Source organism: Pinus tabuliformis, chromosome 1_1 (genome assembly GCF_031772625.1).
Source record: "Pinus tabuliformis cultivar Carrire ecotype Pingquan chromosome 1_1, CPIR1, whole genome shotgun sequence".
NCBI lineage: Eukaryota > Viridiplantae > Streptophyta > Pinopsida > Pinales > Pinaceae > Pinus > Pinus tabuliformis.
The window spans coordinates 479,766,741-479,838,829 of NC_142297.1; the positions used below are offsets into that span (position 1 = coordinate 479,766,741).

General features: G+C 37.1%; 1 pseudogene across 1 annotated transcript; it reads left to right on the forward strand.

Annotated features, from left to right (window-relative positions):
• The first annotated feature begins 34,156 nt into the window (after positions 1-34,156).
• On the forward strand, positions 34,157-56,943 carry LOC149213831 (uncharacterized; annotated as a pseudogene). Its single transcript, XR_016250360.1, has 12 exons — positions 34,157-34,354; positions 34,688-34,905; positions 35,159-35,359; positions 35,809-35,879; positions 36,025-36,201; positions 53,723-54,313; positions 54,658-55,035; positions 55,291-55,369; positions 55,482-55,545; positions 55,764-55,896; positions 56,375-56,488; positions 56,765-56,943. The product of XR_016250360.1 is annotated as an uncharacterized LOC149213831 (transcript).
• Positions 56,944-72,089: the final 15,146 nt, after the last annotated feature.

The following is a 72,089-nucleotide window of genomic DNA, read 5'->3' on the forward strand; positions in this document are numbered from 1 at the left end:
CTCTCATTGGCTATTCTTAAAATTGTAGCATGTAGAAACAAATTAGATTTTTAGTCTCTTTAATGTGTACGTTCCTGTGAACGTTGGGGAAAAAAAGGCCTGTTGGGACTCCTTAAGAAACCAAGTAGATATAATTAATATCGAGAATATATCATCATTGTCGGAGACCTAAACTCACTCTCCTATCAACAGACAAGAGAGGAGGTAGTGTTGTTCGTGATCCGGCTAGGGAATGGGCAGAGGACCTTATGCAGGATTGGGAACTGCTGGACATCAAGCCAACCTCAGGCAAATTCACTTGGACTAATAAAATAATTGGTCCTGGCCACAAAGCTGCCGTGTTGGACAGATTCTTTATTCAATGCTCTTTTCTTCTTCTTGGATTAGAGGCTAGAGTCCATATTCTCCCTTGCAGTACTTCAGATCATAAAACCATCAAGCTAGAACTCGTGTTTCAGCTTGATCTTGGACCTATTCCCTTTAGATTTAGCCCGCTCTGGGCTAAGGAATCGGACTTCATGCAATTAGTTAAGGGAATTTGGTTGCATCTGGTCAAAGGCTCCCCCTTTTCGTCTGGGAAGAGAAGCTCAGAAGAGTGAAAAGGGTGTTGAAAGGCTAGGTCAAATCTCTGCCCAATCCACCCAATGAAAGAAAAAATATTCAACGCGCTCTGGAAATTCACCATCTTCAAGTTGAAATAGTTGACATAACAAAAGAGATTCTAGATAAAGAAGCCCTGTTTCAGTAAAACTATCACAAGGCTTGTCTAGCGGAGGAAGAATATTGGAGACTTAAGTCTTGTAGTATTTGGCTTAAAGCAAGGGACAAGAATTCTTCTTTCTTTCACAAACAAGCTCAGGTCAGGAAATGTACCAATTCCATTTCCAAAATCAAAGATGGTTCTATCATTCACAAGTATAATGAAAACATCAAAAAATAAGCACCCTTCATTTTAAAAGCATGTATAGTGAAGATACAATTCTGGATAAAAATTCAGATATGATGGACATGGTTCCCTCCTTGATTTCTGCTGAAATGAATCACCTCCTTGAAGCTAAAGTCACCAAGAATGAAGTCAAGGATGCTGTTTTTGCCATGGACCCAGACAAAGCCCCTAGGTCGGATGGATTCTCAGCCAGATTCCTCCAAATTTGCTAGACTATTGTGGAAAAAGATCTCTACAAAATGGTTCTAAATTCTCAAGTTTGTCAGAAAATAGGAGGCAACAAGAACTCTACTTTTCTTGCTCTCATTCCCAAAGAGAAGGGGACAAACTCCATTAACAAGTTTCACCCGATTTCGCTCTGCAATATTGGTTACAAATTGATCACCAAAGTCATCGCTAATAGACTGAAGCTCATCCTCCCCAAAATCATATCGGAAAGCTAGGGAGGCTTCATCCAAGGTTGACAGATTGTGGACAATTTCATTCTGGTCCAAGAGGCAATCCACTCAAGCCTGAGGTGCAATGAAAAAGGTATGGTTGTCAAACTTCATTTAGCAAATGCTTTCGATAGAGTTAGGCATAGCTTTCTGCTGAAAGCCTTACACAAGCTTGGATTTGGAGAGAATTTTATAAATTGGATTCGGGCTTGCATCTCGGAGCCTTGGATTGCTCCTTTAGTAAATGGCAGAGATGCTGATTTTTTCAAAGCCACGAGAGGGCTCAAGCACGGGTGCCCTCTCTCACCCCTACTATTTGTTCTTCAAGCCTCTGTCCTCAGTTTCTACCTAGATAAAAAAATGGTAGATCAGGATATCGTTGGAATATGTATTTCAAGAGGTGTTAAAAACATAAATCATGCCCTTTTTGCAGATGACACCTTGTTATTGGGAGCAGATTATGTGCTTATGGCCTCCATATTTAAAAGAGCTTTGAACGAGTTTTGCATGTTTTGGGGAAGCGGTCTAAACAATGGCAAATGTCATATCTATTGCTGGAACACCACTTCCAGCTTGCTTAACTCCATTTCCAGAACCTTTGGTTTCGCCACATCCTCAAACTGGACTTCCTTCAAGTACTTGGACCTCTCGGTTTTCCTCAAAAGAGCCTACAATAGAGATTGGCTCCCCCAATTGGAGAAATACAAGAACAAGTTGCTTGCCTAGGGCTTTTCCTGGCTTAACATTGCTGGTAAGTCTGTCCTCATTAAATCTGTTCTTTCTAGTCTTCCCTTATTTCAGTTTTCTGTCCTTCTTGCTCCCTCTGGTATTCTCAGAAAAATGGAGGAGATCATTCGGAAATTTTTTTGGAAGGGGGGCAAGCAGAATGAGAAAAAGATTTTGCTAGTTAGCTGGGAATCCATCTCTAAACCGCTGTTGGAAGGAGGCTTAAATTTCAAAAACCTTGGCTATCATAATATTGCAAAGCTAAATTAATCTGGAGAATTGTTGCTCCTAATCCTGCCTGGGCGCAACTAGCTCTTTGGAAAAAATATTTCAAAGGCCAACGTTCTTGTTGCCTAGATCACCCTACGACACATCCAAATACGCCCTTTTTGAAACTTTGCAATAGAGCCTACTCTCTCATCAACTCTCATGCCTTTTGGGTTCCCGGTAATGGAAAAAGGATCAATATTTGGAGAGACAAAATATTGAACAATGAGCTGCTGGGAGATTGTCGTTCACTTCAAGCGCTATGTAGATGGATGAATGAGGCTGGAACGCGTACTCTATGTGACATTTTAGTTTGGCAGAATTCACGCTGGGCTGGTTGGAATCTTCAAATACCCCTAGATTTATCTATGGAGCGCGCGATCCTACTTTCCAAGCTCCATGGATTGGTTCCATCGCTGGATCGAAAATGAGACTCAAGAGGATGGGGCACGCTGGCTAGTGAATACACCGTTGCTCAAGGTTATGCCAGGCTGTGTGAGTGCCTTCATGTGGCCACGAACCCTGAGCTGTGGAAAGGGATTTGGCATTATCCCTCCTTGCCTAAAATTGATTTCTTCAACTAGTTGCTATGTCACTCCAATATCTTGATTGATGAAAATCTTCAGAAGTGTGGTTTCCACGGTCCTTCAAGGTGCAGCCTTTGTAAGGTAAATTAGGAAAGCATCATTCATTTGATGCTTGAATGCACCTTCACTTTGTAGATTTGGATAGAATTGCTGGGAACTTTGAGTTCCAGCTTTGCATTGCCTTCCTCCATTCCCGAACATTTTGCTAAATGGTTGAAAGGTATCTTGGACCTCCCCCCAAAATAAAATTTATCAGAGCTACTTGGTCTGCTCTTCCTAAAAGAATTTGTTGGCAGGTTTGGCTTGAGCGAAATAAAAGACTTTTCAGAAACTACGAATAGGATGCCAAGCTTGTGGTACTTAAGATTAAATGCCAGCTAAAAGAGTGTCTGAGAGACCATAAAGACGATTTAAATCTCAGCCAGCAAGATATAAATTGGGGCTCCTCTCTCGATCTTCAGTTCCAAAATATTGCAAATAGTATCACCCTCCCCAAAGATTGGGAAATAAGAGTTTCAACAAAAGAATTCCAGGATTGGAATACAAAACAACATAGATACTCTCTCTTTTCTGATGGGGCTGCAAAGGCCAATCCTAGAAGAGCTGGCGCAAGAGGCGTCATATTGAACCCACATGGAATAAGGATACACAGTTTCACCTGGGGTTTGGACATTACTTCTAGCATTCAAGCTGAGGCTTTGGCTCTTTTCCAAGGGCTCAAGTTGTTGAAAGTGTTGAACATCTGGGAGGCTAATGTATTTGGGGACTCTCAGGTCATCATCAACACTATGGTGACACATTCTAAGCCAATGGATCTAAGGCTTGCAAGGATGATCTTCAAAATAACAGACCTTGGAGACTCTTTCCAGAATTTGAATTTCTTCCATGTGTTGAGAGCTAATAATAAGAAGGCGGACCTTGAAGCCAACAAAGCAACCCTCCTTACGGTTGGAGCCTTACTCAGAGGTGGACAGGAAACATGGGAACCAATTCCTTAATTTAGATAGCTGCCATGTTTTACTGCTTTTTATTAAACCAGTTCGTATGTATTCATAAACTTGGAAAAATCTCTGAAATTGACCTCATAGTAGCAGCCAAAAAGAGATGTGAGCTAAGCATAAATGCCATGGCCTTGCATGGTTACACGGTACTTGTGAAATTAGACTCACCTTTTGTAATCCAATTTTTGGCATTAAGGCCAAGTATCTAATATATCCACTACCCATTTCTGTAAAAAAAAAAAAAATTAATTAATTTGAATATTCTTATTTTTAATTTTATAAAATTTTATATTTTATTGAAAATAGTAGCTTTAAGTGACAATTGTGGAGTTTCCAACTATTAATATTTGTGGCCAAATCTTGATTTGTGTTGTTTAAACTCGTTTTTTTGACTACATATATGGATAAATCTCTACCCGATTCAAGACAAATTGGAAAACTTTCCCAAAAATTGCACTTAAAGACTATTGGTTGTTAAAATATTACACTCTTACTATATATGTTTATTTTAAATATTTATATTTTATATTTTAGTGAAATATTACACACCTATTATAATGGTTTATAAATATATAAATATATATAATTTAAATATAAATAAAAAAATATAATTTAAGTAGAATTGAAAAATATTATTAAAAAAATATCGTAACAGGACTCCCAACATGTTCCCATTGCTAACTTAATCCACATTGAGATATCCATGGGTTTGACATTTAAAGACAACATTTTGTTAGGGCATACACACTGAATTTTTGTTTTTTTTTTAATTGAATAGATTTTAGTCTTTAGAATTTCATTGTTTTTAAATTATTTTATAATGAAACTCTTTGAATTTACATTGGTTTCATAATGAATTTGAAATGAATTTCAATAGAATTTTAAACAAATTTCTTAAAATTATTTATGTTAATATTTGGCTTGAGATTTGTGAATCCTAGTGAATAAATGTGTTCTTTAATGAAATTCAACAAACCTAGAATTTAATATGTTATATATAATTTATACTGTAGAAATATATATAACTATTCTTCCTTTTAATTCTATATACTAAATTAAAGTCCAACTTTAAGAACAAGTCTATTTTTAATTTTTATATTTTATGAAATATTACACTTTTACTATAATTATTTATAAAATATAAATTAAATATTTTTATAATTTAAGTGTGTATGATGGAAATAAAATATTAATACACACATATCTACAAATAATAAATTGCAATGTTAAATATATGCATTTTTTAATTTATATATGTTTCTTTTATATATTTAGTTTTATATTATATAGAAATATCACAATTCTATATTTAATATCGTATATATAATTTTATAAAAATATCCTGACGATGAACCACACTAGTTGGTTCGAAACGCTTCGAAAAATGAAATTTTATGTGATTTACGCTGAAGAATCTCTCAAAATTTTGATATGGATCACAGAAGCCTCAATTCTACAAGCATATTTTTATCATTAATTTTATTAACTTTTGTATTTTATTGAAATATTAAACTTTTTCCATATATAAAATTCAAATTGTATAGTATATATTAAAATATTTTTTTATCTTTTGTTTTATAATAGAAGTGTAATATTAATAGTATATATTAAAATATTTTTTTTATTTTTTATTTTTTATTTTAAATATTACACTTCTATTATAATTATTTTTTTTGTTTATTCCACAGGCTTATATATATGAACTTTAGATGGAAAGAAATTTGTTGACTTTTTTAGAGGGTGTAGGTTGATTCTCAAGGGAATATGCTAAGCATATGCTTCTTACATTGACTTTTAATAGATTAAAAAATATATATTAAATTTTTTTTTTATTTTTTATTTTTATTTTATTTTATAATAAAAGTGTAATATTAATAGTATATATTAAAATATTTTTTTATTTTTTATTTTAAATATTACACTTCTATTATAGTTGTTTTTCTGTTTATTCCCACACAGGCTTATATATATGAACTTTAGATGGAAGGAATTTTGTTGACTTTTTTTAGAGGGTGTAGATTGATTCTCAAGGGAATATGCTAAGCATATGCTTCTTACAAAGTTTGTTAGGTTGCATTGACTTTTAATAAATTTAAAAATACATATTAAAATATTTAATAGTACCGACTGAACTATAATGGCGAGAAAGAGTCTCATTCAGAGAGGGAAGAAGAGACAAGCATTGGAACGGAAATATCATTTAATTCGTCAATCTTTGGAGGAAAAAGGCAAAGTGCTTTTATTTTTTATTTTATAATAGAAGTGTAATATTAATAGTATATATTAAATTTTTTTTTTTTATTTTTTATTTTTTATTTTAAATATTACACTTCTATTATCATTGTTTTTTGTTTATTCCCAGACAGGCTTATATATATGAACTTTAGATGGAAGGAATTTTGTTGACCTTTTTTTAGAGGGTGTAGATTGATTCTCAAGGGAATATGCTAAGCATATGCTTCTTACAAAGTTTGTTAGGTTGCATTGACTTTTAATAAATTAAAAAATATATATTAATTTTTTTTTTTTTTTTAATTTTATAATAGAAATGTAATATTAATAGTATATATTAAAATATTTTTTTATTTTTTATTTTAAATATTACACTTCTATTATAATTGTTTTTCTGTGTATTCCCAGACAGGCTTATATATATGAACTTTAGATGGAAGGAATTTTGTTGACTTTTTTTAGAGGGTGTAGATTGATTCTCAAGGGAATATGCTAAGCATATGCTTCTTACCAAGTTTGTTAGGTTGCATTGACTTTTAATAAATTAAAAAATACATATCAAAAATATTTAATAGTACCGACTGAACTATTATGGCGAGAAAGAGTCTCATTCAGAGAGAGAAGAATAGACAAGCATTGGAATGGAAATATCATTTAATTCGTCAATCTTTGGAGGAAAAAAGCAAAGTGTTTTTATTTTTTATTTTATAATGGAAGTGTAATATTAATAGTATATATTAAATATATATATATATATATATATTTATAATTTTTTTTATTTTTTTATTTTTTATTTTAAATATTACACTTCTATTATAATTGTTTTTATGTTTATTCCCAGACAGGCTTATATATATGAACTTTAGATGGAAGGAATTTTGTTGAATTTTTTTAGAGGGTGTAGATTGATTCTCAAGGGAATATGCTAAGCATATTATGCTTCTTACAAGGTTTGTTAGGTTGTATTGACATTTAGTAAATTAAAAAATATATATTTGTGCTCCATGTGGCTCCCCACCCACCACTTTCCTAGGGTTTTAAGATTATTCCAATTCTAATAAGTTCCCCATTATTATTTATAACATTCATTTAGATACAAGAAAAATGTATTTAGCAAAATGGTCCATTACTTTTTGTAAATAAAAAAATTAGATTCGTGCCACTTGGCTCCCCACCCACCAATTTCTTTGGGATTTGAGATTATTCCAATTCAAATAAGTTCTTCCATGTTGACATTATTCAAATTCTAATAAGTTCTTCCATGTTGAGATTATTTGAATTCTAATAAGATCCTCATTATTATTAATAACATTTATTTAGCAAAATGACCTATTAATTTTAATAAATTTAAAAATTAGATTCATGCCACCAATTTCCTAGGAATTTGAGATTATTGTAATTCTAATAAGTTCCTCCAAGTTGAGATTATTCCAATTCTAATAGGTTCCTCATATTATTTATAACATTAATTTATATATAAGCAAATTGTATTTAGCAAAACGATCCATTACTTTTTATAAATTTAAAAAATTAGATTCATGCCATGTGGCTCCCCACCCACAAATTTCCTAGGGATTTGAGATTATTCCAATTATAATAAGTTCCTCCATGTTGAAATTATTCCAATTCTAATAAGTTCCTCATTATTATTTATAACATTAATTCATATATAAGCAAATTTTATTTAGAAAAATGGTCCATTACTTTTAATAAATTTAAAAAGTTATATTCGTGCTAGTGGCTGCCTACCCACCACTTTTCTAGGGATCTGAGATTATTCCAATTCTAATAAGTTCCTCATTATTATTTATAACATTCATTTTTATATAAGTAATTTTTATTTAGCAAAATGGTCCATTACTTTTAATAAATTTTAAAAATTATATTCATGCCATCTGGCTCCCCATCCACCAATTTCCTAGGTATTTGAGATGATTCCAATTCTAATAAGTTCCGCCATTTTGAGATTATTTCAATTCTAATAAGTTCCTCAATATTATTTATAACATTCATTTATATATAAGAAAATTTAATTTAACAAAATAGTCCATTATTTTTTAATAAATTTAAAAAATTAGATTTGTGCCACTTGGCTCCCCATCCACCAATTTCCTAGGGATTTGAGATGATTCAAATACTAATAAGTTCCTCCATGTTGAGATTATTTTAATTCTAATGAGTTCCTCAATATTATTTATAGCATTCATTTATATATAAGAAAATTTTATTTAGCAAAATGGTCCATTACTTTTAATAAATTTAAAAAATTAAATTCTTGCCACATGGCTCCCCACCCACCAATTTCATAGGGATTTGAGATTATTCCAGTGTTAATAAGTTCCTCCATGTTGAGAATATTCCAATTCTATTAAGTTCCTCATTATTATTTATAGCATTCATTTATATATAATAAAGTTTTATTTAGCAAAATGGTCCATTACTTTTAATAAATTAAAAAAATAGACCATGTGGCTCCCCACCCACCAATTTCCTAGGGATTTAAGATTATTCCAATTCTAATAAGTTTTTCCATGAGAAGTTTCACATTATTATTTATAACATTCAATTATATATAAGCAAATATATAACAAGGTAATTTCATATGTCTTAACTATGGTGCAAATAAATTTCATCCATTCTGGCGTTAAGATGCCCCCCAACGTGTTCAAAGATCATATTGTCTACTCCAACAAATTGTCTAATCCAATCTTCTACTCATGCTAAAAGAATGTGAGCTACAAGTTGTGAGTGCTAAATCTTCTTCGATTATAACAAAGTTTTTCATATCATATATAACAAGGTATTTTCCTATAATCGTGGCAAAAAATTACTTCCCTGTCTGCTTTACTAGTATCCGAAGATACATATATTTGTACACTACCATAGGTGTTTGATAGTGGAAAATTTAACATGGACAACCTATATGAAAAGTTTGGGCATTTGATATTGGATCACGAGGCCGACTTACGAGACTTTTACTCTTGAGAGGAATATGTGTCACCACACAAATGAGGAGTACAAGGTTTGACCAACTTATGCCACGAATCTCCACGAGATCAATTATGTGTCTGCTATAAATTTAGTAACTGAGTGTGGTTTAGAATTTAATGATTTGAAGGAGTGTTCTATTGAAGGTTGCTTTACTTTTCAAATACAATTGTATAAAAGTAGCACAACTATGAATTTGGTCTGTCCTAGGTTTTTGGTGTAGGATTAGTGTAGAATTAGGTAAAGTAGCATGAATGAACTATTAGAAATCATTCAATAATTTTTTTTCAAATTGCAAGCTAATATTATTAGTTTTTTTCTTCAATGTGAAACTAGATGATGGTAAATCATGGTCAACCATGTTTATTTTACAGTTTATTTGTCTCAATATGAAAATTAATCATGGTCAACCATATTCCAACGTTGCATTGTGACAAATATTTATGTTTGAGTTTATAATATTTATCTTAGGGTTTATATTCCTTGGGTTTATAATATTTATCGCTTGGGTTTAAAATTATTTCCTTGTGTTTATAATCCCTTGGGTTTATTATTCCCTTGCATTTATAATATTTATCTTAGGGTTTATATACATTGTGTTTATAATTATTAATCCCTTTGGGTTTATTATTATTCTCTTGTGTTTATGTTAGCAATCCATTGATTTTTAATCCCTTGGGTAGATAATATCAATCCCTTTAGGGTTTATATACCTTGCATTTATAATATTATTCCCTTGGGTTTACAATACCTTTGGATACAATCATGGTCAACCATGGTCACACTGTGACAAAGACTATCTCTTTGTACAACGTCACATTGTCACAACAATGGTCCTCCTTGGTCAACCATGGTCCAATGTCACATTGTGACAAAGATTGTCTCAATATGGAGATCAACCATGGTAAACGATGGTTAGCCATTGTCCAATGCCGCATTTGAGAAACATTGTTTAAATATAAAAATAAATCATGGTCAACCATATTCCAAAGTCGCATTTGACAAACATTGTCTCAATATGAAAATAAATCATGGTCAACCATATTCCAATGTCACATTGTGACAAATATTTATCTTAGGGTTTATATTCCTTGGGTTTATAATATTCATCCCTTGGGTTTAATACTATTCTCTTGGGTTCAATACTATTTATCTTAGGGTTTATATACCTTGGGTTTATAATATAAATCCCTTGGGTTTACTATTATTCTCTTGGGTTTATATTATCAATTCGTTGGGTTTTTAATCCCTTGGGTTTATTATTACCTGGGTTTATAACATAAACCCCTTTAGGGTTTATATACCTTGCATTTATAATATTAATCTCTTGGTTTTAATATTATTCCCTTGGGTTTATAATACCTTTGAATTTTAAAATTAATCCATTGGGTTTATTATTTCCTTCAGTTTATAATATCAATCCCCTGGGTTTATTTGGTTCATACTCCTAGGGTATAATATTATTCATAGGGTTTACAATATTAATCCTAGGGGTTAATATAAATTGCTTGGGTTTACAATCATGGTCATCCATGGTCAACGATGGTCCATGTCACAATGTGCCAAAGATTGTCTCAATCTAAAAATCAACCATGGTCAACCATGGTCCAACATCACATTGTGACAAACATTGTCACGGTATGAAAATCAATGATGGTAAATCATGGTCAAGCATGTTTATTTTAGGGTTTATATTATTTATTTTAGGGTTTTTATACCTTGGGTTTAAAACATTTATTCCATGGGTTTAATATTATTCCTCTTACATTTACAACTATATCAAGAGTGAAATCAATAGCTGGTTTGAAAATTTCACTGCCTTTTTATTTTCAACATTATGCAAAAATGCAAGACAATGAAACAAGGGATTGGTTTGAAATCATGAATGGTCGTGATCATTATCTTGTTGATTTGAATTGGTGCAACTTTTGTCATCAGTCTCAATTTGTTTTGAAAGAGGCTAGTGTATAATAATTGTGTTTTGGTAGAGTTTTTAAAGTTGAATTTCCTATCAACTAGATTTAAATTGTTGTTTGATTTTTATTAAATGTTTATTTCATAATTACTTCATTATTAAATGATTATTAATATAATTTTTGTTATTATATTTATTTATTAATTTATTATTATCATCATTATTAATTATTATTATTTAATATGATGATGATGATGATGATGATGATGGTTAATGCCCACTGAGACCAAACTTTGGTCTATCGAACCTAAATATATGAATCATTTAGTTTGATTTAAGATTTTATTCCTATGCTCAAAAAGCTTGGAGAGAGGCCTCCCGATCTCACTGTAATTTTGACAACGTAAAAGGCTAGGAAGGTCAATATTGCAATAAAGATTTTGAAACTGAGATCTAATGTGGTTGTATGTGGGTCACTCTAAGAGGAAGTGATTTTCATCCTCGATATTCGTATTCTCACAGAGATGGCAGAACTCCATCCAAGGTGTTTTAGGAACAATCCAACGACCCGTTTCACTATGGAGCTCATGAGAGTTCGTTCTAATCTTGGCTATATTAATTTTCTTCTTTGAGCTAGTTAAAACAGAGAGAGACTTTTGATCTTCTAGGGTAGGGTTGATGACCTCCTTATAATATCTTAATTTTCTTTTATCTGCTAAATCTTTCTCACACCACATTTTTCTTTGAACTTAAAAGTAAAAATATTTTTAAAGTTATTAATGTTTTGCAATGCAACATTCTCGCCGATCTCCTAATGGTTTATCCAGGCCCTGGTGTCTTTATACCAACCTCATTTGGGCCTTAGGTGGTTTTGGCTGGAATGTAAAGCTAGCTTAGAAGTCTATGGTCTCCTATGTTATTGAGTTTGTGCTTGTACAACAAAAGCCTAGTCATAGCTAGGCTCTCAATAGGGGAAAGACCCACTTCTATAAGGAGAATAGGATAGGGTGTGTTGCTTTTAGTTTTAGGTTATACATTATAAAACGCTTATGGATTTGCTCAATCTTTCCCCAGGATTCTCTAGGAATGATACAACGCCAAACCTCACATCGATATAAGATAACAACCTTATTAAACTCATCGTGTTGGATGCCTTAAGTCAACAGGGAAAAAATTTGGAAGAGTTCATGCGAAAAATGCCCAGGACTACTCGTAGAAGGCAGACAAATAAGGCTGGGGAAACTCCAGAGGTAAAAAAGGAGCAGCCGAAGCCCTCGACAATGAGGATCAACAAGAAGTTGGTTAACGAACCAATTGGCGACAGAAGGCCGAAGCAGAGTATAAGGGTCAGCGGGTACCCAGAGTCCCCATCTACATCGAAGAAGAAAAAGGAAGAAGTCGAATAGAAGGACGAGGAACAAGCTCAGCCAAAGAAACCTCCTTCACATAGTAAGAGCGAAACCCAGTCCTTGCTGTCAAAAATTGAAATTTTAGAAAAAGAGATTGAGAAATTAAGGGAACAATTAGTAGTAGGGAAGGTAGAGCCAATATCTCCACGGCTGGAAACTTTGGCGGAGGTTGTGTACAGGGCTAGAAGGGTAGAAATCCCAGGAACTCTATGTATAGCCTGTGCTGGGAAGTTTGTGGAAGCGGATTCAATGTTTGTGTAACAAATTCTACCTCGAGGGAGACTCAAACCGAAAACTAGGAAGTTGTTACAACCAAACTTGTCGAGGACATTACTGATACGTAAGAACTAGCAACCGAGATAGCGCAATCCATAGAAAGTGATCAAGTAATGGATACACAAGAACCCTTTGTTGACACTCTTGTTTCACCAAGAACAATAGCGGAGGAGGAAATCAACCAAGTGGAGGAAGAAAAATATAGTATCCATGAGCCAATGGTCACTACTTCTGTTACACAAGAACCAATAGCAGAGATCGAAGCTGGTCCGAAGGTAAATGATGAGCAAAAACCTATGGATACTACTACTGTCACACAAGAACCAGTAGTAAGAATGAGGGCTGACTAGGAAAATAAAGAAACTGTGGTCAAACCCACTAACGAAGCTATTGCTACACAAGATCCAGCAGCCGAGGTGGGATAGTTTCGTCCTCAGGAGGATGCTACACCGTCAGTTGATGATGCATGTGGGAGAATGCCGAGTCCTGTTGAAGGATGTCATCTTGAGAAATTGTTGTTATTGGTAGAGCTGCAAAACTGGAAGCAGCTGGCACTCTCTCTATAGGAGGGAGTGATTCCACTTAATGTTCATAAGAATATGATGGATTACTTGCAAGAGAAATGGCTGAAGGAAGAATGGGAAAGAAAAGAGGAGGCATGGAGGCATAGAAAAATGATAAAGGAAAAGGATGAACAATTGTATCAGTTGCATCGAGAGGTTTCTTACCTAACACTTGATAAGACCAAAATCCGTGACCTCGCTCTAAACTTGATAGCATGTAGGTGGCTGTCCCTGTCGTACCCTGTGTTCCTGTGGGAACGTTACTATTTATTTTAAGTTAAGAGAATTTTATGAGAAAAGGTCCTATTTGGGTTCTTTTACCTGCACCTTTTTGGAAAATTTTCAGTCCTGTGATTTTGATGATCAGAATTTGTCGTGCGAGTTGTTCCTGCACAACATGATGTGCAAATACGTGAGCATGAAGATGGTAGAAACTATCCTCTCTTTCATGGGAGATTTACAGTTGCGGACATTCCTCTCATTTATGAGGAACCAGATTGAGTGGAAACTGGCTAAGAAGACAATAGAGACCAACGAGGATAGGACAACACTATGGGTCTGGGATGAACCAGGAATGGCCTATGAACTCCGTTGAGATTTCAGGCAGTTCTTGAGCACTCTGGAAAGGATAGACCAGTGGACCATCTACAGGAGAAGGATCGTGAGGGTTAACCTTAACTTATTTGCAACCATGAGAAGCCAAGCACTGGTCGGATGTCTCAAGTGCACTGAGGCTTGCAGTGCAAAATTGCAAGAAGGGGACCCATTTGAGTATAAGAACTTTGTGGCTGTTGTTTCACAGGTGCTGGAATATGCCCAGATTGTGATAACACTAGGGGCATTCTGGATTGGCCTCAAGTTCAGATTCCCTCTGATCTAGTACCCGATTATCAGTTATGTGATTACAAAGAAGAACCCTGGCCACGTGAGTTAATGGACGATCAAGGATTCATAGTTCCAGGCGATGACACTGCTGCTACATACAATTTTACAGATTTCCATCAGGGGCACAGTAGAAGGTTCTGAGATTATGCATGGGGACATGTAGTGGCTTCAGTCGAGGGGAGATGTTGGGTGTGGTTCTTCACTCATTTTTCGTACCTTATTTCTCTTGTTTTGACCTTTATGTCCTCCAGAACTGTGCCCTTATATGACCGAGTTCCCCATTTTCTTACCTTTTTCATCCATTTTATTGTCATGTTACTTTACTGTATTTTGTCGAATAAATGCGAGGCTTTATTTCTTTTTTAGGCTAACTAGACGAGCATTGAAGGAACATGTCGGGAAGTTTATCTTTTTCAGGTGTTGGCTCGCGGAAGCAGACAAGCAGCAGGACTTAGCTGCAAGAAAGGGTAGAACAGTTCACTTTTACACCCTGAATGTTGTTACATATCACTGTTATAGGTGGCTGTTGTTACAGGTTGCTGCTACACATTAGTGCTGTTACACATCGGGTGTTGTTACACCTCGCGTGGATCCGTTGTTACACCAACAGTGCTGTATTCAATTATGTCGTGTCAGCCCGAACCATCATTTGCTCAATACTGTTGCACCGAAGCTGGAAATGTGGGTACTATTCCACATAATAGCTGCTGGCAGTAGATTGTTTATTTTTGAGGAAACAAGACTCAAGCAGTTGTAACTACTGTATATTTATTTAGCAGTAGGTTGCAACTTCTTTATTTTTGGATCAACGTGAGAATCAAAGATTCCCATGTCTGATCTGTTTTCTAATTTTCGGGATGTAATAGTTATAAAAGACTCGACTTTTTATGTATCAAAGATGTGCATATAGAAGAGTACTGTTACTCTGTTTTTGTAACTCCTGAACTTATTTTAATATCAATTGGCACGGTGATGTTGTTATTGCTTCTCAACTGATTCGTTAATCACTTTTTGTGTCTTCCTACGCCCTGCAGAGGAGGAAGGGCCCTCCTCTTTGGCAAGGATTGCAGTGATTAGGTAGTGTACATTTTAGTTCAATTTATTGATTTATAATTTCTCGTTGTTAACATACATATCGTAGATTGCATTCACTGCTGTTTCTATTTATTTTATGTTGTTACACAAAGTTGAACAACAGAGGAATAGTAATCAGCTGGAATAGATGTTAGCTCTAGGTGTGGCACGCCTTTATTTCAATAGTTGTGACTTGTGATTTAAATCTATGGATGGTTTTTTATATCTCCATACATGATTGATTCAATAATTTATATTAGCGACACCTTTTACAATTTTTCTGCAATTTCTTATGCTTGGCTGAAGTGTATCGACACAGATAGTGCGAACTCCAGTGAAACAACAAGACTTACCCTGGGTTGATAATTAATGTTGTAGTCTGAGTCAATTAAGGTTGATAAAACAACACTACACAAGGATGGCATAAGGCTACCCATTCTTGGCTATATAATTGGGGGATAAATAATGAGCCGGATCATTGTGCAAATAAAGACAATATTAAAAATATTTTTACGTCAAAATTTAAGAAGAAATTATGTGATAAAGAGTTAGAAGGAAAAAGGAAACTAAGATATGGTAATCAATAAAAATCTTGAATATCAAAAGTATCTCTCTATCTTAAACAATGTAAAACATAAAATAAAAATTGTTGAAATGAGAACAAATTCTTATGAGCTCCATAGTGAAATAGGACATTGGTCAATTCACAATGCCATGGGATGAAAGAGTTTATATTTTTTGTGACACTAAGAGGGTTGAAAATAAAAAACAATTTCTCCTAGATTGTCCAACTTATATTCAAATTACATCTAAATTTAAAAATATTTGTCACACTATCAACCTTCTCAACCTTTTATTCAACAAAACTATGGTGACGTTGAAATACTTATCTTAATGCTTGTCAGGCATAAAAAGAAAATTCTAAAGAATTTGAGTAGTCTATTTCTTTTAAAGGTCCAATATACCATATGTGATCTTAGTGGATAACTATGTAAACTTTGAAACGGGAACTATAAACTCAAAATGGGAACTCTGGCCAAAAAACCCCGAAAAACCATCAAAAACAGTGCTAAAAATGAAAAGTGTGTATTCTGGAACGATGATTTTATTTTTTAGGGGTCAATTTGGAACATGTTTTAAAAATGGCAGTGACTACGAAATTTACTACGAATTTTTTGTGCAAAATATAGCTTCAAAACAAAAGTGATGATACTGGAACGATGATTTTTTTTTTTAGGGTCAATTTTCAAACCTTTTAAAAAATGTTAGTAAAACCAATTTTTTATGTGCCAAACAAAGTTGTTTATGAGGAAAAAAACACATTATGGTAGAATATCATTTTTCTTTCCTAAGTATAAATTCAACATGTTTTCAACCATAACATGTTAGATACAAAAGAAATTGAATTTTTTTCAACTATAAAATAATTTAAAAAACCATGACATTATGAACGAATTACATCACTAAATGAATTCAAAAGTCATTATGTGTATATTGAATAAAACATACATTATATCTCTAATTTAATATTGCGTTGTAGATATTTTAAACAATAAAAATTACCATAATTAAGACATATAATCCAACAACATAAAAATGCCTCGAAACTTCTCATTTAACACCATATGGAAATAATCAATTTCATTTCAAGATACGATGCATACATCAGTTATATAAACTGTCTTAAACAATTATTCAAAATCACTCATATTTTCTTGCACACCATCAGAATTCACATCTTCAGATGAGTGACTGGATGCTGACGAAGATGTTCCATATTCTTCTTTTTCATCAACTAGTGCCCCATCTGAGTCCACATGCATGCCCAACATTTCAGGTTTCAAAATTCTTCTAGATCTATGTCTGGTTTCATTAGACTCCCATCTCAACACTGTTCTTTCTGGTAACAACCTTTTCAGAATCTCTATCGTCTTGAAGCGAAGAGTTCCTCTCTTCGTTAAATTGAAGTCATAAACAAGTATGTCAACATCCTCCAATTTTAATATGTCTGTGCATCGGCGATTTATATTTGTACCTTTCTTTTTCCCTTTCTGCCATTTTTTTTGTCAACTACCATCTCTGGCTTATACACACCATTGAATGGGTGTGTATTTGTGGCATACCAATGTACTTCAACACTTGTAACATCCTCATTTTCTGTAAAGACTTTTATAACTTTAGCAACCCAGAATGGATAGCCATTGAGATCTCCATCTGTTAGCACTGCAATCATGCAACCCTCCTTAATATCATGTACTAAAACCCTATAAAGGTCTTCCATGGCTTCACGTTGTGCAAGAGATCTTCTGGAACCAATATACATCTCTCTTTCCTCTACCTGTGAAGAATTAATAATACCTTGAGATTGTCGCTGTTCAACAATGTTTCTTTCCTCATGTTCATTTGAAACATTTTGTGGCCAAATAAATGGATTTTTCAAAGGTATATCTTCATTTTTTGTTGTTGAAATGATATCACTTTGATTATTGAAAAATGACTCCCACCAAACTGAATCAGCAATGTCAAAGTACTCATATGTATATCTAATACATTTTTTAATTCTTCCAGGCAATCAGAATAATTTATATCTCTATTTTGTTTGCATGCATTCTGAACTTCACCAACTGATGGAAATAACAATATTTTTGATGCAAATATTGGATGATATGGAATGAACTTCAAAAATTGCAAACCTGATGATGGTGCTCATTCTGTAGTAGTTGAATACTTCTTGCCCCATATTAGTGTTTTCCCACCAATTTTTTTGATACGAAATTGGTGTTGGAAGCTAATGTCATTAAGTTGTTCAATGCATTTCCCCTCACCATATGATCCCAGAATAAACCTTCGCATGTCAACAGTTTCTTCCAACACATCAAAAGTAGGCTCTGGCATGTATGATTTCTTAAGACATTCAATTAGTGATGGAAAGCTCCCAACTTGCTTCCTCCTCAATATGACTGAAAAACGACTGAACATCTGATCAATATGGTCATGAGTGTGCCCAACAAGAAGGAAACCAACCTTTACCTTTTGAAAAATTCTCGATTCAACAAGCATGTTTAGATATCCAAAAACAACTTCATTTTTGTTTTCACAGAAAGTTTTATCCAATTGTAGATACAAAACTTCAAGAAGAGCACCAGACCAATGAGAAATCACATCATGAATTATGGTTATGGTAAGATTTGCATAATTATGAATATTTGGAGCTATGAATTACATCCTTGGCAACATTTTCCCATTGAAGACCATACAACCGACCAAGTGAAACTGAATAAAATTTTCCTCCTGTAAAGTTTTGGGTGTGCGAACAAAATGTGGTAAAAGTGTTTTCTTCTGGTCCATACCATCAATTATCAAACCAAATTATTTATTTGGATTATCATAACACTTCTTTAGATGCTTGTACAACTTCTTCCTTTCATTTGTTTGTTGTTCCCGATGATCCTGAAGTTCTTTGACAATTAAATCTACACAACATAAAAGAAATTCATTAAGAAATATGTTTTCATAGTTGATGACTATACAATTTTAAAAGTTAAAGTTATGAATGCTTACCTCTTTCTGACCCTTCAAATTTTTCCCTTTCTTATTTTAGAGAAACACATGTACTGCAAATCCCCATCCTTGTCTTCTTAGGAATACGGAGATTGTTGAATTCTTTCTTCCATACTTTCACAAAATATTGATATGTAATAAACTGGCCATGTCCCTCAGCACCTTCTGCGTATTCTTTGTATAAGTTGTAGATTTCTCGTCTTGAAAAATTATCTGGAATACGTATTGTCTCTCTATTTGGCATACACTCTCCATGCTTTGAAAATAAATCTTTCATCCATGACATTGCAGTATTTGATAATGGCCCAAACTGTCTTTTATGACGTACTTTTGAATAAAATGTGGGATCCTTTTCCAAATTTTCTTGAATTCTCGAGAGATGAAAATTCCCAATAGAATGAAACATTTTGAAAGCTTTTCTACAGATAAATAAAGTCCCAATATGATAATCATAATCTGACAATGTAGATTGCATGCACCCAACTAAATATGAATTTTGCATGCTTTTATTCATTGCCAAATATCTCTTCCTGCTTTCTAATGCAAATTTGAAATCCATATGTTTCAAGCAATCTTTTTGGCAACATTCACTTGAAATGAGAGCATTTGATAGAACTTCTTCTTGTCAGATATTCTGATCTACCCCTTGTATAACTAGAACAACTTGCATTGATACGAAAAGGTCTTCTCCTACTCCTCGATACAATATTTCTTGGCAACATCTCCATCATTGGATCATCATTTGTATAAGGATTTTCATCATCATTAAGAGGAATGTTATCCACACTATGATTAGCTCTGCTTTTCAAATATTGACTTGGAGGATATTCTTCATCATCTGCTTCTTCAGTGCTACTGTCGTAGTCCTTAGAATTCAGACTGAATGGAAAATCTGACTCGATGTTTAATGGATATTCTTCCTCATGTGTATTGGCAGTGCTACTGTCATAGTCCATAGAATTAGGACTACGTCAAAAATGTGACTGTTTACTTATTCAACATGCTACATCCTGTCCTTTTTCACTGCTACCTTTATACTCATTAGAATTAGGACTAAGTGCATCATCCTATCCTTCATCACTGCTGCTCTCATAGTCCTTAGAATTAGGACTAAGAGGACACAGTGACACTCCATTCTTCTGAAATTCATCATCACGCTCTTCATAACTATTGCTCTCATATTCCACAGAATTAGGACTAAGTGGACACTGTGACACTCCAATATTTTGAAATTCATCATCCCACTCTTCATCACTGCTGCTCTCATAGTCCTTAGAATTAGGAGTAACTGGACACCGTGACACTCCATACTTTTGAAATTCAACATCATGCTTTTCATCACTACTGCTCTCATAGTCCTTAGAACTAGGACTAAGTGGACACTTTGACACTCCATTCTTTTGAAAATCGTTATCACGCTCTTCATCAGCACTGCTCTCATAGTCCTTAGAATTAGGACTAAGTGGACACTGTGACATCCATTCTTTTGAAATTTGCCATCATGCTCTTCAAAATTGCTGCTGTCATAGTCCTCAGAATTAGGAATAAGTGGACACCGTGACACTCCATTCTTTTGAACTTCACCATCATGCTCTTCAAAACTGCTGCTCTCATAGTCCTCAAAATTAGGACTAAGTGGACATTGTGACACTCCGTTCTTTTGAACTTCACCATCATGCTCTTCATCACTGCGGCTTTCATAGTCCTTAGAAGTAGGACTAAGTGGAATCTGTGACTCTTTATTTATTTGAAATTCTTCATCCCCTCTTTCACCAATGTTGCTCTCATAGTCCTTAGAATCAGGACTAAGTGGAAGAATTGAATTTTTATTCATAGTGGAAGAATTCCCGCTATATTCATCAATATGAATAGAGTTGTTACGCGACGAAGATGTTGATGGTGTATAAATCGAAACTTCACTATCAGAACAATCCATCCCTTTCAAATAGAAGATGTTGAATGATACAAATGGAGAGTCTCCTGAAGATATTATATAGCTTAAAGAATGAAATTTTCCCTCCAAAACGTTTCGCGAAAATATTTCCCTCCAAAAAATTTCGTGAAAATATTTCCCTCCAAAAAGTCTGTTAGATTTATTTACCTTCATTATTTTGTTCTACAATTTATTGAAAAATGTAAACTAATTTTTTTTATGAAATAAATCATTAAAATTAAAATTGTAAACTACAACTTCTACATTAATTATTTTAATAGTTAGAGTATATACTATTTACCAAACAATTGAATTTTTATTTTTTAGATTTTTATAATATATTCTAAAACAAATTATCCCACATTCAGGCCGTTGTAAAACAATTCTACAATATTCGCTTTGTAATATTTTAAAACAAATTATCCCACATTAACCATACGGTAAAACATCTTCGTAATTTCACTTATATATTAAAATTTCATTATCACTATTACTCACATCACATCTAAGCTTTCTAAAAAACGTTGAAAGACTCGTGAATTTGTGGAGCAGCTACATTGCTATCAACAACATATTCAACGAAGAATTCTCGCAATTGAAAGGTAAGTTAAATTTTTTTCCTTAAAGGATTTTTTTTTTTAATTAATAATTTTTCTGAGCCAAAATAACAACTACATCCATCGTAAGCACAGTGGGCCAGATCAAACTCAATCACCTAATACCCGTGGGTGGACTGCCGTAGTGTCACGGGGTGGAGAGGGAGGTCGGGCGAGCGGTCGGGGTGTGAGGGCGTGGGGGGCGATAGGGGGTGTGGCTGCGGCCCATCGGCTCGCCCGCCTGTCCTAGGGTAGGGCGATTCTCAGAATCACCCAATCCCGGCGGCGGGCGGGAGAGCTACTAGGGTGGGCGTCACAGCCTGACTTGTCCCCTACCTCCAACCCCACTCCCAACACCCTCACTACCTTCACCCACACCCCGCGCCCCTGCCCCCTTAATCCCTACAAAACTAACCGATCGCCCGCCCGAGCACCCTAACCCGCCTGCCCGCCCGGCGCCCTCACCTAGCCGGGTGAGGTGGGTGAGGGCGCCGGGCGGGCGGGCGGGTGAGGGCACCCTCACCCACCCGCCCGCTCGGTGCCCTCACCCGCTTGACGCCCTCACAAGCCTCACCAGGCCGGCCGGGTGAGGCGGGTGAGGGTGCCAGGCTGGTGAGGGCGACGGGTGGGCGGGCGGGTGAGGGCACCCTCACCTACTCGCCCACCCAGCGTCCTCACCCACCCGGCGCCCTCACCCGCCCGCCCGCCCGGCGCCCTCACCCGCCCGTCGCCCTCACTCGCCTCACCCGACCGGCCTGGTGAGGCGGGTGAGGGCGCCGGGCAGGTGAGGGTGCCAGGTGGGCAGGCGGGTGAAGGCGCCCTCACCTGCCCGCTCACCCGGCGCCCTCACCCGCTCGACGCGCCCCCACCCGCCCGGCGCCCTCACCCGGTTCACCCGCCCCGGCCCGAAAAGGCGGGTGAGGGGGCTGGGCGGGCGGGCAGGTGAGGGCGCCTTCACCCGCCCGCCCGCCCGACGCCCTCAGCCGCCTCACCAGGCCGGGGTGGGTGAGGCGAGTGAGGGCGCCGAGCGGGTGAGGGCACCGGGCAGGCGGGCGAGTGAGGGTGACCTCACCCGCCGACCCGCCCAGTGCTCTCACCCGCCCGCCGCCTTCACCTGCCTGATTCGGCGGACGGTTGAGGTAGGTGAGGGTGTCGGGCTGGCGTGCAGGTGAGGTCGCCCTCACTCGCCCACCCGCCCAGCGCCCTCACCTGACGGCCCGCCCGATGCCCTCACCCGCCCGCCCGCCCGCCTGCCCGGCGCCCTCCCCTGCCCGGCGCCCTCACTTGCCTCACCTTCTCAGCCTGGTGAGGTGGGTGAGGGTGCCAGGTGGGCGGGTGGGCTAGTGAGGGCGCTCTCACCCGCCAGCCTGCCCGCCGCCCTCACCCGCCCAATGCCCTCACCCGCCTCACCCACTCGGCGCCACCCGGGTGGCCTGCGTCGTCGCCCGGCAGGTGGCAGGGCAATTTCGGGGCCTGGTGAGGTGGGTGAGGGCGCGAGGCGATTGGGCAGGTGAGGCCGCCTCGCCGGGTGAGGGCGACCTCACCCGCCCGCCCGCCTGCCCGGTGCCCTCACCCACTCGGCGCCCTCACCCGCCTCACCTGGCCGACCTGGTGAGGCAGGTGAGGGCGCCGAGCAGGCAAGTGGGTGAGGGTGACCTCACCCACCCGCCCACCAGATGCCCTCATCCGCTCGGCGCCCTCACTCGCCTCACCAGGCCGAGAGCCTCACCCGGCCTGGTGAGGCAAGTGAGGGCGTCGGGCGGGCGGGTGGGTTAGGGTGCCCTCACCCGCCCGCCCACCCGGCGCCCTCACCCATCTGGCGCCCTCACCCGCCTCACCTGCCTGGCACGACCCGGGCGACCAGTGCCCGCGCCCGGTAGGCGGCAGGGCGATTCCTGGAATTGCCTTGCCGCCTGCCGGGCGGGGGCGCGGGCCGCCCAGGTGGCGCCAGGAGGGTGAGGCGGGTGAGGGTGCTGGGCGGGTGGGGGGGTGAGGGCGCCCTCACCCACTCGCCCGCCCGGCAGCTCCACCTGCTTAGTGCCCTCACCCGCCTCACTCGCCCGCCGCCACCCGGGCGACCCGCGCCTGCGCCCGGTAGGCGCCAGGGCGATTCCCGGAATTTCCCTACCCCCTGCCGGGCACGGGCGCGGGCCACCTGGGTGGCGCCAGGAGGGTGAGGCGAGTGAGGGTGACGGGTGGGCGGGTGGGTGAGGGCGCTCGCCCGACGCCCTCACACGCCCAGCACCCTCACCAGCCTCACCAGGCTGGGCGGGTAAGGCGCCCGTGCTTGGTTTGCCTGCGCATCCGAGGACCTTACATCCTCCTCCACCTGAAATCGTTGTCGTCCTCGACAACATATCATCCTGGTAGCCATCCACCAAGATCATCAATATCCATGATGTCAACTCCTCCATATACTGCAAACATCCCTGCAACATATGTAGAACCACCGTCTCCATCATGTCTCGCCTCAGCAACCATGTATCACCAAGATCACATACCAAGGTATACACCCATCGGTATTTCATGCATCAGAGATCATCCCAATCCATGATCATCGATTACCCTGTCACAATCTCCACATGCTGCTTCCCGTCGTGGAAGGCTGGTCCCTCCATCTCAAGCTACATGCTTCTTGCAACATATCGTGTCAACCTTATCATGTTTCATCCTCGTGTGAACTGCTGCCATGATACTCCAACACAATGCTAACACATCTCTGTACACTACGCGTCCCCATGCTTGAACTAGTTGGGTAGCTAATCCAACTGTCACGCTCAAACCATGAGAGTGAACATCCTCATGCCATCATCAGTCGTTTCTCAGAACATCCTGTCACATCATCAACTCGATCAAGAATCCATCTCCATATAAGTGCAAGCCATGCCCAGGTCCATGAAGTAGTCCTCATCTCATTTGCAACATGTTGTCCATGATGTTTGGTACCAATGTGCTGCATGAAATCAGCCACATCTATCCCAACATCATCCATATGTGTATCTCCTCAATCTGAAGAGACCATCTCATCAAGCTCCAACTCTCGGTGTACCACATCCAGGTCCATGAAGCAACCTCCATCATATCTGCAATGTGTCATCCCTAAAGTGTGTCATAGAAACAAGTATGCACTTGTCTCATCTTATCCATGTGTCAAAAGTAGTTGAGTCTTAGCTCAACCCATGCCCAAGTGTTGCCACCAAGGCATCATCATCGTTGTAACTCCATTACTCCAAAGTGTCTCATATCGGTCCTCCACATCAAGTCACTCTTTCAAGCCATTACCATACATGTACTTGAAAGTATGCACCCCATTCTGCATCAAAGTCTCTGACCTCAGCTTCCTCAATGCATCAGATCTTCCAAGTCCACCATATATGAAGTCCCTAAAAGTCACAACAATCTCATGTCATCATGAGCTCCATAAACCATCCCCAACCAACACCTTAGCAAGCATACAAGTCTTGGCCTCAAAGGTCTCTACAAGATGCCTCAGCTCTCCATGTAGTAGGAATGCTCCATAGTCTTCTCACAACTCCATCCAAGTCCATGGCCTTGTTGTACAAGAGTGCACAACCTCTCCATCGGCTCATAAGTAATAAGTCTCCATGTCACACTAGAAAATCCATCTGCACAACATCCTTGCCTTGACACTCCTCATTGGATGCCCATAAGTGACACCTCTACAAGTGTTCCTGCATAATGTCCCTGCATAAGACTACCATGCTCCATGTCTCCAACCTGATGTCCATGACTAAGTTGCCCATGTAGTCCAGCCAAGTAGACCCACCACAACAATTGGTCATCTCATCCAAGTCTGCTATCTTCGGTCTAGTGAACTCGATCACCCAACCATATCAACATCATCATGAGTCCCTTGCATCATAGCTTCCTCCACTGAAGGTTCCACCAAGACTATCTCTTGGTCTCGGCCATGAGAAGTCCACCCAAGCATCATCGTACCTCAAGAGTGTGCCCTTCAATCTGTCCATGAGTCATGCCGGGAATTTAGCCAATTCTCCATGTGGCTAAGTCATGACCCAATCCTCCACAACGACCATCGTGTTCCTCCCTTGTCACGGGCCTTTGCACCTTCTACCATAAGGTCACAAATAACCCCAACAAGTCCTGCAACAATCAACAATCCTTGCTCTTCATCATCATCATTAGGTTCCTCTAAATGAGTATCCTCATTCATCCATGTCTGCAAACCGCACGATCCTGGTCCAACTTGATCAATTTCAAGTTCATCCTCCATTGTTGTCACATCTGCAACATTCTCAATCATCACGACATCCTCTTCCTTGTTAGCACAATCTGCAACTTCACCTTGCTCCATTGTCCAACCAAGTTGAAGAAGTTCGTCTTCAACATTCTTTTCCAAGACTTCAAGTTCCTTTCAAATCCAGGGATTCTCTTCTTTCATCCGCTTCAACCTGTATAAGGTAAGCAAGAGCTTCCCTTCACGTTCCTCCAAACCTGCCATGCCTTGTCGTTCAGCTTGGCCCAAGCACTAAGCTTCACCTCTGCCAAACCTATTTCACCATTCACGAGCTTCACCAAGTTCCCTGCAACCATGAACCGACCCTTGTTCCACTTGTATGTGAAACTAGCTTCCTTCACCTGCAAGTACCTGCTTCCACTGTCATCAACTGTCAAGTGCATCCACACCTGCACTTCGTCACATACCAGCTCTGATACCACCTGTCACACCCCTACACCTGCGGTAGTCTTTCAACTGCTTATAGTGAGGTGCGGCACCATCGAACACTTTCTTTTCACCAATACTTATGTTCGTGGACTACGTATAATTCACTTTCTGCTACTTAGTTTGCGTTTCGCAACCAAGTAGTATTATGTTTATCTTTTATACCAATGAACACCCATACTCATTCATTATCAACAACAATTATAAACGAAGAAGACAATTGCACAGTATAAAGGGAGGGGCAACTCCTTGCAATATGAGTCTGCCCGAATCAATATATAATATAAACTTCACTTTTACAATGTACAAGCTAAATCTTGGGAAACCCCAAATTTATAATTAGTCAATTTTCACAACTTCGGCAAACTCAATTGCCCAGCTCGTCGGCACCTCCGCACGGTTGCCGCACGACTCACCAACCCGAGGACCTTATAGGGCGGGTGAGGGTGCCCTCACCTGCCCGCCCGCACGGGGCCCCCTCCCGCCCGTCGCCCTCACTCGCCTCGCCCGCCCGACTGGGTGAGGTGGGTGAGGGCGCCGGGCGGGCGGGCGGGTGAGGGCTCCCTCACCCGCCCGCCCGCCTGACGCCCTCACCTGCCTCACCCAGCCGGGCGGGCGAGGCGGGTGAGGGCACCCTCACCCGCTTGCCTGCCCGGCGCCCTCACCCGCCCGGCACCCTCACCCACCTCGCCCGCTTGGGCAGGTGAGGCGGGTGAGGGCGCCCCCGTGGGGGGGTGGGTGAGATCGCCCGGGCCGGGGGGGGGGGGGGTTGGGAGGGTTGGGGAGGAGGGGTCGGGAGGGTTGCGGTGGGCTGGTGGGTGAGGGTGCCTGGGCGGTGGGGCGGGTGAGGGCGCTCGGGCCGTGGGGCGGGGGTTGAGAGGGTTGTGGCAGAGGGGTGGGTGAGGGCGCCGGGCGGGCGAGGAAAGGGGGTTGGGCGGGCGGGCTGGTGGGGGTGGCTGGGAAAATTGTTGATCATACAAATAAAAAATTATGATATATTTTCGTTGTCAATTTAACTTAATATGTTTTTATTATTTACTGATTTATGTGTTTCTATTTTTCAGGAAAATGACATCAAAGAAAATTTCAGTGAATCTTTCTGGACCAAAGACTCTTGCATCTTCAAGAAACATTGGTGAATGATCTCCACTTGAGCTCATGACTGCAAATCTTTCAAGTGATAAGAAGATGATTTCAGACTGGAAGAATTCAAAAGTGGTGAAATTTCCATCAAGACTTTGGTATGTGAAAGAAAGAGAAAGCACAAATGTGAATATATATCTATATATTGATATACCGAATGATAATGAAATTTTTGAGGTGATGGGAAGAGTCGTAGATATGTGTTCGTATGAGACACTGAAGATGTTTACATACTTACAAAAGCTCCCAAGTCACATGAAAAGATTAAATACCGACTATCATATTCATTGTATGACACGAGAGAGGCATCTATAAAGTTGTGTAAACAAATCGTAAATGAGATGACACAAAACATCGTAAGTATTGTTATTTATATTTGTATTTTGCATTCTTGAAAGTGTCTCACTATTTTTTTTTAGCTTTGTTTTTTATTGACATATGATATTTTGTTTGGCAGAATTTTGTTGAAAGTTGTTCAATTAGGTTGGGAGGCATTCATTTCATAGAGCATGATATCATGAAAGTTGTCAGCAGTTTTTACTCAGTGTCAGAAAAAGATATGGAAATAAGCAAAATGTAGTAATTGATGATGCTACAAAAATACATCCAAAGAATCAGAAAAAAAAAGGCCTCTGGTGGATAAATCTAGCAAGGGTAAATAAGTTACTTTTGAGAACGATGAAGTTGAAATTGACAGTGAAGCATATGTTGCCATTACTGAAGATGCCATTGAAATTGAGAAGAGCCATAAAAAACCAAAAGTAACAATGCCCAAGAATAAATCTGTTGGGAATGTTATGACCAAGAAAAGTAAAGTTGAAAATTTTGAAGCAGTCATTACCAGCAGTCAAGAACCTAGTGAAACTTCAAAAGGAAGTAGAGAAATCATTACACCAGGAGTTGATTTAGAGGATGGCATTATCAAAAAAAAAAAATGCCATTCGAGAGAATTTGACAAAGAAAAACTTAATTGATGGTGGCACACATTTCAGCTTAATGTCAGGCAAACCTATAAAGCAAGTGAAGGACAATGTCAATATCAAGTTAGAAAGCCACATCATCTGCATGTTCACAACTTGAAGACATTGATGAGGTACAATCCATATGCTCATGTGGTTAGTTATGTGCTTCTTGTTGATCCACTTCAAGTTCCCAACAAAGAAGCATTTGATAAGTCAAAATGTTTTGAATACAATTATTATGTGCTTGGGGGAACCATTCTGTAGAAGCTCAAAGACAATTGATGGATAAATATCCTAATAACCCACGTTTTGAAACAATGAAATGTATCATTTACGCTGGTTTATCAGATATAGAAGCAAATTTAGTGGCATGAGATCATAATTCAGATAATGAATATAGGATGCTTATGACTTTCATCCAAAGGGTTAGATTTATTCATAGTGAATTTGAAGAAAAATGTGGTGGGAATAGGATAAATGTTACTGCAGATTTCCGAAAGGAATGTTGTATGGAAATAGGATATCAAATTGAAGAGAAAATCGATTCAAAAGGTGGAAAAGGCAAAAAAAATAGTGATTTATTCAGAGGTATTGATAACATTTTCCAATTGGCATTTAGAACTGGAGATGTTTGGAAGTTGATTGATGATATTTTTAGCATGTGGGAAGACATTGCCATTAAAAACCAGAAGGTCAAAAAGTCCAAGCCATTGATATGTGGCAACAGTAAATTAGCTCCTGAAATGAAGCAACGTCCAGACAATATGACTATCACACCTTGGAGGGCGATGCAAGGAGTGAAAGATGATAAAATTGTCAAAACAATATCATCTCGTGTGAGGTGAGGGGAATTATCATTGGAGGAAATGTCTGAAGAATTTCAAAAGTAAGTTTTTTGAATTATTTTTATTTGTTTCTAGATTATAATTATATTTTAAATAAAACATGTTGTTCTTGGTAGTATTTGTTATACATATCATTATATTAACTTTTTGAAATTTTATCTATGCAGTCATAAAGTTTATATGAAAATCAAGAAAAAATGGTTAGATTGTTGAATGAAGATAGTTGGGATGATGTTGTACGCAACTATCCAGATTCAAGTTCTACATCAACATTAAAAGCTTTTTATCTTGCATTTAAAAAGGTATCTTGATTTATACATTCATTTTTATTCACCTGTGTACTATTTTTAATTTATAACTTACACATATATTTGTTTATTTTATAAAATATGAGGAAGGATGATAATGGAGCGCCAGATAGTTTCAAAACCTTTATTGAAAAAATAAAGATCGAAAGACTGAAGAAGAAACGTATTAAGAATGTTCAACTTGATCCAACTCTTAATCATTTCATTTGGAATGGGCTAGACACTATTCAATATCAAGTAATACAAGGTGACTGTGAAGACATTGCTAAACTCATACCTAAAAGGGATTATGCCCTAGTCATTGCAGATATTCCCCATGGTTTCAATATTCCAAACATTGACTATGATAGTGACCCTTATACTTATCAAGCTCTTAGTAAAGTGGTTGCGGGATTTGTAGAAGTCACGTCATCACCATTATGGAGATTTGCCACATTTCATTCAGACACACAATTGGCAATGATATTGTCAAGCTTCAAGGGGAAAACAAATTCAAGGATGCAGCTTATATGGTAAGACATTTAAAATGTATATTTGTTTAATGTTGAAAAAATTATTTATGTACAAGTTAATTGAACTTTTACTATTTCATGTTATAGGAAAAAGTCAAATCTTCTTAACAATGAAGATCAACAATTTATAAATGATAGTGAGTTCATTCATATTGAGAGTTGGGCAAAAGATGATAGCCATATGTCTATGACTTTTAATCGGGTAGACGGAAAGAGTCATAGCCAACTACTGACTTATGATGCTGTTGTGAGAAAACTAACATATGAAGACAAAGAAGCAAAAGGAGAGATAATTAACATTTATCAAAAACCACAATAATTGATTAACTATCTTATAGACATTTGTTCAGATGAAGGAGATTGGGTTCTGGATTTATTTTCTGGCTCAGGTAAGTTTTATTATATGGAATTGAATTTCAATATGTTATTTTTTAATTAATACGTCATTGTACTAATTTAGTTCATTATTTCTTTTGTGCTTGATAATTAGGTACAACACTAGCATGTTGCCTTCAAAAAGGAAGAAATTGCATTGCGATTGAAAAAGATCTAGTACAGTGCAATTTCATTCAGCAAAGAATTAATGCTCTTCAATTCCTTTCAGATGCAATGCAATAAATTGGGTTGAAGAAAAGGGATTTTAGTGAACCACATGTGGCCAAAAAGGCAAAGGAACCCCCACCACCATTACATGGAATGTTTGGAAAGACACACGTTGGGAGATTCACATACATCAAAGACCCATTAGAAGAGGAAAATGAGCAAAAGGAAACAGAAAATATTGTGGGAGAAGACAATGATGAAACTCTAGAGGATGAAGAGTTTGGATTACGTGACATTGTTGATTAAATTTAAGTTATGCTTGTAAATCAAGTTTTGCAATGTTTTGACTTTGACATTTTATGAGAAGAATAAACACTCAATTAGGGTTGTTATACGTTCAATATTTGTAATATGTGATTTTTGCATTGATTTTTAAGTTAATCATTATGTTTTGAAAAAAAAATGATTATTATTATTTTTTTGACATGAAATTCATAAAAAAGCTATTATTTAACCATTTTTAGTTAAAATTATCATATAAAAATTGTGATTTTGTCATGTCAATTCTAGCAAAAAATTATCAAAACGTGTAGTTTTTTAGTTATATTTATGTTAAAAATGGTTATTTTTATGTCCATTGTTAAAAAATATTGTTTTTTAGAAACAATTATTTCATGTGGATTGAAAATTTAATTAAGGATGTATAAATATGTAGAATATTGAAAATTATAAATAAGGACCTTCTAATTTAAAAATGCAAAACAATAAAAACCTCACTAAAAAAAGGTTAAAATTAAAATAAAAACAAGAAAATGTGAAGAAAACGACCACTTTAAAAATGATCAAATTTACAAAATAATTATTTACATTTTATACATTAGAAAATTTAAAGCCAAAAATAGTTCTTTTAAAAAAAGGGGGTGATGCAGAATACTCACTAGAAAATTTAAAGCCAAAAAACAGGTCTTTTAAAAAAAGGGGGTGATGCAGAGTACTCACTTTTTTAAATTAGCATGAAAATCACTACCATTCTAAAACGATTCTAAAACGTAATGTACATAAAAAAAATTAAAGTGCCAAAAACTATGCTCTAAAAAAAACATGTTCGTTTTGCATCACCCCTTTTCGAAATCAGGTCACTTTTTTGCTATCTCTACCAAACGGGTAACAATATCACTTCCCCTTTCAAAGTTTACATTGATGGATATTTACATCATTGTCATTGTGATTATAATAAATTATTTTTAGTATTTTAAAAATTTTCTCTTGCACTTTTTTAAAATTTTAGAAGAATATTTATAAAATATTATCACTATTTTTAAATTTTCTCTTTAATTTTTTTTTTCAAGTTTTTATCTTTTAAATGATTATTTTTTCAAGTTTTAGTTCATAGTTTAGTAAAATTATTTCATAACATCGCTAAAATATGAACCAACTCCCCAAAGACATATGAACCTATGCACCTACTCTCACCAACTATAATAATGAAATTGGGTATTGGACCACCCTCAAACAATGTATGATGCAAAAATCTATATTTTTGTGACATTAAAAGGGTTAAAGACAAAATACAATTTCTTGTAGATTTCTTGTGTACATCTAAATCAAATCATAATTTCAAAATATTTGTTACATTACTTACTAAATCATGTGATTATGATAAACTTAAGACACTTTTCTCTATACTTTTTGAACACATAAATAAGGTTTTAAAGAAATCTATGTAATTTTTACTTCTTTTTTATGAGTGATATATCAATTATAATTTAAATGAGCATTAATCATTATTCCCATCATATAATTTTAAATATAATAAATTCATTAAAAAAAATATAACTTCTAATTTATTACAATTACATATCATAGTTTTTAATTTATTACAATTACATATCATAGTTTTTTTAGGAAATTTCTACTAGAAATGAAGAATAATAATAAAAAATAAACTCTAATTTTATGAATTAAAAAATATTCAATTTAATATATTATTGCTGAATTACATTTTTAAAGTTTGGACTTTAAAATTATATAACAATAATAAAATAATAGCATTAATAATAGTAATTTTTAATATTATTGATAATTGATATATATACTTGATATGGGCCTATTCGCATTTATCAATGATATTTATTAATGTAATTATGCTTGTGTATATACATATATATAATTAAAAAATTAAAATGTTTTATTCAATTTAATATAACATTTTTATTATAGCTATTTTTAAATATATAAATTTATATAATTTAAGTGCGTATAGTATGAATAAAAAATTAACATATCAAAATTGTCAAGATAAATATAAACCAATATAAATGAAAAAATATTATAAAAATAGAAATTAAAAATATTACTAGAAATTCAATATCTTAATCAATATTGGTTTTCCCTTGTTGTCAAGTTTGACATTCAGAGACATTATTATTTAAGTGCATACAACCTGAAATATATATATATTTTTTTTCAAGCCAGTAAGCTTTAGCCTTTAAGATTTTATTGTTTTTATTTTATTTTTTCTATTATACACCTCTTTCAATTTCCCATGATTTCATAATAAACTTAAAACAAATTTCAATAGAATTTTAAACCAATTTCTCTTTTCATTGCTGCTATTTCTGCGAACTAATTTGCTGTAATCTGCTATTTCTGTGAACTAATTTGCAAATGAACAATTTATGTTTTCTCCTTTATTTTTATTTTTTTATTCAAATTGGGTGCTGATGAGTTATGGTATTTTTTTGTCATCAAATTTGATGAATTTAAACTTTATATTTTATTTATTTATATTGTATTTATTTATATTTTATTAGGTTCCTCAAGTATTTGCTTTTTTTATTTATTTTGGCCATGCGAAGGAAATTCAAAATTTATTAAAATTGATAATAAGTTGGGATTTATAACAATAACCTGGAAATGGAATTTCAAATTTATCTTAGTTATTTATTTTTCTTGTTTTGATAATAGTTATTTGTTTTTCTTGCTTTTACTTTTTATGAAATTTGATAATGGTTATTTGTTTTTCTTAATTTTTAATAAGAAAAATCATAAATCTATACTTACAAAATAGGGGTTTGCAAATAGTTATATTTAAAATGAAAATTTTAGTAACACAATATCTCATTTTCAACCCGAAAATACCAATACTCCAATCTCTCTCTCTATTCATTTTTGTTTAGGTAAATTTCTCATATCCGAAATCTATGACGTTCAACTTAAATACTGAGTCATCAGATTCATGGTTTCAATTTTTTTATTTTATTTTTTTACTACCATTAAAATGTTAAAAAAGCTTTACATAGGACGTCAATTCCAAGCTGCGTGGCAAATTTCATGAACCAGACATTGCAATTCTTTTTTCCCTTGGACTTGGTCTCTTCTATTACTGAAATGTATATATATACACGCGCCAGACCAATCTCTCAAAGCCTCATGAATCTCAGTCTGTTTAATCAGCCTTTTGGTCAGGCCTGCTTTTTCTACATTGAACAGGCATTGTTTTACCCATATCTATAAAGGTAAACCGTTTTCCTCTTCTTCTTTTTTTTTTGTATAAATCCCAGAGCCATTACTAGATTCTGTTGTTTGGCCATTTTCAATAGTACTGGATAACTCCTTCCCTCCTGTTCTGATTTTTCCTATCGTTTTGGGAAATAAATTGAGTTTTATTTCCCAACCAATTGTCCATCTTATGAAGTATGAACATATTCTGCATCTCTGTCTGTACACAATGCAGGTTTGGTTTTGAAGGGCAACAGGCTGAGTACAAAGAACAGTTTTCCCTCAGTTATTAACCATTCGGTTAGGTTGTGCCAAGCTGCTAAATTTATATCATGGGTTCGTTTCCAGCTGAAGAACGCTTGGATTATCCAGAAGCGAGGAGAGATGAGACTGTAGTAGACAACTATCACGGGGTGCTTGTACATGATCCTTACAGATGGTAAGATTTTTTTTAGTTTAATTTAGGAAAATTCTTAGCTGTTTACTGTTTGACAGAAAGCAAAATCACCCAATATTTGCACCATCTCATCACTCAAACTCATGCCAATCTGGAGGGGCAGACCATGTTGAGAATGGAACCTGGAGAAAGGCTTATCACTTCATTTTAGATATTGTTTTCTTATGGGTAAAACCCTTTTTTGGGGACAGGCTACATACTTACAATATTACTTTTTACAGAAATGGAAGATTAGAAATTGCCAGGAATTCATGTTTTACCATTTGAAGAAATGAATATAATTCAAAATTGTCTGGACGATTATTGTTCTGTCAGGCTAGAAGACCCTGGTGCAAAGGAGGTCAAGGATTTTGTTGAGAAACAAGTTTCCTTAACTGAATCCCTACTACAGACTTGTGAGACGAGGGAAACTGAGAGAGCGTCTCACAACTCTTTTTGTCCATCCTGAATATGGTTGTCCATTCAAACGCGGTGATAAGTACTTCTATACCTTCAACACTGGGCTCCAAGCTCAGAGTGTTCTGTATATCCAGGTATACTTCTGAGAAGAGATTGATAGGGATATTTTGTAAAGCTATAATTTAAAGGAACATAAACAACTTCTTTCTGAATATGAATAAGTCATTTGTGAAAATTTGATTTGTTACTTGAGCGAATTTTTATTCGTTTGTTAATACTTTTGCAGGGCAATTTTTTCTTTTGTTTCTTTCTTCTTCTTCCTTTTTGAGTGTTGGGGAAATGGTTAAATCTGATTTGCTTTCTGTTTTCTTAACTTATTATATACAGGAAAATCTGGAAGCAGAAGCAGAGGTCTTGCTTGACCCTAACACTCTGAGTGAAGATGGAACAACGGCATTAGCCTCTTATGCCATCAGTGAAAATGTAGAATTCCTGGCAGTTGGCTTAAGTGCCAGTGGCAGTGATTGGGTGAACATTAAGGTTATCCGGGTGGCAGATAAAAGTACAGAACCCGATTCTCTTTCATGGGTAAGTTTTCTGACCTCTTGTTAAACATCATGTCATTCATTCCACGAGTAGGCATTAGAAAAGACTCAACCAGCAAAGTATTTTCGAATAAGACATCCAAGGTGGTACCACTGAAAGTTCTAGTAGAAAAAAAACAAACACTTGATATGTTACAATACGAGTCTTAGGTAATCTTAGGCTGCAACCTACGGATAATTTTTTTAAAGCCATGTTTTTATTATTGGTGGCACACATTTCTCCACTTCAATATTGTAATTAACAACTCACAAAGAAATTTAATTTGTGCTTCTAGTAGAGAGAAAATGGGATATCAGGGCTATTTGTTAACAATATTTTTTTTTATTTTGCATATAATGTGGTTATAAGTTGCTTTCACTATTGATTATTAAATATGTAGAAATGTTTTCAAATTATGTTCCTCAAATTAGGATTTTGCAAATTGTTAACAGGTGAAATTTTCATCCATTACTTGGACTCATGACAACAAAGGTTTCTTTTACAGCTGTTATCCAGCTCCCAAGCCCGTTCTATTCTTTGGATGATAGTGCTACTTATGTACTTTATCGCAGTTTCTTATTAACTTTCTACTATAGTTGCTTATGTACTTTATCACAATTGGTTATTATTTTTCCAAATATTCACTAGTTTTAGTTTTTCCTTGACAGAGAAGAAGAAGGACTAGATGCAGGAACAGAAATAAATATCAATCTTGATCATCAACTGTTTTACCATTTCTTGGGCACTAATCAATCTGAAGATATTCTCTGCTGGAAAGATTCAAAACATCCCAAGTGGACAGTTATCTCTCAGTTATCTCTCAAATAATAACTGACGATGGAAAGGTTGGTAGAATATTATGTGACCTATTCCAGATAAAATATGGCATTTTAGGTATTTTTAGATGGCTATTTCAATTGTATGGTTGTACAATATCGTTTTTTTTTGGTTTCTTGCACTCATATATTTTTGCTCCTACTTTTAATATTTTGTATTCTTGCATGCTTTTGTGGACTGGTCATAACATAGAATATTGCCTTCAAATCCAACTAGTTATTAAAAAGGCTTGTTGAGTGATGAGATATTGCAATTTTGGGTCATGTATGTTGGTAAGATTTCATTTGGCTTTGATATTATTCAAAGATTCAAAAAAAGAAGTGTAGCCTCTTAGTTTTTTTTTAATCCCCAAAATGATCTTATTCTTCTACAATCAATAATCATATGTTTTTGAAATTTCACCTAGTGCAAATTTTTTACAACCCCTCAATCCATGTTTCCCTTTTGCCCTTTTGTTATTGTTGGTCCATCCACTTTTGTGGCTTTCTATACTTCATATCTTTCCTTTGGATTGCAAATTTTTAGCATCGTATTTGTTTGAACTTTTTGCACAATCTCTTTATTTTTCTTTTGTTCTCCAACACCTATACATGTTTTTTTACTTCTTTTCCATGGAAAAAATTGCATTTCTATTGTTGAGCTTGAAACAAAAATGCATTCTTCATGTGCAACAGTACTGAACCAAAAACATCTTACCTTTTTCAATCAAATGTACCCAAGTCCTCATACTAACTGCCAACTTATCATACTTGAAAAAATATTTTGACTTTTCAAGTCCATGGCTGATGAGGAAAAACTACTCAAAAAACAAAAAATTTTGATTGTTCATATCTATACATCTGCTCTACAAACTAAGTGACCTATACATATGAAAATATAATAACAAAGAAATCTTCTAGATGATCAAGTTTCAGTTGAAAGTGTCCTCACCAGCTTGCGAGGTGCTAAGAGGAGACTAGAGAGTTTATTGGCCTTCCTGTTCAGCTCTTAGAAAACATGATTTATAGTGAACCTAGTGGAAACAAAGGGACATCTCAGTCAAGTGATTTTTAGTTGCTAATAAGTTGATATTGTACATTTTTGAGAACCTTGCATCCATTTCACTACTAAGGAAGAATCTCCAAAGACCAGAATTTCTGTGATTCCTCTATTAAATGCTTTTCTCATTAATTGTTTTTAAGGCCAACAACTCTACAAGATTGTTAGCCCACCTTCCCTAGTTCCCCTTGAAAGAAATATAATGATTTTTAAAACTCATACATGTTTTTTATGACATTATTCATCTTATTTTTGTAATATTGAAACATTTACATTGAAGCAATACACATAGACTCTATATAAAAATAGAAAGAAAAACAATAACATTCATACACAATACTTAGAGATTTATCTTGGAAACCTTTAATTGGGAAAACCAACGGGCCTTAGAGTTGCACCTCTATTTCTCATTGTATTAACTTCACCATTTACAATAAAATATATAAGATTCAACAACATCCAAAACTTTAATATGTTATCTTGGATTATATTACAATCATATTAATTTGGATTAGATTACAACCCTATTTACTCGGATTATATTACAACCCTACTTCCTTTATTGGAGTGAGATTACAATGCCAAGACATGCATGGTGTGGAGGTATCCATGCGAATAATTTATCCATGCACCATGCAAAGAATATAGCCATGCATCATTTGAAGACATGCAACACATTCCCAACATTCTCCCACTTGTTTTTTTTTTCAAACAATAGGCTTGAGATTTATAAGATTTGCAATTCAAGTTATCAATGCCCATTGCTTCTCTACACCAAGAGAATTTCTCAGTACTAATAGATTTTTTTAAGAAAAAAGTCTTCGAGATGCATCACATAATGGATCCGGAAGACTTCTTTCTAAATATTTCTACTCACAAAAGCCTCAATTCAGTTACTAATAGATTTCGTCAATGAGTTTGCAACATTCTTCAAAGTGTCAACATTCATCAACAAACCTCCTTGTCTTCAACCATGTCTCCCATAAAATGGTACTGAACATGGATATGCTTTAGAATTATAAGTAGGGTTCTTTGCTAGAAATATTGTACTCTAACTATCACAATGTAAATTTGTTGTTCAAATCCAATACCTAAACGCAATATGTGTAACCAGATTGCTTCCTTACTTGCATGGGTGGCTACCATGTATTCAACTTTTTTTAGTTGAAAGTGCATCTACAACCTATCTCTTTCTCATCCAATTGATTGATCCTCCAAATAGGTTACACACACAATCACTTGTAAATACTTTTTTATCCACAACCTAGTTTGTGTCAACAAAGGCATGTACATTGAACACTTTGTTTGGTCTAGGTAATCCTTGGCAACAATTTGCATAAGTTGTAGTGTCATGCAAATAAATGAAAACCCTCTTTACAACTATCTAATTAAACTTCCCTAGTTTTGACATGTACTTTCTTAATGCTCCTATTGCATAGGCAATGTTTAGTCTAATACAAACCAATGCATACATCAAACTACCAACAACACTAGCATATGGGACATGAGACATGTCATTTTCCTCTTCCTATGTCTTAGAACAATGATCTACAAATATCTTTGCACATATATGAATAGGAACCTTGATCAATTTACATTCCTACACATTAAACTTCAGTAACGTTGTTGCAACATATTTCCTTTGATTCAACCATAGTTTCTTGTTTTCTCAATCTCTCTTAATTTCCATGCCCAAAATTAAATTTGCAACACCTGAATTTCATCTCAAATTCAAAAGACAATTGAGTTTTAACATCCTTGATGATTTTCTTGTCGTTTCCAATATGCAACATATCATCAACATACATGACCACATAAATAAAATGATTACCAACTAGCTTAAAATTCACACAACGATCAACTTTGCTTTTTAGGAAACCAAGTCCCAATATATAAGTATCAAACTTTGGATGACATTGTCATGTCCCTTGTCTAAGAGATTACTATAAGGGAAACAATTGATTTAACTAGCTTTAAATGTGGTTAGGAGAATAAGGGGGAACTTTATCTAGTCACATTATTATGTATTTACTTGTCCATGGTATTGGCGCCCATGAAATACTTACCCATGGCATAAGTAACCATGGAATGCTTATCCATGGTATTGGATGGCCAAAGATTATAAAAGGGGGGGCTCAAGATCATTCTTTAAGCATATCTAGATATTTGATGGATTGTGTATGGCTATTGGATATTTCTTGAAGGTTTATAACCTTGAGCATGATCTTCTTCAGTGGAGCAATTACCCACTCTAGTTGATTAAAATAACTAGCCTTTCGTTGGTGAAAGACTCCACCCTAACTAGTATTAAAGGAGGAACCATCTAGGTTTCTCATTGGATTTCAACAAATTCATTAGAGAGGTCACTGTCTACCATTTATATCTTCAACCATTTGTGTCATCTTGTTGGTGTCTCAGCAGGTTCTCATGTATACTCACATTCATCTTTGATATAATAAGGTTTCTTTTCTTGCTTGTTCTTACTGTCAAATGAGAGTTTTGTGTTAAATTTTATGTGATATGTCCTTACATTAATAATTAGCATAAAATAATTGGAAATGTGATTTTTCCAAAGGGTTAATTAAAAATATCTCAATGGTAATTGTGAAAAATTATTGTGAAATCTTGTGTAGCACATTACAATGGTATCAAAGCTGGTTTTGTTGCTAGCATTAGGGTTTAAATGGTAATTTTATCAGTGCTTGGATTCATAAGTGTTCATGGAAACCAAATTCTTGTGTGGGACTGAATTTGTTTTAGTGGTAGATGAAACCCAAGATAGGGCTCGAAGTAATTCCAAATTAGGGGACTAAATAGTTTTGCAGGAGAGGACAAAATCGTGTGCGTTTAAGGGACATAATTAGAGGTTGAATCAATATAGTTTTGGGGCTGAGATTTACAAAGGCCAATAATATGCAAGGAGCCCATGTGAATTATCTAGGGATGTGAAAGAAAGTGCACAACCGAGATAGCAGGGTTACATCGGTGTGCATAGGTATATCTCACTTTGTGTGATCAATAAGTCATCCTATAGTTGTGTAGGTCATATTGTAATGTGCGCCAATATACATGGTTAATCTATGTTAGCACAATGACAACATGAGTCCGAGAAGTATAGTTGTGGGTTGAATCGACATAAAGTGAAGTCATCTTTGTGAGCTAAGCCACATAGCCATAGTGATAACAGAGGCTAAGATTCATAGCCATGGGTCAAATTGATTGTAAGATGAGCCTACTTTGTGGGGCTGGACCACATTAAATCAATAATAATTGAAGGCGGAGAGTATAGCTGCAAATTGAATTGTTGTAAGGTGAAGTCATCTCTGCTGGTTGAGCAACATTGTCACAACGATAATAGAGGTCAAGATCCATGACTATTGGGCCGAATCATGTTTAAGGAAGGGACTAAATACTTAAATCATTGTTCAATAAAATAATGAGTTTGCACAGTCGACATACTGTTGCTGAGTAGTTATGTAGTGGTTGTGGGGAAGTACAGGCGATCTGGTGGCTACATTGTCATCTTCATATAATCGTTATGACCATTAAAAGAGAACTGAATTCTCCTCTAGATTGCAGAACTGTGAAAAATTGTGGAGGGATGAATTGGTCCAATAAGGGGAATTAATTGCTATGGGAATCAAGCTTAATTATTTTGTGGAGGTTTGAATTATCCAACAGTGGGATCAAAGCATGGACAATGTGGAATATTTGTCTCCAATTTATCGCATTGTGAATTTCATCATTGTTTATTTGCTGTAATGGAGTCTACAAGACTCTTAGTTGTTATGTGGTAATTGAGTGGTAAAACTGAGGTTTTGGTTGTTGCTAGGTTAAGGTGTAAGATTTTGGTCTACATTGAAAGAAATAAGAGCATTTAAATTTCTGACTCTATCAACTAACATTTTTGTGCAAGAAGGAACTATGTAGCATAATGTGTGGAGATTCTTTTATTTATCATAGTAATTTCATCAATAATAGAAACGTTTGATGGTTTTGTTTGGTTTGTCAGTGTGGAATCAAGTTTTAGGTAAAATTGTGCTAAATTTATAGCTTGCTGCAAAAGGGAATAGGTTATTTACTCGGGAAAATGAATAAATTGACTTCAAAAATTGTGTTGTATTCCATGGTGCAAAACACCCAACAATGCTTTCCAAAGTCTGAGAAAACAATACTAGGTTCCGTTATATAGAATCCATATAGTGATCAATGACATGCATGATGCTGAATCCCTTGCATTCGATCAACAACACTGCTCACCATGTCTGCTTTGTGCCAATTGCTGGGATGGATCTTTAACTTGTACGAGCGCAGTTTCATCCGTGAGTGCATGTTGCGCTCATTGTTATTCCTGTTCATGCTGCAACTCATTCATCTGTCTATGCAACTTCATGTTCTTCTTGAGTTGTTGCTTTAGCACATGAAACTCCTTCTTTGTCTTCGCGCAATCTTCATGTCACGCCATCACCTCATAGCTGGAGTCTCCAAAATTTCTTTCATCATCAATCGATCTGCTTGAGCTTGCAACCTTGTTCTGCCTCCATGTTGTCAACAACCCTCCTCTTGCATTAATTGCATTTGGTATGTTGTCTTAAGCTGTTGTTCATGATATTTCTCACTGTGATGCTACTGTTTTCATATCTTGATGTCCTTGTCTATGAACAACTTGATGTCTTTGTGGGTAGGCAAGTCCATAGACACTTGATCGACTGCATCCCCAGCTTGCGCAATGCAGCCTTGGTGGAGGCAGAGTTCGGGCCAGGGTTGGTTCGACTCGCCGACGGGCAACTGAAAGAAAATAAGATAGTGAATGCATGGCCAAACTAAGTGATAGCAGAAGTGATTGACAGTGCATGAAAAACATGAATGAAAGATTCAACAAACAAATCAACATGCATGTGGGTGAGGCATTTTTCCAGTTGGGCGAAATTCCTTGCAAAACAGTTTCATGCATGTGACAGCAGTGAAATAGCAATGAAAATTGAAATAGAGCTAGGAAAAGCTAGAATACATGTAAACGACAACAAGTGTTCAAAGAAATCAAGCAAACAATACTCACACAAGCGAAAACACAAAAAGCGACAGAAATGCAGCACAAGGCATGGGAAGCGGGCTTACCCGAAAACAACTGATCTGAATGTGTCTACTTCTCCTAGATGTGATGTGGGATGTCAGAGCTGCAAGGTTGATGTGAGGAATGAGCTTTGCACTGTTTAGTTGATGAGTTTTGATAACATCAGGGTTGTGACGCGCATGCCACAAATCTAGGGGAAGCGAAACTTGGTGGGAGGTTTCTGAATTGCTCCATGCATGTAACCTCCAACTACTAAACATAGATCCCTGAGGAAAGGGATGTATTTGCATGTTGCCTTAGTAGAAGCAGCCTATGCATGCAAGTTTGTCTGGCTTGGTCCCAAAGGGAATGGTCAAATCAGTTGCACATGCAAGAGGTTGTTCAACTGCTTGAAGGAAATGCGCATTTATGGCTGGGAGCTGGGTTAAATTCCTAGGAGATTTGTGCAATTTCTGGACAGAGCAGATGACTACTGCCTAAATTTGCACAAATTCTAGGGTGACCAACCTTGCTGGGGAGATTTGCGCAAATCTTGTTGGGAGTGTTGGCAGGTAGAATTTCACAATCCTGGAGCCCTGTAGGCTGCCAGAGAGGATTGCGCAATTTATGGAGGGAAGGTTGGTTTCCCTCTAGAAATGCTCAATTTTCAAGAGGAAGCTGCTCAGCTTGCAGTTGGACCAAATCCGGGTGAACAACATGTGAGGGGAATGGATCAAGCTGTGAACGACAGGCTGCGTTTGTGCAAGAAAGACACTGAAGCTTTTGAACTTGACGAAGCAAGGCAAGATGCTATGAAGGTCGGAAGGGAGGCTCCAAAATGAGGCTAAGGAAAATTTTTGGAGAGTGGTTGTAGCCGCTACAACATGGCCTTCTATGCCATCTTTGTATCTAATAAAGAGAAATTTATCAGCTTTATTATCTAACTTCTATTTTCCTTTGGAACATGTACATTAGCATCACAACCAAAAACCTTGAGATGTTTAAGAAATGGTTTCTTACCTGTCCATGCCTCATTAGGATATTTGTCAACAAATGTTGGCGAGGATGATCAATTTACCAAATAACATGTAATATCCACTCCCTACCCACAATTATTGTCCTAATTTGACAACAATGAGCATTCTTCTTTCCTTTTCCATAAACATCCTATTCATTCTTTTCGTAACTCCATTCTATCGAGATGTGTTTAGAGTAGTCTTTTGTCTTTATATTCCACACTTCTTATAGAAATCTTTGAATTCATTTTTTGCAAACTCTCCACCATTATCTTGTCCTTAAAATATTTATTTTATTACTTCCCCTTGTTGTCTTCTATTCCCATACCAAGATATTTGAGAGGCCATTCAGAGGACGATTGTAAAGTAGCAGATTCGAAAGGGTTCTAAGCATAGCTTGGGATCTTCATATTATAGATATTCATGGGTCTTTATACTATATATATCCACCTTGTTTACTTGTTCAACCACGTGGTTTTCATGACCTTTCCGCAATCTTGGTCACATCACATCATTCACCTAATTCAAGATCAAGCCCTAGTATAGATCCCAATAATTAATTGTCATTCATGGTTGGCCACACTTTTTACAAACTCTATGCTATGACCTTCCATTTGCATCTTTCTCGGGGGCTTGAGAGGATGCAACTCGAGCTATTATTGAGGAGGCACGACATCATTCCTCAAAAGTATGTTGTTGTGTTGTGGAATTTCAAAAAACATTTGATTATGTCCCCTTGTGAGGCTTCATTCTAGAGACTTAGAGATATTGGTATCTCCAATGCATTATTGACTGCCACATTGCACCTATATGAGTTAGTTCTTGGTCATTTATGCATGTCATAGGGGATTTTAGGTTTTATCAAGAGTACCACTGGGATCAAACAAGGTTGCCCCTTATCCCTCACATTGTTTGAGATTTACATTTATGACTTGGAATCCTTTTTGCATGAGCACATCTAGGAGGGAGATGGGTGTCTCCTCCATCATGTCCTAATTTCTATCTTGCTTTTCAATAATGATGCCGTCCTTTTAGCCTCATCCCTCAATGGGTTGCAGAGACAATTGGATGTCTTTTCTCTCTTGTCTAGCCTTAAATGATTAATGGTAAACCTAGGTAAAACCAAGGTCATGATCATCAATGGGTCGAAGAATACCCTCTTTGATCACCATTTCTTTTTTTAGAGGGGAGGAAATTGAGATCACTTGCTCATATAATTACTTGGGAGTTCTATTCATGGGACCTTGATACAGTTTGCTTTGCACCCTGCCCTTCAACCTCGAGTCAACAATATTTATGGTTCCCTGGCCCTCCTAGAGAGGTAGTGTTTCTAAAACCAGTTTTAGGACATATCTTCCAAGATGTCAGTCATGGACACTCTTGTGTGGCCCACAATTTATATGGCTTTAAGATTTGGGGACCTGGTTTTTTAGAGTATGATTGATCTTTAGTAGAAAGGGTATAGCTTTTCCTCCTTTGCTACATTATTAGGTGCACGTAGATAGTTCCTCGACCCATCATCCTTGTAGAGTTTGGTGCCTGCTCCTTTTGGCTTGAGACAATGTTTGGCCTTGTCTCACTTCTAAATCATCTTTAGAGATTTGTAGATGCAACAAAGGGGTGTGATTGGTATCCAAACCTGGTCTATTTTTTATTAGAGTCTATTGCAGTAGCTAATCTTTCAACTTGATTTTTGTGTTGGTACTGTTAGCCCCTGAGGTGCAGTGCTGCTATTTTTAGCGGAAATGTCCCCTATTTTAGCTCTAACATCCACGTCTCCTCTCGCTCTGCTTTGGCCAAAAGCCGTGTTAGCCCTGAGGTGCTGATCCACATGGATCCAAGAATTCTCTAAGTCTTTAAAAGTCGTTAAAAAGATCAAAACAATCGCATGAGAAGAGCCCTTAGAATGGTGGAAAAACACTATCAGGAGGCAAAAACACGTGAAAAACAGAGTATCGGAGGTCTGAAAAATAAAATGCATAGTAACCATCAGATCTGGCTGGTCAACGGTCCAGATCTAATCAATGGATAACAATCGGCAAATATCGACGCAGACTATATGGAACTTGCGATGGCGATCAATGGAGTCAACGTGGATCGTCGATTAAGCATGTAGACCGATGGCCCACGTTGCATTGCAGAATCGCAATCGACAAACACAATGGAGCGGGGCTATATGCATATACATATATGCGATGCAATTCACCAGACCCGATGGGAATATAACCATTATTGTATAAGATTTGAGATCCGCTGAAAGGCATTTTCCTATGTATTCTGCATATTTTCATTATTTAATGAAATACAAAGGAACAGGGCCGAAGCAACTTGTGATAGCGATTCCAGGTGGACCCGATAGGATATGAAGTGCAGTTATGAAAATTTCAAATCCGGTGAACAGTGTTCTCTTCAGATTTTCCCATGTTTTACAACGTTCTATGTGTAAATAGAGAACGACTATTTCTGAAGGAATCTTGAGCCCCGATGCACTCTTACGTTGCAGAATAGGTAGCCACCTCCCCTTTATTCGTTATGCAATGATTATTTAATGCTAAAAGAGGGATTCGAGCGGACAGAGACAAGGAGATAGAAAGCCAAAAAGGGGAAAAAACAACAACACGGTGCAGCCAAACCAATAGAAATGGTCATGGAACGTCGTTGGCACGAGCGAGCCACCTGACAGCACGACAAAATTACCAGAATTCAGTTACTATGTTGTTAGAAAAGAGCCCTCTGACTCATGTTTGTCTGATTATGGCATCAAAGTAGTTAGAAGACATAGGGGATAGATTAAGACATCTCGAGCCTCAGAGATTTCGAGAAGTATTGTAAAAAGCCTATAAATGGCTGAAAGCTAGAGGGAATAGAGGTTCAACTTTTGGGGGCTATGGATACTCTATTCCTTGCAGTGTCTCATCTTCATTCCAGTAATACAAGCTTTTTTTGCTGTTACATGTTCAATTGCCATTTCCTACTCTGTTCTAAGCTTGCACTTGAATAGGTTATTCATGTTTTCTTCTGTGTCTAATGCCAGATAACTGTCATCTTATCTCTATGTTGATAAATTAGATTTGCAAGCTTCATTTACTTTCTATAGTTAGCCATTCATATGTGTTTATGTATGCATCTGCTGGTACGGTCAATTTTCTCCATCTATCCATTGAATCTATAAACTATTGAGCATTATTAGTCTAAAGCATTGTCAAGCTGAGGGTGTTCATGCATGTCTGGAGTGAAAACAGAGTTGAAACAGTCATCTGACTTGATCCAAACCAGCATTCATTCCAATAGTTCCGAGAACGATATTGAAGATTTATATGTTACCAGGCATCTCCGAGATACAACCTAGGCGAGCTTCCTGGAGTGCTAACAAAATTGGCGCCATTGCCGGGGAGAGGAGACTGAAGCACAGCTTCCCTGGGGGATGACACAGATCCAGCTTTGATGATAGACAAACTCTGGACACTTTTTCGGTTGTAATCATCTATCTGATGACCCTACTGGAGGACAAACCTCTTGGCAACTCCACTCCATAGTGCTGGCTCAGTTTGTAAGGCATACTCGGAGAAATTCACAGAAGCCACAAGTGGTCCCAGTACCTGACCCTGAAAGAATCATCAAAGAAAGAAAGGCATCACAGAAAGGAGCATCAGGTTCAGGTAGTTCTAAACAATATTCTATATCTCTTCAAGAAAATCCTGTAATAGAACAAATACATGTTGAGAGTATAACATCTAATACTAACAGTGAAGAAAAAATCTCAAAGATTCATAGAGCTCCTTATTCTTTAGGTTCTCCTTTTGTTGCAAGCCTAAAAACCTCTCCTCCTATCCATCATACTCCTTTAGTCCTATCGATCACTCCTCAACCCTCTGTCATTCAAACTTCCAGTACCTTTATAGCCACCACAACTATGGCAACACCTACCAAAATGGAAAGAATCATAGCTGCTAGGTATGGACCCCTAGTACTGCCCATTCCTTTGAATGCCATGCCTACTGGAGAATATCAGAAGTATATGCCTAAGTTCACTGGGACTAAAGGTGTTACAGCTGAAGAACATCTTGAATCATTCTATAGCTATGTTGATAACCTGGATATTAGTGAAGATGATGTGTGGATGAGAGTCTTTGTCCAAATCCTAGATGGAGAGGCTAGAAAATGGTTCAGAGAACTGACCCGAAGGTCTATAGAAGATATTGAGGCTTTAGATGATGTATTCCTAAAGCATTGGAGGGATAAGAAGGATCTACTCTACTACCATATCGATTTTGACGACTTAAAGAGGGAAAATGGTGAGTCGTTGTCCGATTTTAATAAAAGGTTTAACCGCATGTACAGTAAGATACCAGCTCAAGTAAAACCCACCACTGCCTCTGCTAAACTCACATATGCCAATGCTTTTGATTCTGACTTTTGTCTAATGTTGAGGGAGAGACGATGTGCTACCTTGGCTGATATGAAGGATGCAACCTTGGAAGTAGAATCAAACATCATGGCTGCAGAGAAGCTTAAGGGGAATGTTGATAGAAGGAGACAAAGGGGTGAATCCTCATCATCGTTAGATCCCAAGATAGATAAAATGACCAAGATGATAGAGTCATTAGCCTTTGAAATCTCCAAATTAAAGGTTGAGTAGCACCCTGGGAAAGGAAGAGTTCCTAACACCTTTTCTCCTAGAAATCCAAATCCATATAGAAGAACTAATGAGCAATTGCAAATTCTGCAAAGAAGTAAAGATGCCAATGAAGACCAAAGGGTGAAGACCCCTTTCCAAAACATAGTCATGGAAGAAGAGCAGTTTGAAGAAGATGATGAGATCCATTGTATGGAAGACAAAGGCAGTGCCTCCTTTTTGACCTTAGCTACCTATGAAAAGTCATTATTCAATGACGAGATCAGCCAAGAGTGGGATGGTGAAGCTGTTCAGCAAACTGATAATCAACACATATATGATCTGAGGTCAAAGATGAATAATGCCAAGGAAACTCTTGTTCAGAGAGTTGTTGTCCTTGCTATAGAGCAAGCTAAAAAGTAGAAACGACTGGCAATTGATCCCATCATCCTCAAAGCCCCAGCTCACGAGGTAAGAGGCCTTGACAAGTCTCCTTCTCATTTCAGTTTTAAATCAGAAATTCAGAAGCTAAGCATACCTATACCTCTGATTGAACTAGTGAAGAATGATTCCTTCATGAGATCTATCCTCAAGGCCCTTGAGCCTAAATCCATCCAAGCCTCCATTGACTATGTAAATCTGCAAGACGACAAACCAGATGTTGCTCTCAGCCCAATGATTGAAAATTGTGATGACGGCTCCCCATCATTCTATGTCTCTTTGATTATTCATGACAAAATCCTTCACAACTGCCTTCTGGACGCAGGAGCCAACCATAATCTAATGCCCAAGGCTGTTATGGATGAGTTGGGTCTTGACATTACCAAGTCTTATCATGACCTGTCTTCTTTTGACTCCAGAAAAGTGAAATGTTTGGAATTAATCAAAGACCTAGCCATCACTTTGTCTAAGCTACCTATGAAGAGCATGATGATAGATATTGTGGTAGCAGATGTACCCCCCAAGGTTGGCATGTTGCTTTCCAGAGGTTGGATCAAGAGATTAGGTGGAACATTTCAAAATGACCTATCCTATGCTACTGTCCCAGTTTTTGGAGGTGAGAGTAGGATATTATACAGAGAAGATCAGTTGGCTTATATCATCAGTGATGAAAGTAATCCCACTAATCATCCCATTTATGCCGTCAACACTAATTTTGGAGCCTATATTCTTCAGATTGAAGAATCCCAATTGGCCTCCACGTAGCTTAAGAAACCGGTTTGCCGAATCACAGAGGAAGAAGGCCCACAAATTTGGGACATGTTCTTTGATGGAGCTTGCTCTAAAGAAGCCGCAGGGGCAGGGGTAGTCCTTGTGTCCCCCACACAAGAATGCATTCATTTATCTTTCAAGTTTACTTTCCAGGTCACAAATAACATAGCAGAGTACAAAGCCTTGATATTGGGCTTAAATGTTGCTAAAGAAATGGGCATCAAAGGTCTGAAGGTGTTTGGAGATGCAGACCTTATCATTCAATAGGTCAACAAAACTTTCCAAGAAAATCATCCAAGGTTGAAAGCATACAGAGACGAGGTATGGAAGCTCAAGAGTTCTTTTAATAGTTTCAGCATTTCTTACATCCCTAGAATGAAGAACCAACTTGTTGATTCCCTTGTTGTGTCTACTAGCACGTTTATTGCTCCTTTGCCTCCTAAATTGGCTTATGAAGTTCAAGTGAAATATAGACCATCTCTGCCTGACAATGTCAAATACTGGGAAGTTTTTGAAGTTGATGATGAAATTAATAGGGTTTTACAAGTCTTTGATGACTTTGCTGAAATGCACATTGACCAAGAAAATGAAACCATTGAAGAATACAACCAATCCAAGCTAAAGGACGAGATCGGTAAGGATAGCATTATTCAGTTGCCTAGTAACCATATACCCGAAGGATTGGTGCCCTTAGAGAAGTTGTTTGATCGTAATGATGTACTTTATAAGCCCGATAAAAAAGGAAATGAGTCTGCTGTTCATAGACATAATGTAGGGAGTCCAACCCATCCAAAGTACATAAATCTGTCCACACACTTGTCTTCTGCCCAAAATTCCAAGTATTGCACCCTGATGAAACAATTTGCTGATATTTTTGCTTGGGAGTACAATGATCTTAAGACCTATGACACCAACATCATTCAACATAAGAGTCCACTGGAACAGAAAACCCTCCCTTTTAAGAAGAAATTAAGACCTATTAGCCCTCTCTTATTGCCTTTAATTGAAAAGTAAATCAAAAAATTGTTGGAGGACAACAAAAAGAGTTGGGATTCCAAGTTGAAGTTTTCACTATGGGCTGATAGAGTTACCAACAAGAAGTCCATAGGAAATTCTCCATTTAAGCTGGCTTATGGGGCTGATGTTGTTTTTCCTATCCAGCTGATTCTCCTTGTGGCAAAATTCTTGCAAGAAGAACAGGATGAAGAGAATAACATGGCAAGGAGAATGAGTAACTTGGTTGAATTATAGCAGATCAGAGAACAACTAGTTGAGAAGTCAAGAATTCATCAGAAGAAGATCAAAGAAACCTTTGATAGGAAGGCCAAAATGGGTAGTTTTCAGGTTGGTGACTGGGTTCTCAAATGGGATGCATTGAAGGAAAAGAAGGGCAACCATGGTAAATTTGATGCCTTATGGATGGGACCATTTGTCATTGCTCAAGTTCAGATGAACAATACTTTCATTCTGCACAATTTGGAGGGGGAAGGTGTTTTTGATGGCCCAATCAATGGGCGGTTTTTGAAACTTTACTTCATGTGAGGCTTTAAGGTCGTAATATTGTAATAGGTTTTTTCAGTTTTTGTTTTCCATGCAAATAAACTCCATGCCCAATGGAACACTAGGGAATAAGTTTGTTTTGGTTGTTACTAGAAAGGTAGTAGTCTGCAGTTCTTGAAACCTCACAGGGAGGCTTTCATCCCCAAAAGGAGCCAGTGTTAGCCCTTGAGGTGCAGTGCTGCTCTTTTTAGTGGAAATGTCCCCTTTTTTAGCTCCGACGTCCATGTCTCCTCTCACTCAGCTTTGGCCATAAGTCGTGTTAGCTCTGAGATGCTGATCCAAATGGATCCAAGAACTCTCTAGCTCTTTAAAACTCATTCAAAATATCAAAAAAATCGCATGAGAAGAGCCCTTAGAATGGTGGAAAAACACTATCAGGAAGCAAAAACACGTGAAAAATAGACTATTGGAGGTCTGAACAATGAAACTTAGAGTAGCTGTTAGATCTGGCCGATCAACGGTCTAGATTTGATCGGCGAATCGCAATTGGCTGTGGTAGTCGGTGGATATCAGCGTAGACTATATGGAACTTGCGATTGCGATCGGCGGAGTCAACGTCGACCGTCAAACAAGCACGCAGATCGACAACCCACATTGCATCGCAGAATCGCAATCGACAAACACAATGGAGCGGGGCTATATGCATATACATATATGTGATGCGATTGACCAGACCCAATGGGAATATAACCATTATTGTATAAGATTTGAGATCTGCCGAAAGGAATTTTCCTATGTATTCTGCATATTTTTGTTATTTAACGAAATACAAAGGAACAGGGCCGAAGCAACTTGCGATAGCGATGCCAGGTGGAACCGATAGGATATGAAGCGTAGTTATGAAAATTTCAAATCTGGTGAACAATGTTCTTTGCGGATTTTCCCATGTTTTACAACATTGTCTGTGTAAATAGAGAGCGACTGTTTCTGAAGGAATCTTAAGCCCCGATGCACTCTTACATTGCAGAATAGGAGGCCAAATCCCCTTTATGCGTTATGAAATGATTATTTAACGCTAAAAGAGGGATTTGAGGGGACAAAGGCCAGGAGACAGAAAGCCGAAAAGGGGAAAAAAAACAGCATGGTGCAGCCAAACCAACAGAAATGGTCATGGAATGTCGCTGGGACGAGTGAGCCACCTGACAGCGTGACAAAATTACCAGAATTCGGTTACTATGTTGTTAGAAAAGAGCCCTTTGACTCATGTTTGTTTGATTATGGCATCAAGGTAGTTAGAAGACAGAGGGGATAGATTAAGACATCTAGAGCCTCAGAGAGTTCGAGAAGTATTGTAAAAAGGCTATAAATGGCTAAAAGTTGGAGGGAATAGAGGTTCAACTTTTGGGGACTATGGATACTCTGTTTCTCGCAGCGTCTCATCTTCATTCCAGTAATACAAGCTTCTTTTGTTGTTACATGTTCAATTGCCATTTCCTCCTATGTTCTGAGCTTGCACTTGAATAGGTTATTCATGTTTTCTTTTGTGTCTAATGCTAGATAACTCCCATCTTATCTCTGTGTTGATAAATTAGATTTGCAAGCTTCTTTTACTTTAAGTAACTAGCCATTCATATGTGTTTATGTATGCATCTGCTGGTACGGTCAGTATTCTCCATCTATCCATTGAATCTATAGACTATTTAGCATTAGCGGTTTAAAGCCTTGTCAAGCTGAGGGTGTTCATGCATGTCTGGAGTGAAAAAAAAGTTGAAACAGTCATCTGGCTTGATCCAAACCATCATCCATTCCAATAGTTCTGAGAACGGTATTGAAGGTTTATATGTTACTAGGCATCTCCGAGCTACAACCTAGGAGAGCTTCTTGGAGTTCTAACAGGTACGTTGGAGTCTGAGATGTATGTGCTTCCATTTGTGTTATGGTAGACTAGCTTCCTTCATTTCAATATTCCCTGTGTGCATGCGGTCACCTTTTACCAACTAAACAAGAGATGAATACAATCATTCAAGAAGATATCTACATATGATATATATTATATACAAGTCACTTGGATAACACTTTAGAGAGGGTTACGTCCAAAGGAAACCTTCTATGTTGAGCACTTCATGGTGATGAGTGATGGACTTATATCTAATCCCATTACATGCTTTTCGATTGGACGCATGCCCTTTGGATTCACTTGGGACAGTTCAGAGTTGGATTTCGTAGACTACACATTGAGACTAACCACCAAATTGATTGATCATAGCCCCCTTGCAAACCCCCCAACAGGGGGGGCTGCCACCCCCTTGGAACCCACCCCCTTGGAACCCCCCTACTGCACTTGGTGCAACGTAACAACACCTGAAGCTAGTTGTGCAAAGAATATAACACATACCCAACATAAATGAGACATTTTTGTAGATGGTTAGTAGCTAATATTTCACAAATTTTGACCTAAATACAACCTTTTCTATGCTTTTATTTTGTTTCCCTCGTGTATAGCCTTAATAGTCAAGACTTTATTGACAACCATTTTTTTGGCCGCGAGTTTATGGGTGTAAGTAGTGCTTATATTCAATATAATTTTAGCTAATTTAAAAAGTTATTGCCCAAAAATCGCTTTGGAATTTTGGATATCTATCTAAAATTGGTTGATGAATTTATAAAAAATTTAATAAACAATTTTTCAACTTTGAGAGGAAGAATATTTGGCTGATAATGGGACATAATCAACAATATTCCTACATGGAACTTTTTAATCCACCTTACAATATACTTTGATCCATTTCACATTCCATATGCTTTGCACTCAATCCAATTCATCTACAACTCATGATTGCCAAAATAACTTTATGTGGCTTTGGTGGATTTATCTTATTTGAAAAATATAGCATGTCAAACAGTTGTGTTGAATTTTTGTTTTATGCCATCTGGTTTTAAAACACTAAAACAGAATGTTGATTTTCTTGTATGAAACGTCTATAATTATATGTTCCAGAAGAACAAAATGATAATTTTTTTTGTATGAAACATCTATAGTGCCATGGCAGGTTTTTCATCTGGTCTTATACAGTTAAGTGTTTTCTTTGTGGCAGTATGTTCTTTTATTTATTATGGGAGAAGCCTTTGGACAGAGGCTCTTTTACTGTGATCTTGACGCTCTTCCTCAAGGTCTGGAAGGTTTCAAAGGCAGCCGAGAAATGCTTCCTTTCCAAAAACTTGTTGACAACTTTGAAGCACAGTATGATCTTGTTGCAAATGATGGTGCTTTGTTCACTTTTCGAACAAATAAAAATGCCCCTAGGTTTAAATTGGTTCGTGTAGACCTTATGCAGCCAGAAGCTTGGGGTGACGTTATCGGAGAATCTGACAAGGACGTGCTTGAATCAGCTTGTTGTGTCAATGGAAATAAACTTTTATTAAGCTATTTAAGCGATGTCAAGTCTATTTTGCAAATACGAGACTTGCAATCAGGAAATTTGCTTCATAATTTGCCAATAGATATTGGGTCAGTTGATAGAATATCAGGAAGGCGTAAAGACAAGGAGGTATTTATTGGTTTTACAAGCTTCCTTACCCCTGCAATTATCTATCGATGCAACCTAGATGTCGAAAAACCAGAGTTAGTAGTTTTTAGAGAGACTGTTATCCCAGGCTTTGATCAGACAGAGTTTGAAGCTAAACAGGTAAAGGTTTTTAACTATTTTTTGCTTCTACAAATTTTTGCCTGGCTATCTTTAGGCAGAAAATCTTCTCTATTGAATGTTTTGAACAAGTAATCTGATTGTAAAATCAAAGGCGTTTCACATTAGAATTTACTTAAAGTGCATTCCAATAAACAAAAAATTTCAAATTATTTCTCTGCTACAAGATATATGTTTCTATTCTCCTCACTCAGTTGAAATGATAATGATGGTATTATTCAATTGGAATACTTAATGCTAATGGGCAATATTATTCAGTACATCTGGATTGACTACTGATGTGACTGCTTTCTAATATAATATTGTTACTGATATGTCAATGTCAGGTTTTCATAACCAGCAAAGATCGAACTCAGATACCAATGTTCATTGTATCCAAGAAAGACATTGCTCTTGATGGTTCTCATCCTGCTCTATTATATGGTTATGGGGGCTTTAACATTAGCGTCACCCCACGCTTCAACATTGCTCGCGTTGTCATTTCAAGACATCTAGGGGCAGTTTTTGCAATTGCAAATATTCGTGGTGGCGGTGAATACGGAGAAGAATGGCATAAAGCAGGTTCTCTTGCTAAAAAACAAAATTGCTTTGATGATTTCATATCTGCCGCCGAGTTCCTTGTGTCAGAGGGGTATACACAACCTAAAAAGTTATGTATTGAAGGAGGCAGTAATGGTGGACTTCTTGTTGCAGCTTGCACAAATCAGATATCTCCATATATTGGATAATAAGATGCATGGTTAAATAAAGGTCATGTATAAACCAGGTTCTTGCTTCAATCCTTCCTCTCCTTTCGTTTCAAAGTAGAATCCGATCGAAAAGGTTGTTTATATTCTCCCGAAGAAAATGCTTATGACTCTATTGTTTTTTGCAAAACTCATCAAAAAAGAAATATGTAGAGGATTTAGCAGATCATTTTTCGGTGAAAAGAGCTTTTGATTGTTAAATCTGCATTTAAACAGAGACCTGACCTATTTGGTTGCACACTGGCTGATGCGGGTGTCATGGACATGTTGCGTTTTCATAAGTTTACTATTGGTAAGTTTTACTATGATAATATTCAACCACTTATCTCCTTCTGGTTAGGGCAATCTCTAGATGTAGGCACCTGCAGGGCAACTGATGATGGAAGTTGTGCTGAAATCTACAGGCCATGCATGGACTGTTGATTATGGTTCTTCAGATAAGGAAGAAGAATTTCATTGGCTGATTAAGTAAGAAGACAAATGGACCCTGTCTCTCAAAGTAATACGTAACAGAGTGTCTAAAATTTAAATAATTTTCAAACTGTTAGTAATCTGAAATGAAGATAAATTGCTTGTTCCTTTTCTATTCACTCTATCAAAATGTGCTACGTTAGGTTATATGAAGTTCCCTCTTTTTGCCAAAGACATGATCAACTGTTCGTATAACACATTCTTCATTGCTACAGATACTCACCATTGCATAATGTAAAGAGACCATGGGACAAACTCCGACAGAATTTACAGTATCCTGCTACAATGTTATTGACAGCAGATCATGATGACCCTGTTGTGCCACTCCACTCTTTGAAACTCCTAGCAGTGAGTACTTCATATGGTTCTGTCTCTGCATTAAATGTTAACAAATATTTGACATTTGAATGTTGAAGCTTATAGGCCACTATGGATGCATAAATCATTGGTTGCTCTTTTACGCCTTTATTTTCACAAATAGACTTAACATAATGTGTGTTTTATTAGTTTTGAGGGTTAGTTCAATTGTTTGAGTTTTTTTGGAGCTTCTTAATTAAAACACTTTTGTTACTAAGAAGTTTCATAATCAAGCTCTGTAGCTGAGCTGACAAGAAGTGACCCTTCAAATGAATACATCTGTGAACAGTGAACTACATAGAAAAAACTCTGTGATTTATTATAATTTAGTTTAAATTCATTGCTGATTTGTTTATATCGATAATTTATTTTAAAATCATTGCTAATTTGTTTATATCGTTTATCGATAATTTATTCTAAAATCATTGCTAATTTGTTTATATCGATTTTGAACTTCTTTTGTATATAGACGATGCAATATGTTCTAGGTAAAAGCCTGGAGAATAGCCCACAGACCAACCCCATTATTGGCCGAATTGATACCAAATCTGGCCATGGTGCAGGAAAGCCAACCCAAAAAGTGGTGAGATATTATTTTCCCCTAATATGTTTTTTCTTTATATGCAGTTTTCCAGTGATTTCGCTGATATTCTTGTAAGAAATAAAATCTGTAGACAGCTAGCTGAGTGTGTCTAATTGTTTGTAAAGTTCCGATTTTCAAAGCTTATTTTCTATTCTACACCTGACAATCACATTGTGTTCTGGACAAGGATTAGAACTCGACTTACTCTGTGCATGCATATTGTACGTTGCAGAAATGTCCGTTTCATACTGAATATAACACTTTTTACAACTGCAGATTGACGAAGAGGCGGACAAATATGCATTCATGGCCAAAGTGGTCGGTGCACCATGGATTGACTAGCCAAAGTGCTTGAAGTTGCTGCTGGAACTGATATTACAACAGATGAACGAGGAATTATTCTTTGTGACTTCGACAGTGTCACACAATTGTCATCCCAATTATTATCGAATTTATATCCAATATATCGACATAGATTTCAATATTTTTAGGTTCAAAAAATATTACTTATCAAAAGATTTAAAGGGCTTCTTAAGGTGCTAAACTAAAAACAGGTGCTTATGAATAATAAATGTATTTTTTCCGGGAGAGGACTGGAGATGACTGATACACTGGCAAAATGTCCAAGTGTACAGTCTTCAATATAGGCATATAGTATTAAATCTGTAATAAATGTGTTACATGAACAATGAATCATACTTATAAAAGTATATATATAGATTAATAGAGTTAATATGAACAATGAATCATACTTATAAAAGTATATATAGAGATTAATAGAGTTAATATTTGTATACTGTTTAGTATATTGAGGTGTATTTGAATTGAGTGGAAGTTTTTCCCATAGATATGTTTTATGTTCTAATTTATTATAAAGTAGTATTCTTCTCCCTTTACATATTTGGTATTTATGTTTAAAGTCAAGTCAAGTTTATGTCTTAACCATGGAATTAGCATTTTGGATTTTACCTGATTTTTTTTTTTTAATTTATATGGAAATCAATTATTACCCATTTTTGTATTAGACTCATAAAAATTTACATTCCAACTATAAAATTTTGGATCCCACATTATATAGAATATGGAACCGGAATTTTTAAGTTTTTGTTTTTATTTTATTTCATTTTTATGTGCATGAAAATCTTATTACTTGATTATGGGTTCATAAATATTTACATCTTGATCATTGAATTTTGGAGAATTTTGAATCGTATATAGAACATGGAAAGGTTTTTTAATGCACATCGAAATCTTACTACTTGAGTGTGTATTGGGTTAATAAAAATTTACATCTCAATCATAGAATTTTGAATCCTACAAGAAACATGGAAAACATTTTGGATCTATAGTGAAATCCTATTACTTGTTGGGTTCTCAAAAAATATGTCTATTTATCTTACTTTACCAATGAAATTGGTGAAAGAAAGTCTTACACAATAAACAACAATAATTGAAAAAATTAACATATTTTTTCCCATATCTTTAATACTTTAATATAATTCTCAAAATTAAGAGATTTCTTTCCCTAGTCTTTAATACAATTCTTCTACCAACTGATCTTATTTTACCAATGGAATTGGTAAAATAATGCCCATTATTTTCTACATCAAGAGAACTTTCCAGTGCCCACAAAGTTTGTTAATGAATCTGTAAAAATTCAAAGTGTTAGTCTTCACCAACAACACTTTTTTCTTCTTCGATCATATCTTTCACAAAGTGATATTGAGCATTAGTATGTTGTCTTAGAATGATGCACTGGGTTCTTTTCTAAGAATATTTCAATTTGTCTGTCATAATCTATCCTTAAAATTGGTTGTACTAACTTAATACTTGAACACAATCTTTATAACCATATTGCTTCCTTGCTTGCATGAGTGGTTGTCATCTATTCAACTTATGTAGTTAAGTGCTATAGATTGTTTCTTGTCTATCCAACTGATAGTTCTTCCAAAGAGTTTAAACACATAGCCACTTGTAGATCATCTACGATCCACATCTCTAGCCCTATCCACATCAAGGAAGCCATGTACATCCAACACTCTACCCAATTTCGGTATTCTTTGGTAGCAAAACCCATAGCTAATATTGTCACATAAATACTTGAAAACCTTTTTTACTGTTGTCCAATGTTCATTCCCCATTTTCGACATATATGTGCTCAATGCTCCCACCAATCTTTGGACTAGTACAAACCATTCCACACATCAAACTTCCAACTTCATTGGCATATGGAACACGAGAAATGTCCTCTTCCTTTTAGTGTGTCTTGGGACATCATCTAGAGATAACTTTATACCTACAAAAATAGGCACCTTTATCGGTTTACATTTCTATATATTAAACTGTTGCAATATTGCTTCGAGATACTTCCTTTGATTTAACTAGAGTTACTTGTTTGTTTGATTTCTTCTAATTTCCATGTCCAAAATGAAATTTGCAGCACAAATATCCTTAATGTCAAATCTAGAGGAAAACTAAGTTTTCACTTCGTGGATGATTTCCTTGTCATTTTAAATCAACAATAGAAAATCCACATAGAAGCCCAAATAAATAAGATGATTACCAAATAATTTGAAATATACATAATGATCCACTTTGCTCCTTGTGAAGCCAAGTACTAATATATAAGTATCAATTTCTTTATACATCTTTGGTGATTGATTTAACCCATAGAGGGGCAGTTTTAACTTGCACACCAACTCTTTATTTCTCTTCATTGCAAATGCTTCTGGTTGCTTCATACAAAATTTCTTCTTCCAAATCCTCATGTAGGAATGTTGTTTTTACATCCATCAAAATAAAAGGCAATAACAACATAGAAATGAAATCTGTTAGAAGCTAACTTGGCAATAGGAGAAAAAATTTCACCAAATTTAATTCCCTCAACTTAGGAATAACCTTTGTCTACTAACCAAGCTCTGTATTTCTCCAATCTGCCTTCTACATTCAAATTCTTCTTAAAAATTCATTTGTTGCTAAGGAGGTTTCTTGTGGTCTGACAACTCTACTAGATCTCAAGCCTCATTCTTCTTCAAGAATTCCATTTATTCAACCATGGTTTTTTTCAATAGTTTGCCATTTTTTAAATCCATTGCCTCTCTAATAATTCTAGGATCATCATCAATAATAATAATAATAATAAAAAAATTGAATGGAAATTAGGTGGAACATACCTTTCTAGTTATCTTGTTTCTTGAATTGAAATCTTCAACATCAGAGTGTGTGGATCTTCTTATTATTATTGTCGTTCTTTTGAGTTTGATTCATCTTCCTTTAATTCAAACTCCATATTTTCTAGTTCCTTTTCCCTTAGTAGGACTTCTTGTTTGACAATATTTTCACTTCTCTAAATACTACATCTCAACTATACTCTACCTTCTTAGTTTCTAGGCTCCAAAGCTTATAACCTTTCATGTCACCTTTGAATCAAATAAAGATACACTTTTCAACTTTCTTATCTAGCTTACTTCTATTTTGCTTTGGAACATGTACATAAACATCACAACCAAATACATTGAGATGTTTAAGAGAGGTTTGTTATTAGTTCATATAACCTCATGTGGAGTCTTATCATCCAATGCTAAATATGTTGATATATTTATCATGTAACATGTAATTTCCATTGCCTCTGCCTAGAATTATTGGCCTAACCCAATACCACTTAGCATGCTCTCTGCTTTTTTCATCAACATCCTATTAATTCTTTCTACAACTCCATTCTGTTGAGGTGTGTATTGGATAGTCTTATGCCTTGTTCTATCACACTTCTTATAGAATTATTTGAATTCTTTCCACCATAATTCTCCACCATTATCTATCCTCATCACCTTAATTTTCTTCTCTACAAAATTATCACAAGAGCCTTAAATTTTTTGAATTTGTTAAAGACTTTAGATTTCTTCTTGAGGAAATAAATCCATATTTTCTATAGTGACTTTCTCTAGTTGATTGACATTGAAATTATATTAGTCTTGATATAACCTCAAGGTTCATACATTATTCTTTGAGGACCTTAAGTCGAGGATCTAGTTATTTAAATTTCACTATTAGTGAATGTTATAATAATTGTGATATGCTAGTTTCATGTTATGATGATAATGACTGTGATGAATTCATTATGATATCTTGTTTACTTATTCTAAGGAGTAGTTTCCTACTTGAAGTTAGAGATTATGTTGATGACTATGTCATGATAATAATTTAGTGTACACAATTATATCAATGACTAACATTATGAACAAATATTACTAATGATTATTGAGTGTGGCAGGATACCACTTGGATGCACCTATATGTGATGAGTCAATGACCTTTGGTTTGATTGATTGCATCCTATCAATGCTAAAATTTAAAGTCCAAAATAATATTTTTCTATGATTACTAATGACATGATGGTGACTACAAACATAAGTTAGCTTTTTGACTAAACGAATCACACATGGGTTATGGGGTTGTACAGATAAATGGAACTTCATGGGTTATGGGGTTGTACAGATAAATGGAACTTCATGGGAGGGGTGGGACAACGTCCCTGATTTCACCCGCTCACAATCCCATTGTGAATTCAACTAGAAGGTGTTGGGATACCTTCACCTTGAATATCACGATGCCATGAGGGTGGACCCCATACTCAATCGCTCACAAGGATTCATTGGGTGTCGTACATCAAAGTGGATTCCTTAATACCCAAAACCATTAGTCTCACAATATAGGGTGACACAGGAGAGGACAATGGTCTCTGTCATTGCACCTAATTTTTTTCTTCGTATTCACAAGATTCCTAAAGGGTAAGTGACATGGCACCCTTGGAATGTCTAAGGTGAGTTATTGCAGTGCATGACCAACATGACATCCTTGGCATTAAAAAGAAAAAACTGAAAGATAATTAAGATATGATAATCATACAATGATGAGAAATAATTAACACCATGTAGTGAGATATTATAATCAAATTATCTAAAACAAGAAAAAAAATTGGGATAAAGGATGAATAGGAAGAATTATAAAAATTGGTCCAATTAAGTAACTCTACCCTTCCCACATTTGGAAAATTTAAGGTAGATAATATGCATTAAATAACTACAAATTATATAAGTGTTTTGATAGTAAAAAGGGGAAGGGGACATAGAGTTAATTAGACATATTATTTCAAGGATACTTTAATATCATTAAGAAAAGAGGGTAGTGTATGAAATTAAAGAATAATAACATAAAAATAGAGAAATTTAGTTTCATGAGAGAAACTTCATGTGTAAAGAGCATAACACAAAGATCTTCGTCCAAGAGTTCAACTTGAGATAAACTAGGGTGTATTTGGGGGAAGAAATATGAGACCTACAAGTTGACTTCGATAATGAACACAACATAAGGAGTATAAAAGGGGGGCCAAGAGACAACTAGGATAAGAAGTAGGGAATCATGTTGGGGTGAGGGAAAATATGGTTTTTAATCAGAAATGAAGTAAAATATTTTTAGTAGAGCCTTGTTGAGAGTTTGATACATGTACAGTTGAATAATCAAGTTATTTGTTTAATAAAACTAGCTATCTTTTCATGAAGTGACATGTGTCACCTATGAAGCCTCCTATACAAGAATGAGAAAGTTATGGGAGAGGAACTACTTTTTTCCCTATCGTTTGATGAATTTCATAATGATATATTGGGATAGTGAATATTGAGTCCTATAGTGATTTTGGTGCAATGGAGGTCATTAAAGTGAGAACTATTCAGCTAGAGTGCTCTCCTCCACTTGCTAGTGTTCTTCCTCTACCTTATAGTCCCATTATAGCTCGAGGGTCAATGGGGAAGAAGAGTATGCAAGGATTATGCTCGAAGGTCAACCGATGAGCTAGAAATGTTTGATTGGGACACAAAATTATCCACCCATGTACATAGATAACATCAAGAAGCCCAAGGATCAATGAACCTAAGATCAAGACTTAATTCCCTTTGGTGCGCGATATGTATTTTATTTTTGAAAAGTTTTCCTACATGATTATTTTTTATATATAATTCATTAGGTTGTAAAAGTTAAATATATGATGGTGTTGATGGAAAAAATTGACCATGTCCAGCATTAAGGAAATCACCTAGGCAGGGTCCCAATTAGATCCTTTTATGTTTGGTGTGGTAATTTCGATTGATTTGTGGCCTAGTTTCCTCTACCTAAAACTAACCTAAACTAAATACCTAAACTAATATAAACTAACCTAAATGCATAAACTATCTCTAGATATAGATTTTACATGTTGGTGTACAGTATTGTTTGTTGGTATTAACAGGAAAAATGAAATAGTTGGCTAGTTTCAGTTGCTTGAAGAAGGCAATCTATTATATTGGTTGAAATGTGGGCTTAGCTAGGCCACCAAAATCTTGCTCTTGCATAAGGAGACTTTTGTTTAAAATGAAAACCAAATCTAAATGCGGCCATTTGTAACAATGCAGAAAATAAATAAAAGGTTGTCCTAACTTAGTATAGAGAAAGTGATTGCTATCAAACAGGTGCAATGGTTTTAAAAAACAATGGGGATTTTAACATGTGGTTTATGATTAATATCAAGTTACAAAAGTATTTATGATAATCAATATTATTTAATGCTATGCATGATCTATTCAAAGACTGAAAATAATAAGTAATAAGCCACTCTAGCATAAAAATAGTTCTTATGTTTTTAATGACTGTTAAATTGATTTATAATAACAAATATTTGAGTGATTAATTAGCAGATATTCCTTCACATTCATGACCAAATCTAGAAATAAATGATGATTTTTCAAAATTACAAGAAAATGTTAAATTGTAGCAAGAAAATGATTCATTTGACTTATACCTTAGTCAAATGGAGAAATTCGAATTTCCACATCAGCAGGATGACTTGAGTTGCAGTTAGCAGGAGTGACATGGCAAAGTCACATAGTTAAGTCAGTGAATTCAAGTTTGTGGGAAATAAGTAGAGTTGTGCATGAGTTGATTGTGAAAATTCCAATGTGGAATCCTATTGCAACAACTAGTATTATTTCTCCTAATTTTTAATCAATTTAACAATTTATCTGCTACGGAAAATACTAAAATAAACACACTGTAACCTTCACAAATAAAATACTGCAGAAAAATAATATGCTGGAAACTGAAAAATGCTAGCACACACATATAAAATATGAGACAATTTTTTTGGACAAAAGTCCCCGAAAAAACCCAACTTGGGAAAACTGGTCCAATAGTGAAATTTTGAGTACAATATGGATGCATGAAATGTTGAGAAATGGCAACAAGAAATTCCAGTTTAATTTGTCCTTGAATTAAACTGAGAATTAAAATTGAATTATATTCTCATAGAAACTTGTAAACAGTTAATTAAGTTTAATTAGCTTAGGAATTTCGAGTTGGAAGTCTTTATGTAGTCATGCATATGTTCTCCCTAAATTTTAGCGGTCCAGTATGAGTTTAAATTGAGTTGTAATTAGATTAAATCAGTTTACTGAGTTATGGTCAGTTAAATTAGTTCTAACTATTTTTGGAACTAATAGAAGACTAACAGTCAGTTTATGCACTGGTGCATCCACAAGTGTTACTCCAGTTAACTAAAGATTCCCTCATGAGAGACTCATGCATTTCAGTTCTGAGAAAGACCCAGTTGAGACTAGAGTTTAGGGGCAGTGTACTATCATTTCTATGATTTACTGAGTTGTAAATATCATGCATGCAATCAGAGAAGGACCTATGTTTGGATTGCACGGTTTTGGAAGGATGAATTCCCTTTAAATATGGGCTATTCATCCTAGGAATTGGGAGGGGGAATAGGGGCTTGGAGAGCTGCAAAATTGGTATTGGCCAAGAGCTTTCTTGTGAGCTGAGAGAGTTGAGCATACTTGTGCAGAATTTTTCTAGTGAGAACAAGCTTTGTATCTTCACTCATATTTTTGATATATGCAATACAAATAGTGGGGATTTGTGCAGTAGATTTCGCCATATAAATCTTGTGTTATGTCCCAATTATTTATCTTTTTTTTGTTCATATTGTTTCATCAATCTATTGGCTTCCACTGGTTGAAAGTCGAAGTAGATTCTTGTTCTATGCTTTAGTACACTACATGATCTTGTGAATCTATAGGATTTTCTACATGGTATCAAAGTTGAATTCAATATAGTAGAAGAGATTTCGAAGTTTTGAGTTTTGGGTTACAGGTGAAATTTGAATTTTCAATACATACTTCAAGATCAACAGATGGCATTCTCCGGTTTGTTGCTCGAGTATGCCTTGGAAGACAACTCGAATTATATAGCCTGGAGGGACATAATGGAGGTTGTGCTAGAGGATAATGGCTTGAAGGAATTTATTGATCAAGAAATTCCTAAGCTAACAACATCATATGCACATAATTTGGTTGAATGGAACAAGTGTGTGGTGAAGGCGAGGCGGATAATCCTTGAGAGAGTTCGAGAACACATTGTCTCTAGTCTCCATGGCAAGGAATCTCTATATGCTATGTGGAAACCATTGAATATGCTATGGTCAAAACAATAGTGACCAAAGGAAATTGGCACTGAAGGACAAAATTCAAAAAATCAAAATGGAGAAAGGCAAGACGATTCCAAAATAATTGACCAAGTTTACTCAGTGTCGTGATGAACTTGGAAGTGTTGGAATCATGGTTGTTGAGGATGATATGGTGAGTTCTTCTCTTATATGACTCCCAAAGAGTTGGCATAGTTCACATGACTCTGACAATGATTAGGAGAAGCTGCCAGATTGGGAACGGCTGTGGTCAGATTTGATGCAAGAGGAGATCAGGAGGAATGCCAGAGATGGTTCTTCATCAAAGACTCATGATGAAGAGAATTGTGCCTTAGCGATTAAGGAAGAGAAGGGGAAAGGGAAAGATTCCCATTCCAAATCAAATTATTGTCGTGGAGGTAAGAAGAAAGACATGACGAAAGTGAAATGCTTTCATTTTCATGAGTTTGGCCATTTTGCTACAACTTGTCCACTCAAGAAGTCCTCAGGTGGAGCGGTGGGTGAGGCTTTGGCCTCTCAATTTGAATTGGAATTTTCCCTCATTGCATGCATGGTGTCATCAATTATGGGAAGTGTATGGTACTTATACAATGGAGCTTTATTCCACATGACTGGCGACAAGGAGTTATTCAGTGACTTGGAGGAGAAAGATCTCCAGATGAATATCAAGATGGTGGAAATGGGAGGTATCATGCTACTGGATTGGGCACGGTTACTTTTCAGAGGGAGCATGGGGTTCCACTCACCTTGAAGAATGTTATGTATGTACCTGGGCTGAAGAAGAACTTGGTATTCGTTTCCATGCTTGAGGATAGAGGCTATTATGTGATCTTCTCGAAAGGAAGGGTGTTCCTTAGACACATAGCCACAGGTCAGGTAAAGAAGATAGGGATTCAGGTGAAGAATCTCTATAAGATGGAGGTAGAGGATTGTGTTGCTTTGAGCATGAAATTAGATATGGTGCAGAGCCGAGAAATTGGCGAGTTGTGGCATAGGAAATTAGGCCACTTGGGCTTTGAAGATGATGTGACAGATCTCCATCGGTTTTCCCAAAGGTACACTAGAGAAATTTGATACATGCAAGGGGTGTACTTTAGGAAAATACACAAAGGATTCCTTTCACGATAGAGACAGTCGGACAGTGGCTATTCTGTAGTGAGCCCATTCAGATGTGTGTGGATAGCATCCACGGCCAAACACAGGTATTATGTTATATTTGTTGATGAATTTTCTCGAAAATGTTCAATATTTTTCATGCAAAAAAAAGATAAAACCTCCACAAATTTTTGTGAGTTTAAAGCATTGGTGGAGAAAGAGTCGGGAAAGAAGGTTAAAGATCTATGAAGTGATAATGGTGGTGAGTATGTCTCAAATTAGTTTAAAAACTTCTGTGCAGCAGAAGGGATAACATGGGAGTTGATGACACCCCATAACCCTCAACAGAATGGGGTGGCCAAGAGGAAGAATAAAAGCATAGTAGGGGCAGTGAGGGCAATGTTGCATGATTAGGGTCTCCCATTACACTTGTGGGATGAGTCATGAAACACATATATTTATGTTCAAAACCATAGCCATACTTGGGTTGAAGACACCAAAGGAGGATTATTCGAAAAAGAGGCCAAATGTTGGTCACTTCAAGATTTTTGGGTCATCAGTATATTTCCATGTGACCAAAGATGCATGAATTAAGCTTGAGCCAACAACAAAGTTGGGGATAATTTTTGGGTACAATGATACACCTCACAACTATCAAGTGTACTTTCCAACCAACATGATGACAATGTTTCTCATGGATGTCAAATTCGATGAGGAGAAGGCCATGTGAGTTTACCTTGAGAGGGAGCTTCAACTACATGCAGTTGAAGAAATTTTATCTCTTAAGGTTGAGGAGCCTCAGATTGATGTGGAGCAGCCACATGTAGAGGATCCAAGAGTGGAGACACGCACTCAGGGCAAAGTCTTCCAGAGATGGGAGAAAGTCCACTAGAGAGGCGGATAAATCGTTGTCAGATGCTAGAGAGAATATGGGATCACCCACATCACTGCGCAGACAAAGGAGGTCACCTGACACGTACACTGGATACATGGATCTTATGAGTGGATGTTGAGACTGATCCATCTTCCTCTAAGCAGACAGTGCAACAGCCGGTTTGGGTTGATCCCATGGTGGAGGAGTATGACCCTATAGTTCGTAACAGTGTTTGGGATGTGGTCATGAGAGTGGAGGATGAGTCCATGGTGAGCTCCCGGTGGCTTTACAAGGTAAAGAAAGCTGCATATGGTAGTGTGGAGAAGCATAAGACTAGATTTGTGGCCCGGGCTTTTCACAGGTAGAGGGGATTAAATATGATGAGACCTTTGCTCCTGTTGCAAGGTACTCGTCAATCATATCTATATTGTCACTATCAACACAGATGGGGTGGAACATACATCATATGGATGTAAAGAAAACCTTCCTTAATGGCACAATTGAGGAAGAGGTGTACATAGAGCAGCTTGAAGGTTTTGAAACCTTCGATCGTGAGTCGTATGTGTGCCAGCTCAAGAGAGTGTTTTATGGGCTGAAGCAATCACCTCGTGCTTGGTACACCATAATAGATAGCTACTTCACCGATTTTGGCTTCACGAAGAGTGAAGTGGATGCAAACCTATACCACATAGTGCTGGAAGGTAAACTATTGATCATTGTACTTTATGTTGATAATCTCATACTGACAAGTGATGATCAACAAATCAAGTATTGCAAGAGAGTTTGAGATGAAGGACATGGGGCTCATGCATTACTTTCTTGGCATGGAGGTATGGCAGGGAGATTGGGATTTCTTTGTGTCTCAAGGCAAGTATGCCAATGAGATACTTAAGAGATTTTGCATGGAGAGCAGAAAATATACGGAGACTCCTCTAGCGAGTAACTGGAGGAAGGAGGATGCTACTTCAGGTGAAGTAGTGGAAGCTATTGCTTACATGCATCTTCTAGGTTCACTCATGTACTTGGTGAACACACGACTGGATTTATGCTATGGAGTTAACAAACTTAGACAAGTGATGGTTAGGCCTACCAAGCTATATTGGAAGGTGAAAAAGCATGTATTGAGGTACCTCAAGGGCACTTCTTAGTATGGATTATGGTACAAACTGAAAGAGGGAGTGAAGCTTCAAGGCTTCACCGATGCAGATTGGGCAAGGAGTCCATCCGACCAGGAGAGCACAACAGGAAGTATATTGACTATTGGGGTCAATGACAATTTCTTGGTACAATAGGAAACAATGATTGGTTTCACTCAGTTCGACAGAGGCATAGTACATGGCTGCAAGTTGTAGAAATTTGAATAATATAACACTTATTCACGGAGATTATCCTGATTATACACTATTTGCGGAATGCATGCATAATACATAACCTCCTCTACCATTGATCATCAATTTGTGGAATTAAAAAACAATCGCATGTGCACATTGAAACATCAATCACACATATCAACACAATATGTAATGGGGAAATCATACAGCTGAAAATCCCCAACTATCTGTATATTATAATGATAGAGAACATATAACAATACATAGTACAATACTCCTCACAAGTACTCAGTACTATCTCCACATGCTACACACAAACTAGCTCAGATCTGAACAAGTCATGGGTTCAAATCTCCTCCACTGTTTGCCTGCCTCTACTGCGCAATCCAAGTTGAGAATAGATGAGATCCAAGTTTGAATTCCCCTTGGATTGTACTGCGCAATCCTCATTGGCAATCTCAATCAATGATTGTGAAAATCTTATGCACAGCTATAGTCACAACTGATAGTAGTCTCACCCTTTCACCCACCTCTAACACTTGTCTCCACTGAACTGTCCATGCACTGAGTTAACTGATGTATTCTTTAGTTGATTTATGAGTTAATAATTAGTGAATTAATTAATAATTAAGTCACATCACTCATCACTAGTGTATTTTTCAGTTAGACTAAAATACAACTAGTTCAACTAAGTCAAACTGAACACAACTCCATCAACTCCTCAATCAAATCCACCAAACTCAATCACTTGAGTTCTAACTGAAGTCCATCATGCAATAGCTCAACTAACCCATAGGAAAAGCGTATTTCCTTGTGGAAGTTGCATGTGCCACATCCGTAGCTCGAAATGAAGTGTTGCAAGAGGATAAGATAATGTTTATAGTCGAAATATTATTAAGAGCTAATAATATTCAACTGTTCTATTTTTTTTACTGGTAGTCTAAAAATAGACTCCGACCATATATCTAAAAATAGAGGTCCATCTATTTTTACCAATCATCCATAAATAGCATCCTACAACTCATAGAACATGATCCATATGTCTAAAAATAGACTTTACGCCAAAAATAGCCTGCGGGCCCACTTAGTGAAGGCGACTCCTTTTCACTAAGCTCCATCATCTTGTTGCATTTTCAACACTCCCTCTCAACAAGATATGGATTATCTACAACCCCTATCTTGCCTTTGTGGCATTCGAATTTGCTCCTGGTGAGCTCCTTCGTCAAGATATCAGCATCCTGATCCTTCGTGGGAATGTATGAAAGTAACATGATTCTCCGCTGCACACAATCTCTGATATGATGGTACCTGATGTCGATGTGCTTGGATCTATCATGAAATACTAGATTAGTCGAGAGTTTAATGCAACTCTGGTTATCACAATAAATCACAGTAGGCTCCAAGTGTGACCCGAACAACCCGACCGAGATCTTCCTCATCCATATAGCCTCGCATGCAGCCAAACTTGCTGCCATATACTTGGCCTCTGTTGAATTGAGTGCCATGGATCTCTGCCTGCTGCTGTACCAAGAAACTGTTGTTGACCCGATACTAAAGATCCCTCCAGATGTGATCTTTCTGTCCGTTGGGCTCCCTGCCCAATCTGCATCCTTAAAGCCACATAGTTTCACCTCATCCTCCTGTCTGTACCACAATCCATATCCCAATGTGCCTCTGAGATAATGCAATACATGCTTTCCTGCCTTCCAGAAGAGCTTGGTTGGCTTAACCATAGCTTGTGAAAGCTAGTTAACAACATAGCATATATCGGGTCATGTATTGACCAGATAAATAAGATACCCCACCAACTTTCGATAAACAGTGGCATCCACTACCTTCGCTAAAGTAGCATCCTCCTTCCTCCAACCTTTAGGAAGAGGAGTATCAACAGGCTTGCAACCATGCATGTTGAACTTTTCCAATATCTCCCGGGCATACTTACCCTGAGAAACAAATAGTCCATCACTGTGCTGCCCAAGTTCTTCATCTCAAACTCTCTAGCAAGATCCTCCTTGCATGAAAGTATCAACAGCTCATCTCCCATCAAAATCAAATCATCTACATAAAGTACAATGATCAGCAACTTACCCTCCACCATAATCTGGTATAGGTTAGGATCCGCCTCACTCTTGGAGAATCCAAGTCCAGTGAAATAATTGTCTATCCATGTGTACCAAGCACGAGGTGCTTGTTTCAACCCATACAACGCTCTCTAGAGCCTGCACACATGCGACTTGCTGCTAAAGATCTCGAAACCTTCGGGCTGCTCTATGTACACCTCCTCCTCAATGACTCCATTGAGGAACGCAGTCTTCACATACATCTGATGGATGTGCCACCCCATCTACACTGAGAGAGTAAGAATTGTCCGTATGGAAGAATACCTTGCGACAGGTGCAAAGGTCTCCTCATAATCGATGCCCTCTATCTGTGAGAAGCCTCGGGCAACAAATCTTGCCTTGTACTTCTCCACACTCCCGTCAGCTACCTGCTTCACTTTGTAGATCTATCTCGAACCCACCACTGATTTCCCCTCCGGTCTTGGGACAATCTCCCATGCACTGTTTCTGACAATCGAATCATACTCTTCCACCATGGCATCTACCCATGTGGGATCCTCCACAGCTTCCTGAAAGAGGATGGCTCGGTCACGACACAATTTCTCACAAGAACCATGTATCTAGTGTACTGATCAGGTGACTGTCTCTGTCTGCGTTGTGCTGTAGGTGGTCCTACAACCTTCTCTGCATCTTGAGCCAGTCGCTCAGCTTCTGTAGTGCGCTTTCACCCTCTGATGGTTGGCGCTGCATGAGTGGTCTCTTCCACTCCATAAACTTCATCTTGTGGCTGATCCACATCTTGAAGCACATCCTTAGGAACTAATAGCTCCTCATCTACATGTAAGTGTGGTTCCCTCTCAAGCGAACACTTCATGGCTTTCTCCTCCTGAGATTTGATATATCGTCGCACAACAGTCTTGTGATTGTCTGGCAAATACACACGATAGTTGTGGGGCGTATCAATGTACCCCAAAAATATCCCAACCTCTACGGTTGGCTCTAGCTTCTTCCTGGCATCCTTCATCACATGCATGTAAACAGGAGAACCAAAATCGTCAAATGGGAAATATCAGGCCTCTTACCAGAATAAGCCTCCTCAGGTGTACTCATGCCAAGTATCTTGTGAGGACAACGGTTCTGCACATATACTGCAATATTGCATGCCTCTGCCCACAAGTGAAGGGGTAGGCCCTGATCATGCAACATCGCCCGTGGATCACCCACGATCATTCCGTTCTTCCGCTCAGAAACACCGTTCTGCTGTGGGTTATGGGGAGCTATGAGCTCTCTTCGAATCCCTTCTGCATTACAGAAGTCCTTGAACTTGCCAGAGATGAATTCACCACCATTGTTGCTCCTAAGAGCCTTCACCTTCTTCCCCGATTCCTTCTCGATGAGTGCTTTGAACTCACAGAACTTTGAGTATGTCTCACTCTTCTTCTACATGAAGAAGATCCAGCACTTTCGAGAGAAATCATCAACAAAGATCATAGAGTACTTGTGCTTTGCTGTCGAAGCTACTGAGAAGGGTCCACACACGTCTGTGTGAATTCTCTCAAGGATCGTCGTGGCGCAACTATCCTTCTCATGAAAGGTGGCTTTCACAAATTTTCCCAAAGTACACCCCTTGCACTGATCTGACTGCGCAAGAGTGCCTTTAGGAAGCCCAATAGAAATCTGCTGCAGTATCTTCAAAGCTCCATGGTGAAGGTGGCCCAATCTCCTG